Source organism: Pipistrellus kuhlii, unplaced genomic scaffold (genome assembly GCF_014108245.1).
Source record: "Pipistrellus kuhlii isolate mPipKuh1 unplaced genomic scaffold, mPipKuh1.p scaffold_m20_p_15, whole genome shotgun sequence".
Classification (NCBI taxonomy): domain Eukaryota; kingdom Metazoa; phylum Chordata; class Mammalia; order Chiroptera; family Vespertilionidae; genus Pipistrellus; species Pipistrellus kuhlii.
In genome coordinates this window covers 38,847,284-38,918,838 of record NW_023425460.1, presented here as the reverse complement: position 1 = coordinate 38,918,838, position 71,555 = coordinate 38,847,284, and the positions used below count along the sequence as shown (strand labels likewise).

At 43.7% G+C, this 71,555-nt stretch overlaps 1 protein-coding gene and 1 long non-coding RNA gene across 4 annotated transcripts; one reads left to right on the top strand and one right to left on the bottom strand.

Annotated features, from left to right (window-relative positions):
• Positions 1-15,954: 15,954 nt before the first annotated feature.
• On the top strand, positions 15,955-67,222 carry GPAM (glycerol-3-phosphate acyltransferase, mitochondrial). 3 transcript variants are annotated; one of them, XM_036438999.2, is made up of 21 exons: positions 15,955-16,167; positions 37,745-37,874; positions 38,718-38,840; positions 41,745-41,818; positions 44,311-44,424; positions 46,468-46,614; positions 47,305-47,401; positions 48,257-48,393; positions 50,732-50,831; positions 51,125-51,337; positions 53,046-53,159; positions 54,260-54,345; positions 55,088-55,203; positions 56,963-57,033; positions 58,064-58,328; positions 58,896-59,038; positions 60,371-60,448; positions 61,045-61,185; positions 62,440-62,629; positions 63,958-64,016; positions 64,731-67,222. In XM_036438999.2, exons 2-21 carry the CDS (start codon positions 37,773-37,775, stop codon positions 64,845-64,847), a joined length of 2,487 nt encoding a protein of 828 aa, XP_036294892.1. In that variant the 5' UTR covers positions 15,955-16,167; positions 37,745-37,772; the 3' UTR covers positions 64,848-67,222. The 3 variants fall into 3 exon arrangements, with proteins under 3 accessions (XP_036294892.1, XP_036294891.1, XP_036294895.1); XM_036438998.2 differs by lacking the exon at positions 15,955-16,167 and adding an exon at positions 35,705-35,832; XM_036439002.2 differs by lacking the exons at positions 15,955-16,167; positions 41,745-41,818 and adding an exon at positions 38,506-38,607 and having other exon boundaries at positions 37,743-37,874.
• On the bottom strand, positions 42,911-44,339 carry LOC123652395. The gene is made up of 2 exons (XR_006741722.1): positions 44,216-44,339; positions 42,911-43,129 (listed from the first exon to the last, which is right to left on the bottom strand). It is a non-coding gene; the product is annotated as an uncharacterized LOC123652395 (long non-coding RNA).
• Positions 67,223-71,555: the final 4,333 nt, after the last annotated feature.

Genomic DNA, 71,555 nt, shown 5'->3' with positions numbered 1-71,555 from the left:
AGTTCTTTCCACAGCTGAAGGTCAATGGGATTATTGTGGGCAGCCTCCTGACAGGGGGAAATGTCACAGGGAGCCAGTGTGCTGCCTGAGTGGGTTGTGAATGTGAGTGTTTGAGGTCAAGAGGCAGATGTTTGAGATAAAGATTTGGGGCATTGGGAAGGTGTGGAGAGCAAGGCTGTATCAGGCACTGCAGAGCCCTGAGCCCCCCAAAGCTCATGTTCCCTCTCTTATTTGTTATTCAAAATACAAATACCAAACAATAATGTGGATCCAATGTTCTAAATTTTTAATGTTCTTTTCAAATGGCAAAATAGCCAATTCTTTAAAAACTCTCCCTCTTGGGTTGGTGGTGGGGGTGAGGGCTGCTTGTGATTTTCTGGGGTCTCATCACAGCCCTGGTCTCCTCAACCATTGGTGAGGAGCCACCTCCCTTTCCTGGTCACCATGTCCATGTGTGACCTGGAGCAAGCCACATCTGTCTGGTCTCAGGCATCACATTTGTAAAATGAAGGGTTTGGAATAAAAATTCTCTGAAGGTGCTTCATAAAACTGACATTTTTATTATTTTATAAGTAGTGCTTGGGTCTGTTTTAATAAGTCTGTCTATCCAGGGGTCTGTGCTAGTTCTTTTATATATATATATATATTTTTTTTTATTGATTTTTTACAGAAAGGAAGGGAGAGGGATAGAAAGTTAGAAACATAGATGAGAGAGAAACATCGATTAGCTGCCTCCTGCACACTCCCCACTGGGGGTATGCCCACACCAAGGTACATGCCCTTGACTGGAATCGAACCTGGAGCCTTTCAGTCTGCAGGCTGATGCTCTGTCCACTGAGCCAAACCGGTTTTGGCCTGTGCTAGCTCTTGCTGAAGGCAAGCTAACAATACAACTCAAAAACCTTGTGTTTTGCATGACAAACAGGTTCTTGGCCAACTTATCCCATCTGCCCTCGTTTGGTGGCCTGTGGGCAAGAATGTGTAATGAACAATGATTCCCTTGGCTGTTTTAATGCCCCCTTGCAAATAGATACACTTTAGGGGCAGAAATGTGTGAGAATATACAGAACATTCCATTCTGGCATCACCTGGCTCCTGTCCCAATATTAGTAGAAGGACCTTATAACAGTCAAAGCATTGTTCCCAGGCTTTATTTCCCTTTGCTCTGCTTTTCAAAAAGTCCACTTTTAATCTCCAGTGGTGGTGGGAATGAGGCGGGGAACTGGGGGAGACCTTGACAGGTTAGGCTCCCTTGTCTCATGTTGGCCAGCCCTCGCCCCGCCCCCTCCTTCTCAAGGCCAAAATAGAGGGAGGACTGTATTGACTTTGAACTTCTAACAGAAAAGCTTTTTTTTTTTTTCTTTTCTTTTTTTTCTCAGAGGCGAGTGGGAGAGCAGAGGAGGCTCAGGCTAAAAGTGGCCATTTTCCAACCTCTGAAACAGCCTCTGGTGTTATAAGAAAACGCGAGAAACTGAAAGGAAGGAAGATGGGATATTTCTTGGATTTATAAAAGCGGTAGAGGTGGGGGTGGCACAGAAGGAGGGGTGAGGGAGCAGAGCGAGGCCTCTTGGCTGATCTTGAGTCTCCTATATACTGGCTGCTTCTCGTTTTCAGTGGTTGAAAGAAGCAGGGAGATGTTGAGTCAGCTCAGCAACAGGTGTGCGGTCCTCAGGGAAGGCTCCCATGGGTGGTGAGAATGCCACCTTCTCATTCTTGTAGACAACACCATCCTGAGGCCCAGCTGGATACCCTGCTGCCTAGAGGAAGTGGGGGCCCTCCCTGGTGAATTCCAGGGATTTGAAAACATCCAAGGAGAAGAGTCTCCTTCTCTTAGTAGTTAGAAATATTGTAGAAGCAAAAGAAATCACTTTTTTTCTTTCTCTCTCTAAAAGCAGAGTATGGCTGGATATTTCTGGAGACCTTTGAGAAGGTCTACATTGGGATTGGTGCCTGATCACCCCTAGCCTCACACCCCTGACCCAAGGGCTCCTTGCCCCTCTCAGACCTTCTGTAAGGATTTCCCCACCAAAAGTCACTTCCAAGTGTGACTAGTTGTGGAACAGTGTTTGAGGCACTTAGCAAGCATCATTGTATTCATTTTTCAAAGCAGTCCAGTGAAGTAGTACTTCTATCATTCCCATTTCTCAGATAAAGAAATGAAGGTTTAATAGTCTAGGCTGGTGAGTAGGAGAGCTAGGATTATAGGCTCAGACAAGACTGGCTTCAAAGCCTCTGTGTTTGCCATTGTTGTGTCTTCCCTTGTGATGGAATGGATTGAATGTCATGTGTAGTTGGAAGGGACTGTATGGACCAGTGGGCCCACTGACTCCCTTTGTTGATGAAGAAGCTGAGATTTGGTCAGATTTCATAGTGGTGAAGAGGATGCCTGGGGTCTGTCCTCATGAATGGGATTGGTGCCCAGAGAGCTCTCTGGCCCTTTCACATATGAGGACACAGTGAAAAGATGGCTGTCTATGAACCATCACCTGACATTGGCACCTTGATCTTAGATTTCCAGCCTCCAGAACTGTCAGGAGCCTGGCGACCTTCCCAGGTGTTGCAAACTTACGTAGGAGAATGCAAATGCTCACAGGTCTTTTGACTCTCTTTCTTTTCCCCCGGACTGCCCACCTTTTAGCTAACTAGTGGAAAGAGCAGAGGCTCGATCCAAAGTCATAGGATCAAATACAGGTTCTGTGACCTTAAGCAATTCCTTTCTGTCTCCTAAGCCGCACTGTCCTTTGCTATAGTGTTATAGCGTTGATGAAACACAATGCACATGTCTCCCAAAAGCCCACTGGCCCTCTTATCTCTATGGGCTGAGCCTCTTCTAACTTCAACAAAAAACTTAGCAGTTTTGGCCCTAACCAGTTTGGCTCAGTGGATAGAGCGTTGGTCTGTGGACTGAAAGGTCCCAGGTTCGATTCCAGTCAAGGGCATGTACATTGGTTGTGGGCACATCCCTGATGGGGGGTGTGCAGGAGGCAGCTGGTTGATGTATCTTTCTCATCGATGTTTCTAATTATCTATCCCTCTCCCTTCCTCTCTGTGAAAAATCAATAAACTATTAAAAAAAAAAACAAAAAAAAACAACTTAGCAGTTTTGGACTTTGGATGTCATTACCATGCTTCTACGCTCAGGCTCTCCTCATTCCAGAAGGTCTACATTGGGATTGGTGCCTGATCAGCCCCATGGCCAACTTGATGCTTCTAACACGCTGAGCATCTTACTATTCCAGAATTATTGAATTTTCTGTTTCTTTGCCTGGAATGCTCTTCTCCTAGATATCAGCAGGGCTAGGTCCCCCATTTCCCTTAGTTTTTTATGAAAACTCACCTCTTCCATGAAGCTTTCCCTGGCCTGCCCAAATGCCACTTCTATTCCCCTCTCACATACTACCCACTCCATAGATCTCTTCTCTGACTTAGGTTTTCTCCCAGCATGTGTCTGTCCTACATTTGATGTTCTTCTTAATTGTCTGTCTCCCTACTACAACACCAGCTACATGAAGACAGATTTTGATCCATTGAGTTGAGTTTGCTATTATAGTTCCAGCATACAGAACACTTTAGAAGTTGTTTTGTAAGTATTTTTAGAAGGAAGGAAGGAAGGAAGGAAGGAAGGAAGGAAGGAAGGAAGGAAGGAAGGAAGGAAGGAAGGAAGGAAAGAAAGAAGGAAAGAAGGAAAGAAAGATAGAAAGGAAGAAGGGAGATGGGGGGCTCTATATGGTCCAGCTTATCATATACACTGTTTGCCTTCTGAGCTCAACCCCAGAGGGGATTTCCTATCTAGAGACTTCCCAGCCTCTGAGCCTCTGGTTTTCCCCTCCCTTTGCCTCTATTCTGCTCCTAGATTTCTTGATGTCTCATCATTTACTTACGCACAGAAATTTAGCTCCTCTGAATTGCCCCACATGAGGAGGTTGGTCAAATAGGGTCAGAGAGTTCAGGAGAAGGCAAATTTAAATTTTTTTCTTTTTTCTGTTCTGCATATAGTGCTTCTCAGAGGACTGAAGGGAAGTGCATGTAGATAAATGTAGTGTGCTGATGGCAGAATCTGCATACAGTAGGTGCTCAGGTGCCTGCTGAGGGGAACCATCATGACACTTGAGATTGAGGTGCTACCTCACTTCATAGCTGGATGGAAGGGGCTAGGTGCTATTCAAATGTTAAGTCTCACATTTTCTGGCCACGCCCCATTCCACCTTCTCTTAGTTATGGAAAGTGTGACCTAGAATCAGGAGGAGTTGAGATGGACATAGATGTCCTGGATCACTACCCACCCATCTGCACCCCAGGCCAAAAACCTGAGGTTTGTTTATAATGTGAAAGGGGGTTGACCAGCAGTGCTGACACAACACCTGGACGGTGAGGGCTATGCCATTTTCTCTTACATTTGGTACCATTGCTAAGGTGACATAACTTAAGATGCTCCATCTGTTTGGGGCCTGAGTAGCAAGTAGTCGAATAAATTGGGAATGTTTGGGTCCAACTCTCTACTCACTTCCAACTTGCTGTGTGTCCTTGATAATATTCTCTGCTCTCTGAGTCTTTAGATTATCTTCTACAAAGATGGCCCCTGCAAATTAAAAAATCAAGTAGCTTTCAAAAGTTGAGCTGCTGCTCCATGACAAATGAGCTGCCCTGGATGTAGTGGCCTTTGTGTACAATTTGCAGAGACCTAAAGCGGAAGTGAGAAACAGCTGCATGTCTGGTGCGTCGAGTTCTCAGGAAAGATGTGGGCTTCTTCTGGCAAAGCTTCAGACATGGATGGCTTTCTGAGGATGTTTTAGGTCTGAATGCACAGCTTGGTTGGGCTTGCCAGTTTTCGTTTCTCTCTTGTCAGTGGGGAGATCTGGAGACTCATGTGAGGAAGCCAGACCCTATTCTTGACTCTCTTCTCTACCCTCACACATCTAATCACCACTTTTGAGCAAGTTTGTGTCCTAAATTGCCTCAAGCCACCCACTTATCTCCCTTCCACTGGACACCACCTAGTCCTGTACCTTGTAGGTTCCTACCCCAGCCTCCTGCACTCTCCCTGGTAGAATGATGTTTGTAACAAGGCTAGATCATTCCCCTCCCCTGCATAACTCTGTATTTCTCCTTTTGTGCTAACTCTGATTAACTGGAGGCATCTACCTGGAATATTAGTGAGAGGAGGTTTTTGAGACCAAAGTTGGGAAAGGGCTGTGCATAGTTAAAGCTATTTGTAATGGAAGGAGGAGTATGTGTGGGCAGCGTACCTTGTGCCATCCTGCTGTGATCCTTCCCCTCTTCCCCATAAAGCTCTCCGACTGCTTCTGCTCACACTGATCTCACCTTCTTCAAATGTCTTTGTGTAGAATCAGAGCCACACAACTTAGCCCAGACTTTGTTATAATTATGTTAGGCGTGGTTTCTGGCTCCTGGAAAATAAGATTTTAATCAAATCCTTTATGTTCCCATCCTGCAGGCTGAAAAATAGTTGTTAACAACTGGATGGCCATTTGCACTTTTGCTTTGGTTCCCCAGTACCTGTTGAGGGCCACTTGTGCTGCTCCCTGTGGCCCCTAAGAGCCCAGTTTTTAGTGCTCTGACCTCCTGCTGTTGCCTGTCAACAACTGCTTCAGCTTCTCTGAGCTCCTGCTTCCCATCATTCCAGCCTCAGCCCAAATGTAACCTTTCCTGACTACTCACTCTGCTCCTCTGCCACTTTCTAGAACACATGTGTCAAACACAAGGCCCGCGAGCCAAATCCGTCCCGCCAGGCCTTGCAATGTGGCCCGCACCGCGCTGTCATCACTGCACTCCGCTGCGTTTCCATCACAATGACAGTTTATGACTGTTCAGTAAACCATTCGGCCCGCGATTTAGGCTGGATTTTAGATTTTGGCCCCTTCTCTGATTGAGTTCGACACCCCTATTCTAGAACCTTACCCTGCTTTATATTTTGTATGCCATGTGCCCACCTTCTGAAAGTATTTATTGATATTTTCTTCTTTCTTATTTTGAGATTGCCCACCCCCATGTACCCTAAGTATAAGCTCTCTGAAGGTAGCATTTTTGTCTGTTGTTCTTACTGTCTCCCCAGGCCAGGCACTGCTGCTGCTGAATAAATGGGAATGTGAGAGGATGAATGAATGAATGAATGAATGCCTAAGAATGGCATTCATTGAAATTGATCTGTCTCTCTTTGAAATTGATCCAGGAGAACCCTTTCATGGGATTGTTAATCTCCCAAACTTTAGGGATTATAAACTCTGACTCTGCAAATTCAGGAGAATTGTAAATGGCCTTTTTCACATACAATCCAGCACAGTGTTTACTGAAAAGAAATAAAAACAAAGAGGAAGGAAATGGCTGGATTGTATGTGAACTAGGCCACCTGAGAGGGAGAGGAACCATTGTCTGTCTACTCTTCAACCTCCTGGAATGAAGGGAGGCTGTGAAAAGGCCCTTCCAGGGGCCACATTTTCTGGAAAAACAATGAGCCACTTTTCACAGCTGACTCACCAGGAAGGAACAAATACCCCTCTATGGGGCTGGGAGCCTCAGGTTGGAAAATCCTCTGAAGAATGTTAAGGGGGTTTAATGTTTCTCAGCTTTGGGGGAAAGGAGCATAGGGAGTGAGGGGAGCATTTTCCTGAATCCTTTTTGGTCTTAACAAACAAGGCCTGTTCCTCAGTAGAATGCCTTTTCTTTCGCTGCAATTTTTATTTTCAAAGCCTTTGTTCAGTTTCTGCGCAAAAGCTATCTCCCCTCCAGGTCCGGGTGGAAAACTGTTTAACCCGTGATTGCTGTTCATTTTTAACATTTTTCACTGTGATCAATTTGGAAAATACAAATAGCAAAAGGATGGAAAGCAAAGCAATCTATATTCCTAGCACTCAGAGTCAACTCTTTTGGCTTTTATTTCTCTCATATTGATACATATATTATTTGCTTCTCACATATAAGTATGAAAATTGGGAGCATGGCTTATACATTGCTTTTTCATTTGACAAGACATTGTAAACAATCATGAGCATTTTTATTTAAGAACATTTTTTTGTTTGCTTATTACAAAATCATACATTTTTGTTGTAGAATACTAGAAAACAAAATGAAATAAACATAAAAAAATAACAGAGAAAAAAAATACCTGTCATTTCACTAAAGATAATCACTATAAAATGTATATCTAATTATCTTTAAAAACATTTTAAAAATATAGTTATATTTAAAAGCTCCTTTTTTAAAAAAAAAAAAAGTAAAAATAGGGTTACATTGTATATTCAGGGAAACAGTCTCTTATAATATGACCATTTAAAATCAAGTATATTTTATATAATACTTAAAAATATGTATTTTTAAATAATTATATTTTATTCATATACTATATGATAAGTACATGGAATATGCTATTGGCCAAGTAAAATTTATTTAAATCACCTTTCCCTTACCTTCCTCTACTATGGACCCTGGAAAATAAAAAATACCCAGCTTCCCTTGCAGCTGGAGGGTGGCCATGTGATTTGTTCTGCTCAATGAGATGAAGGCAGATATCAGAGGAAAGCTTCTCTCTTCATATATATGTGTGTGTGTGTGTGTGTGTGTGTGTGTGTGTGTGTGTGTATAACTAAAAAAGAGAAGACTTTTGCTGTTCACATTAATCTTTTTTCTTCTTTTGGGGATATGGACATGATACCTTGGGTGCAGCAACCATTTTGAAGACATGAGGACAAAATCTACAAGCAGAGAACAGTATAGAAGAAAAATAGTAGCAGCTGTTGATGATTTTCGTGATAACGTCTTCAGCTTTGAGCTGTTTACCTTTGGGATTCATACTGAGTGAGAAACATATGCCCATCTTGTTTAAACCACTATTTGTGAGTTTTCTGGCACTTGTAGCTGAATACTTTCCTTGTTGATTCAGCTTTTTTTTTTTTTTAAATATATTTTATTGATTTTTTACAGAGAGAAAGAGAGAGAGATATAGAGAGTTAGAAACATCGATGAGAGAGAATCATCAATCAGCTGCCTCTTGCACAACCCCCAGTGGTGATGTGTCCGCAACCAAGGTACATGCCCTTGACCATAATCGAACCCGGGACCTTTCAGTCCCCAGGCCGACACTCTATCCACTGAGCCAAACCAGTTTCGTCTGATTCAGCTTTTTTTTATCCATTCATCTGCTTGGGCTGTTTTCAGCTTTAGCTAGGAGAACATATTTGCCTCTGATACATCTCATAAGGGGTTAATTTCCAAAGTATATAAGGAACTCATACAACTTAACAAAAGAAAGACAATCCAATTTAGGGCAAAGGCCCAAATAGACACTTGTCCAAAGTAGACATACAGATGGCCAAGAGACATATGAAAACATGCTCAAGGTCACTAATCATCCGAGAGATGCAAATGAAAATGAAAATGACTTATCACCTCACACCTGTCAGAATGGCTATCATCAACAAGCAAACAAACAAACAATGAATGTTGTTGAGATGTGGGGAAAAGGAACCCTAGTGTACTGCTGGTCGGAATGCAGACTGGTACAGCCCCATTGTGTAGTTTCCTCAAAAAATTAAAAATGGAACTCCCATTTGACCCAGTGATCCCACTTCTAGGGATCCTAAGAAACTAGAAACACCAATCAAAATACTTGTTATTTAAATTGCTAAGCAGAATAGTCAAACTGACATTATTGTATTTTTTTGTTCATGAATATTTTAGCTGCCCATTATCCATCACTTAATTAATGTTTCTAGCAACATAGCTCAGTCCAGTGGTCAAATAGCACTTTTGAAAGAAAGTTTGTGTTCAGAAAGACCTGCAAATTATTAGCGAGGAGACCATGATTGCAAATGACATGTAGTCAATTAGTTGAACTATTCTTGGTGTGTACCAGACCTTTATGATTGAGGGGCTGGTGTTCTTGCCTGTCTGAGCAGGTGGTGGTCAGCAAGCAGCCTCATGGCCAAGCAGACAAAGAGGGCAGTGTGGTTGCTCAATGAACCTTTGGAATAAATTGATCCAGGCTGTTTATACTTCCAGTTGAGCAATAGCTAGGGGTATGGGAGGGAACTTTGACTTCTGCCTGTCCACTTGCAGCAATAGGATGAAAGTCAAATGCTCAATGAATATTTTCAGCTCATGTATTCATTGCCTGACTCAGCCTATCTTCATTAACCATAGGGACCAGTGTGATGGGGGAAAAGGTCACTTGAGAGGATGGTCTGACTGGCTTCTGCCTTGTGGGAGGCCAGACAGCCAGAGCCAAAGCCTTTGGTGATTGATGAAGATAACTGGGTTTTGGCCTCATAGTCAATCAGGTAAGTCAATTGAGCAAGAGAAGAGCCAGGACAGCCAATAGTAGGGTCAGGTGCCAGAGGTTGGAGCAGGAGAAAAGGATCCAAGAGTAGTTGGAAAGAATAGAATAGAGAACCCACTGAGCTCTGTTATGTACCTTCATCCTTCAAACTTTAAGAAGTAAAAGTTTAGGTTGAATAGATCCTCCTCTATGCACATACCACATATATAAGAACATCATGGTCATTTTCTATAAAGGGAGGAAGGGCACATAAGTAAAGGAGGAAGATGCTGAATGAATTAGAAAGGACTGTAGATGTTTGTGTATAAAGAGATTTGGAGGTCATTTAGGCCACCAATTGCCTTTTCTGATATGAAAACATCCAAGAGAAGGAAAGTGCTGTGCCTAAGATCACATGGGTTCAGGAAAACAACCTGGCTTCTCTACTCCAGGCCTAGTGATCTTTCCCATATATTTGATGAACTTCCTTTTATTTGTATCTTTTAAAAATATATTTTTATTGATTTCAGGGAAGAAGGAAGAGGGAGAGAGTGATAGAAACATCAATGAGAGAGAATCATTGATTTGCTGCCTCCTGCAAGCTCCACACTGGGGATTAAGCCTACAATCCAGGCATGTGCCCTAACTGAAATTGAACCATGACCTTCTGGTTTATAGGTCAATGCTTAACCAGTGAGCCACGCCAGCTGGGCTAGGTTAAATTTTACACCAAGTCTTCAAATGTAAACTGAGAGGTCTATATCATTTTTTTTCCTATGCAAGAAAGTAAGTATGGAAATCCCTAGTTATTAGTGGAAATCAGGAACTTCAGATGTTCAACAGTTTGGGGTCATTGAGAAGTCAGAGGAAGCAGAAGTAGGCAGGCCTTGGGCCATGATGCAGGTTTGAGACCTGTGAAAGGGGAGAGGGGGGAAGGGTTGGATAGGAAAGGCTTCGGACCAGTGCAGCTCATGGTTGAGCTGGGAAGGCCAAACATGCCCACATGAACAAATATGTGTTAAATAATGGCAATAGCAATAATCCATGGAGAGTGACAGAGCAGTCTGAGATGGTCAGGAATAATGTGTGCTGGAGGTTCTTGGAATGTTCCCATTAGGCATGATGATGGGCGGAAGCAGGTGTTCTGCTTCATTTCAGCCTTGCCCACTCCCACATTGCTCCACTCATTCTGCATTCATTGCATACCTACTAAGTACTAGGTTCTTTGTGGGTCCTTGGCTTATGACATCAAGGGGTCTTATATACTGATGAGACATTTAAAAAAACAAATCTATAGAAGTTAGTGTGGGACTTCTAATGACTGGAATCCTGCTAGTATTTATGGTGAGACACAAACAATGGGCAAAGCCACTCATTTCGCTCCATATATGTGGTAAGCTCTGAAATTCATGATACAGTAGTAGAAGGAAGTCTTTTTTTTTTCCACTCATTATGAAGCTAGAAAAGTAAGGCCCTCATTGTGGCCTGCCTCTCTTCCAGCCATGGAAGGTCATGTCATAAAGTTCTGGCCAGTAAGCTGTAAGTGAAAATCTGATGGTGGGGGAGGAGTGGAGGTGATGGGGGTGGTTTTAGGAATGCTTTGCTGATAAGAGGGCCAGAAGCCTGGCACTGTCTCTATTTACTCCTTCTTCTCTGCTCTCGTTCTTGAATGTGGATATGCTGTATGAAATGGCGGCAGCCATGTTTCGAACATGAGTCCAGGTGATAGTCAGTGCTATTTACCAACTATTTTCAGTGGTCCTTTTGGGAGCATTTAATGGAATTGTCTCTTCCCACCCCCTTTGAAAATAGGTTTGGTCATGTTACCTATATTGGCCAATGAACTCTGTGTAGCTGTTCTGGGCAAAATTCATATCCTTTTTTTTTTTTTTTTTTTTTTTTTTCTGTGCATCTTTCACAAACATTTTTCTCCTGCCTCAGCAACTGTGGAAGCATTTGACAAGCTGGGGCATGTATCACTGTAGGTCTCTGAGTAACTATTAATGAGCAAAGGTCTTCCACAAATATGTGATGGACCTGTGGCATATATGGGAAATTTTTAAATCTCTGAGATTTGGAGGTTTACTGCTTGCCCTCACTATAAAGCGACACATAAGGACAGAAGAGCGGAAAGGTGTTGGATAGCTAATTCATTGCCAGTAATTGCCTATCTCAAGACTCCTTATATGAGAAAAAAGTAACTCAATTATTTAAGCCAGTCATAGAAAGTACTTGCAAGAAAGAATATCCTATATAATAGGATATATGATATAGGATATATTAATAGGATATATTATATAGAATATAATAAAAGCCTAATATGCTAAGTGTCCAAGGGTTTGTTTGACCTTTTGACCAGTCGCTATGACACACACTGATCACCAGGGGGCAGACACTCTGATCAGAAGGTTAGCTTGCTGCTGGAGTCAGGCCCATGGGGACTAGGTGAGATGGGCCTGACACGCCTGGATGAATCCTTGCACTGGGCCACTTTTGACCCAATCTCCTCAGGGTAGGCCAAGGTGTCCTATAGTTCAATTCAATTCTGATGCTAGAGTTAGCATCTGATGTACAGGCTAAGGCTCAGTCCCATAAGACTGCCCCTCACTTCAGATGCCAATGGCAAGTCCAGGCCTCTGGTACCTCTGACTGACCAGCTATAAGTTGGCGGTTCCCATAACCCTTCTTAGGGTTTAATAATTTGCTAGAGAGTCTCACAGAACTCAGAAAAGAACACTTGTTCACTACATTACCAGTTTATTATAAATGACATAACTCAGGAACAGCCAGATGGAAGAGATGCTTAGGTGCGCAAGGTGTGGGAAAGGGACTCAGAGCTTCTATGGCTTCTCTGGGATCAGCACCCTCCCAGCATCTTCATGTGTTCAGCAGCCAGGAAGCTCTCCAAATCCTCTTGGTTAATTTTTATTTTTTTATTTTTATGGAAGCTTCATTACTTAGGCATGATTGATAAAATCATTGGCCATTAGCAATCAAGTCAACCTCTGGGGTGGAGCGTTATGCAGGTGAAAGTTCCAGCCCTCTAATCCCCTGGTTAGTTCCAGTGGCAACCAGACCTATCCAGGTACTAGTCATCTCTTTAGCATACAAAGACAATTGTCACTTAGGAGAGTCAGGGTTTTAGGAGTTGTGTGCCAGGAAAGAGGGGCAAAGATCAAGTACATGTTTCTTACTATGTCACAGCCTCCAGTACAGTGAGTTTTCCGATTTTCCTTTTTCAAATTTCAATTGTTATCATAGTCACCACTTGTGACAGCAAGATCCATCTGATTCTGTATTTGCATAGATACTTCCCTCTTTGTTTTGATTTGCAGGAAGTCAATGGGCACAAAAAGACTAACATTTTACCTACTTTATTCGAGCTCACTTGTCCCAACCAGAAAAGTATCTTTCGAATGGAAGGCAAGAGAGGAGCTCTTCCTAAGAAGAAACCAGTGAGGAGCTATATGGTCTTACCTGGCATCCCAGAATTATGTGAGGACCTTGTTAACATGCAGATTCCTGGGTTCTGTCCCTAGGGATTCTGGGGTATTGCCTAGAAGTTTTTGTATTTAGTGAGTACCTGGAGACTTCTGCAGGAGTCCTCTGACCACACTTCAATGTCTCTAAACTTGGGGAACAAGATAGAGAAACCCACAAGCCACTTGGAGGACTGGCCCTTACAGATGATTTAGAATCTTTGATCACTGTGCACGAGTTAGTAAGTGAATGCATGTAAATGCATATTTTGCCTACCTTAGGAGGGGAAAAAACTGGATTTGCATGGCCTGAGTTTTTCTTGCAAATCTGTGTGGAGTTTTTGCATTAAACAGTATTTAATTTCTTTGAACAGTTGCCAATTAAATTTTTTTGAGATTTTACATTAATTAAAATCTATATTTCCAGTCTCTCTTAAAGATAACTAGATCTGGCAACCCTGAGCCTACATTTGGCTGGAGTGGTAGATGTCCTTAGATGTCCTTAGATGTCCTTAGATGGTACCCTGTATTTTACCTCAGCCTTCAGTATTTCCTATTAATCCATTTTTGTCATTTACAGTAACTGCTGGCACTAAGATGTTTTGCAATTTGTGATATATTTGACAGTCTTCCCACACAATTGACAAATGTGTGTGTGTGTGTGTGTGTGTGTGTGTGTGTGTGTGTGTGGTGGATGGGCAATGAAAAGCTAAGGCTCTGTCACTACACTCATTCTTCTGACTGATATTTTCCCTATCATTCCACCCAGAACATCTGTTTTTAGCTTTAATCAATTGACTGCTCACATTGCTGATCAAAAGACCTCAAGAATTTGGATGAAACATTCCTGGCCATGGGACAATCTGGGAAGCTGGCCAGCCTTTCAACAGAACTCTCCCATCTTCTGTTTTCTTTCCTGCTCTTCTCTTTGTAGCCTTCCTTTCTCTGCACCTTCAGTCTCTTGCATTCCCTATTCCTCTCCACACACCCCTGCTGTGTATGTTCTTCATCCAGACCTACTCTGACCTGCAGGGCTGCCTGCAGAGTTACCCTTCCTTCCGGCTGAACAGCCAAGACCTCTACTGCTCTGTTAGATACTGGGAAGAAAGCATACCAATCTAGCCTGCATTTGGGAATCATCTATCTATCTTTGAATTATCAAGGGCTACTTTACTAGCTCTGTGTCTTTATCTTCCTAAAAAATTTTATTTTTCAATTACAGTTTGCATTCAATATTATTTTGTATCTGTTTCGGGTGTGCAGCATAGTGGTTAGACAATCATATACTTTACAAAGTATTTCCCCTGATATTTATGGTACCTACCTAGCACCATACATGGCTTTTACAATATTATTGACTATCGTCTCCATGCGGTACATTCCATCCCCAACAGTTCTGTGCTTTTAGATGAGACATTTAATCCTCTGAGCCTTATATACAATTTTTAAAAATACAGACAATAGCAACTATTTGTTGCCCTCATTGCAATTTTTCCATAAATTATAATAAAGCTCTTTTTTTTTTTTTTTTTTTACTTCTTTCTTCTTTTCTCTCCTCAAACTATGAGTCTTAGAAACTAAGACTGAGTATGTAAGAGAAGAACAAAAATCTTGTTTGTGTTGGAAGAGCTGGAGTGGTAAGAACGTAAGACTTTATTCTGGCTTCACTTCTTGGCTGGGGGACTTTTGTCAAGTTATTGAAACTTTCTTATTCCTTATGACCTCATCTTTAAAAATAAAAGAAATACCTTCGTTAGGCCTAGGGTTGTGGGAGGATTACAAGAGAGGGAATTTGCGACAGAGCTTCATGCATGGTGAAAACCTGAACCCACACTCGCTACTGCTGTGATATTCTAACTCCTGGTTGGAAAGAAGCCCTTCAAAGGCTTGTTCTCTCACCTGCTTTGTTCTCTTCTTGTTTTCCTGTGCTGGGGCCATGAATTTGCATATAAAAGGGAGTGGACATTTGTACACAGATGTGCATAGTAACATTATTTATAGCAAAAAGTAAAAACAGAAATGATCCAAATTTCCATCAACGGATAGATGGATAGATAAATGAATTGTGGTATATTCATACAATGGAAGATTATTCAGCAATAAAAAGGAATCAAGTGAACTTGAAAACAGTGTGCTAAGTGAAAGAAGCAAGTCACAAAGGCCACATAGTACATGATTCCATTTGCATGACCTGTCCAGAACAGGCAAACCCACAGGAGACAATGCAGATTGGTGGTTGCCTTGAATTGGCAGAGATGGGGGATGGTGGGGAATGGGGAATGACTGCTAATGAGAACGAGTTTCTTTTGGGGGGTGATGAAATGTCCTAAAATTGATTCCGTTGATGGCTATTATTCACATAATAAAAAGGTTCTCCAGTAAGTTCCTTCAAATTTTTACCTCTAATACATCCAGACCATGTAAGCATTTGTTTACATCTTCTAAGGGCCTGTGAGAACCGCACAGGGATCTGCCAGAGTTCTTTTTAATCCTTGTAGCAACCGAGGAGGAAGGGGCTAGGTGGCATGTTCAAAGTCATAGGACTAGAAACACATAGGGCCATTATTATTAACTTGGATAGCCCCAAGAACCCACCCTTTTTGTAATACTTCTGTAATACTTCTTCTTGGAAGGGGAGAGTGGCTGGACAGGGTGAAGAATGTAGAGAAGTTCAAAGTCACTGCCAATTAAGGACCCATAAGAAATATGTATTAAGAATCTCTAACACATGAGAGCAAGTCACTATAGCCTTTTCAGGGTCACAGTCAAGGAGCTGCACCTCCTGTGTCAAATTTGTTCACCCCTGGTGTCCCAGCCCTGCTCAGCCCCACTCAGGCCTGGCTTCTAGGCAGCAGCCAGAACTCTGGGCAATGCAAAAGCTTTCCAGGCTTTGTGTGAGATTACTCAGAGACCTGGCTAATCTGTTGACTCGGACAGGCACCTCCACTGAGAATGAGATTCCTGAGCTCAGAGCTTCCTTCTTTTGATAGACAACCCCCACCAGGCACAGCCAAGAAGACAGCACCCGTAGCATCATTAAATTGTAACAAGCTCTGAAACTCACTCCAGAAGTACGGGTCTGTTTGTCCTTGCAGTGGAAGGAAGCAAGTGATTGGCTGGCAGAGCTCGGCCTCGGAGGCCTTATCTCTGGCTGGTTATTATTTGATTAAAGAGGCTTCCTCCTGCTGGGGTGTTTCAAAACTGTGCTGGGAGAGTTTGCTGCAGCCTAGGGAATTTTTCTGAGGTTACTGCCGAGCACCCAAAGTCCTTCAGCTTCTGGCCATACAAACAGGTACCCAGCGGACCCTTTGGTTCACTCCCACACAGGCTGGAGCTGTCTTCTCCAGAGTTTTGATCAGCTTTGCTAAGCAACTGGTTGGAAATAATTCCTCAGACACCACAGAGTCAAAGATACAGGTACTAAAAAAATTGTGTGTGTGTGTGTGGGGGGGGGGAGGGCGGGGAACAGTTTCTTAGGATGTCACGACATTAGAAATGGAGGGAGCATGGTGGGGGAGGCTGGGGCAGCAAAGTGAAAAGTAGGAGAGACAGAGAATGTGGAGGAAGGAAGTGGAAGGAAAGAGAACTCAAAGTCTTGGAATTCTTTGGAAAGACTAAGCCAAGACATGAGTCATTTGCAGCTGGAAAGAGGCATGCGCTTTGATGGTGGTGCAGCATTCACGTCTGCCTGCTTTTGCTCCACGTGGAACCCTTCCTGATGGCTATTCTCATGGCCTCCTTGTCATCCTTCCCACAGGCTCCAAACCCCAAAGTCTTCAGAGGGCTTTGGACCCTTTATAAGAAATCCAATTGCTTTAGCTTGAGACATCATCAAGGCTGATATGCAAATGGGACATGGCTTTCAAAGGCTCTGCGTGGTGGCACCAAGCTTTGTGATGTTGGCTGCAGAGAAGAAAAAGAGTGGGGCTGAGCATCATTTGTGAGACTTTGTTTCCCACTTTGGGATCTGTGTTTGGTGTGCATTGTCTGTTCTCAACCCCATCATATTCCCAACTCAGTGGTGTTGTCTGAGTTTGGGTTGGGATGCTATATGTCAAAGGACTCCCTTACCATAGATGAAAGCTGGGGCCCTGTGGTGCCAGCAGGAATCTGACCACCCGGAATGAAGGTGAAAGATGAAAGGATGACATATTTGTCTTCTCTGGTTGTTAGGTTTGGCTGGAGGTGGTCGAGGAAGGAAAGGTATGATGTAACAACAAGGAAAACTGTTTTTGTTTCGACATTAAATGGAGAAGAATGCCTTTATGGTAAACTAGAGGCCTGGTGCACTGGTGGGGATTTGTGAACCACTGGGGTCCCTCGGCCTGGCCTGTGGGGATCAGGCCAAAACCAGCAGTCCGACATCCCCCAGGGGTCTCGGAGCATGAGAAGGCACTCTGCAAAGTTGCTGTTGCTCGGCAGCTCCTGCGCTGAGTGTCTGCCCCCTGGTGGTCAGTGTGCATCATAGCTATTGCCAGGTCACCGGTTAGGTGGTCGCTTAGGCTTATGTATATAGAGATTAGTATTCCTAAAATGGATTTATCCCCGTGCATTTTAGGTGAAGCAATAACCATGCCAACTGTATTTCCTTTCTCTAGTCTTGGGGGTTGTCTTAATTCCCTGTGTTTACAACCATAATGTCTTAATCCTCCAGTGTTTGTGTCCAGTGGTACCTGCTTCAGTAGCTGGGTGGGATGCTACCGAGGCTTTGTCCCACATAGCTGCCACACGATGGAGGATCTTCTTCCTGCTATGTTATGGTTCCCTAGGAGTTTTCTCTGGTGAGGCCCCATTGGATTTCCCAAGTAGTTAGTCTGAATTCATTAAAGTGAATCCTGCTTCCCCTCATAATTTTAAGGGGTATGTTAAGAGGTGGAAGACAAGCCCCGTGCAGGGAATTATACCTTCTGGACCTGATACTTCTTTGGGGAGTACTTCCTTCCTTTTCCATTGACTGGATGGATGGTCTGGGTCCCACTTGTTTCTCTGGTTTGCTTGCTCATCATTCTCCAACTCTCTCCTGCCCTGTGGACACTCTTTCTTCCACCCACCATGGTTGACCTTATTTCATGTTAACCATTCTAATTGGAGCACTCTACCCTGCCCTGGCCTCTGGTCTGTCCAAGTCAACAGATTAGTCAGGTCTCTGAGTAAAGTCACTTTATCTGGTACTAGGTTAAAGTCCCCTGGAATTCATCTTCTCGGGCCATTAATAATATTGTCTTAAGATAGCTTGTTTCTTGATCCATCACCCTCCATGAGACTGGCAGGTCTGTGAATGCAGGGACCTGCTCCCAGCCAGGCTCCCCAGAGCCCAGCAGTATCTGACTCTCAGCAGAGTTACTGGGAATAATAGCTAACACTGGTAGAGCACCGTCTACCTGCCTGCCATGGTCTGAGTGCTTTACACTTATTCTCTCAAGCCTCACACGAAGCTTGTGAAGTGAGTGAGTATCAACCCATTTAACAGCTAAGGAAACTAAGTTAAGAGGGAACAGTAAATGGTGGACTTCAGAGCCCAAGCTTTCAGTCCTATGCTGTGGTGCCTCTCTGGTACTGAAGGAGTCAATGGTAAGCAAATGATGATATCAGGTTCTTGGGGAGACCATGGAAGCTCTCCCACCTACTCTGTTGGACCCATTCAGCCTACTGCTCAGGTACCATGGGACAGGATGTGAGCAAGATTTTGGGGATATGGTAATAAGTGGGCATAGATGGCCTGGGAGGTTTGCAGTTCTGTTCCCTCCGTCAGGATCTGCTTTCCCTGTTGTCCTCTCACCTAACTTTGTAGCCAGCTTAACCACACATAGACTTCCACCTATAGCCAGTAAGGGGCTCCAAGTCAGGAATTCGGTTCAGCCTTGAAGGAAGTACTTAAGAAGATTACATTGGTTGGAGGCTCACAGTGGATCAGGCCCTATACTGAGGGCTTTTCCTGGTGTATCTCATTTATCCTCCTTGTGAAGTAGTGAGGTTAGCATCATCTTATGTTTTAGAAGAGCTAAAGCTAAGAGAATGTAAGCCCAAGATGATGGTAACTGCTTGAGCTGAAATTCAATATCCAATTTGTCTACCCTCATCCCAGGGGTATGAGGATGCTGGGCTCCAGCTGAAGAACAGGGGGGAGGTATGAGGAGAAAGGGGTTCCAGGAGACAAATTGGCCAGTTCTTCCTTTTGTCCTCTTTAAGTTTGGACCCAGCTTCTTTTCATCCGTGGAAACAACTGGGGAGGAGAGCACTGGTCAGGGAGCCAGGAGGCCTTATTCAATCAGGCTCTGTCTTGTTGTGAGTTGAGAGAATCATAAGCATCAGAGATGAGCAACTCAGTTCTAGAAATCATTCAGTTCAACCCTCTCACCTTATGCCCACTGACTCTGAGTCCCAGGGAGCTGTAGGGGCTTTGTCAGGGTTGCAGGTACTGGGCACCTACTGTGTTCTGGTCCCAGTGGCATATTAGATGCTCACAAGCTATTGGTTCACCAAAGAGGTTTTTCTTCACTAGCTCCCCACTCTGCCTCAATTAGGTCCTTTGTTCTTTTTCACATCACAGAGGGAACAACCTATTAATTCTTGTGATATTGTTAATGCCTGTCATCCCCCACTTCCATTCTACAAGGGCAAGGAGCTTTCGCTCATTCCCCAGTGCTATACACACATCAGGCACAGAATCTCTTAAATTTAGAATCTCTAATTTCATAGTAATCCCATGAGAGAAGTATCATACCCATTTTACAGATGAGAAAAGTGGGGCTTAGGCAATTTAAGTAACAAATGGGAAAAACAAAATTCAGCAGTGGAACTGAATGCCCTTTCCCCCATGCTGTACTTCAAACAAAGACGCTTAGACTTGGGAGGTTCCCTTAAACTGGGGGTCTTGGATTAGGCTTTTTCAGCTATGGTACTATAGGATCAGATGCCCCAAAATCACTTCCCGAGAGAGGAAGAGATGGGGAGTATCACTCTAGGACTGAGAGCAGCTCAGACCTGGGTCCCCAGGCAGGTGCCTGGTCTTGCCAAGCCAGGTGCTAGTTGGGATTCAGGCAGGAAAGATAAGAAGCTGAGGACCACACAGCAGTGAGGGGTCCCCCATTTAGCAACCGGGGAAGCAAATAGAGTAGGGGTGTCGAACTCAATCAGAGAAGGGGCCAAAATCTAAAATCCAGCCTAAATCGTGGGCCGAATGGTTTACTGAACAGTCATAAACTGTCATTGTGATGGAAATGCAGCGGAGTGCAGTGATGACAGCGCGGTGCGGGCCACATTGCAAGGCCTGGCGGGACGGATTTGGCCCGCGGGCCTTGTGTTTGACACATGTGAAATAGAGAAACAGAAATATCTGCTAGCGGGAATGTTGGAGGGCACCAGACACCAGGTGAGTCAAAAGCTAAGGGTCTGGTATTTGGGAAGGCTAATGAAAATCCCTAAGCCAGGGACTGGGGACAGCAAACAGGTTCTCTGTGTCCTTCTCCCCCAAGTTCATCCATGTCTAGGATGATTAACCCTCTTGGGGAAGTATTCTCTGGTAATGAAATTCAAGAATAGGCAGGGTGGGAGGGAACAGAAAGCTGAGGATTTGGGGATGAGCCCATTGTCTTCCTTGGCTGCCCAAGGCTGCCCCCTCCCCCACCCACTGGGCCTCTCACCAGGAGCACCATGTTCCTTCTGCATTGCACATAGTGTCTTTGTGAGCTGGCCAGGGCTTTGGTGACTGCTCTTGTGAAGTGCTGGTTAGCATTTTTCCCAGACAAAGCCAGAAGCCCTGGGAGGTGATGAGAAGGCTAAGCATGAGAGAATGAGGAAGGCAATGGTCAGCCTCAGACTCCTGAAAGAATAGTGATATCAGCATCTTCAATCCTCTCCCACTTCCCCCTGGGGGCGACCCTGTCCCCTTGACCTATGTCTTCATCTCTCCATCTTCTCTTCCCTTCGTGGGGCTCCCTCTGGCCTTAATGTCTTTTAGCCAATGCCCACCTATTGCTTGCTGGCCAGAGTGCTCAGTAGATCTTCTCAGGGGTGTCAGTGTTTTAACCAGTGATTTTTGAAGGGAGCAATCATGGGGTGCAGGGGGGGGGGGGGGAAAGACACGCAGTAAGATTGCTACTTCAGGGCACACAACTGTCTTCACATAACCTCATAAACTCGGGATTTGAAAATCTCTATTTGGTGGGAGAACCAGAGAGGATTGATGGAGAAAGGAACAGAGATTCCATGCCATAAATAATACATTAGACCCAAAGCATTTCCAAAGAGACTTTAAATAGCAAGTTGTACCTAAGGCAAATCCCCCCAACAGGTCATAAGAGAGGAACTGACAGGATATTTGCAATGGGAAGCCCACACTCACCATTCAGTTCCCTTACTAACCCCACCAACACGAGGCTGGTTGAGCAGCATCTCAGAGATATTTATGGGGCTCCCACTTGCATGCTGAGCCAGCGCTAATGAAAACACTCCATCATCACTTCTGGGCTCTCAAGCAGCGTGTGGGGGCAGGTGCAGCCTTCCTGCCCGTCCTCCCCCTGCCTCAGTGCATTTGCTCACTGAGCTTTGCAATTGGCCTCCACCCAGTGCTCTGGGGCTGGTGGGAAGTTTAGCTTCAACATCCAGCCAGAAATCAGGTTGGCTAAAAAAAACCACCCAAAAATGAGTCTTGAAAGAAAGCAACATCCATTTCTCTGCAGGGAGGACTTCCTCCGCAGGGAAGGGGAAGTTGCTGTGGAATTTCACCCCAAGACTGCTGCTAACAGTGTGGATGAGGTTTTCTTTGAGTCAGTTCCAAAAAGTGTCTGCAGAACAAGGGCCTGGGAAAATTGCAAACCTTGGGACGGAGAGCTGTTTTCAGAGTTGGCAATGGGAAAACAAGAGGATCAATCAGCAGGCGGCCTGAAGGCTGGCCGTTCCCCACCCCAGCCCTGCTCCTGCCCAGACAGCCCCAGAAACCCTGGGAGAGGAGCCGAGTCTTTGCTCAGCAGTCTCCTGGCTCTCCCCTGGGGCAGCAGCAGTCTGGACCTCCCTCATTCTCTCCTTGGGGCACATTTTAATGATCTTGTGGGATGTGCTCAGGGTGAGTCTGCCTGGTGGGATGGAGGTGGGTCTTCCTCCACTACACCAGCCAGAAATGGTACACAGATTAGATAACAGAAAATGTGCTCTCTATTCAGCCCTATGGCTTCATGAAGCAGCACTCTGTGTTCCTGGTGCTTTTCCATCAACCCCCACGAAGGGCTGCTTATTATACCGCCGTCCCTGCCCCACAGCTAATGAACAGGGCAACAAGACGTTACTCTCAAGGAACTCAAAACCCAGGGGAAGCACTAGGTAACTAAACAAGTTAGTTAGTGTAGCATTACAGTGTGGAAAGTGCCACCATAGAGCAAAGAGGCTTATTCTCCGGGTAACCCCGGTGCCCCCCAGTCCCATCCCCTCACCCTGGAATACCTTCTGGGTCTCAAACCTAATTCTTTACCAGGAGACTCCAGTGGGCTACTCACAGTCCCCACCTTCCAGACTACAGATGGCTGCTGTCCTATGATGGTCTTTCCAGTCTAAAGAGATGTAAGAACTAAGGACAAAATAATAAAGTCTTTTTTTTTTTTTTTTTCAATCCTCACCCAAGGATATTTTCCTATTGATTTTTAGAGAGAGTGGAAGGCAAGAGAAGAGACACACAGAGAGAAACACCAGGTGAGAGACACACATCAACTGGTTGCCTCCTGCACGAGTCCCCAGGCTGGGGATTGAGCCTACGACCAAGGTATGTACCCTTGACCGGAATAGAATGCAGGATCCTTCAATCCACAGGCTGACACTTTATCCACTGAGCCAAAGTAGTCAAGTCTTTATTATGGCTATCTGTATTCAATTTGAAGAGCTTCTCTTTGTTCTGAGAGTCTGTTCTTCCCACTTATTGAAATGTTAAAGCATTCTTTCTTTTATTAAATGATGGTGTTTTTAGATAGACAATCGATGTTTACTTTAATTTTAATATTATGGCTGGGCAGAATGAAAAAGTTAGCATCCCTTGGTTTAGTGCACGGTGATAGCTCAAAGTATGGGAAACATTGCCCAACAGGCTGCTTGTCACCAAGATTAACACCCATGTCCAAACCCAAGCGGGAGCCCCTGGGGTGTCTTTCTGAGTGTCTGATTTCCCAGCCAGTAGCAGAGTGGCAGAGCCGATATATTCAAATTCCACTCACTTCCCCAAGACACTCAGCTGGCTGTGGCAGCCAAATCCTTAAATAGACACTACTGTTTTCTTGGCGTCCCAGGCTCCTGTATGTTTAATGCCCCGAGTATCCGATTTCTGGGCCAAACTCATGAAAAGCTAAAGGGGAATTATCCATCTCAGAAAGCAGTTGCAATGGAAATAAAAGCCATTAGTAGTACTCGGTGTTATCAGGATGTTTAATTTTTCATTGAAATTTCAAGATCAAAGTCAATCTTCAGAGTTGTGTTAACCCAGATCTCCAGCTTCCACTTAGATGCAGCATAGAGACCGCAGCAAAGAGGCCTGGCCTAGAGTAGCCTTTTAGGGGACCTCCATCTACCTGCTTAGGCGAAGGGATTTGGGGGGGTCAAAGGATCTGCTATAATTCAATGAAGTACCATATTGCATTTGGTTATCCTGGCATTTTAGATATGGTCCAGGGCATTGGAAGCCCCCCAGGAGGCTTAATGGAGAGAAAAAATGCCCACCAGGCAGGACAAGTCCCTATAATACATCTGGGAAAGTTCAAATTCTTGTGCTACAGTGGAGTGTTTCTGTATTGAAAGTTGTTTAAAATAAGTGAGTTTCGCCAGGCTTAGCTATTTAGCCGTATGGGGGTTTGTTTTATCCATTTTGTAGTGTTAGCTTTGCTCTGTGGTGGCAACTGCAGAGGAGACTCTTGTGTTTGAACTGAGCACTTCTTTATGTCAAGGGTCATTCTCTTCTTCTGCCCATTGCTTCCCTGGGATGCAACACATCTCTTGGCTCATAGGAAGCCAAAAGGTTGTCGTTGATGATAAGGATCAGTCAAATGCCTTATCTGTTTTGGAAAGAGTCAGTTGCTAGCCATTTATTTCTTGACTTACTATGACCCTATAATCATTAATATTTTTAACTTGCCTATTTAATTATTAAAATAAAATTCTTTTTTTTTTTATTTGATCATTGTGATCATTGGTTTGCAACCCTAAGGGAAGGAAGGAGTTCAGTGAAGCTGGTGAGCAGCAAAGGCCTCTAGGTGAACATAGAGTTCCAAAGCTTGATCTCTTTGTTTTCTGGAACCTTCCCTGGCTGCTTATTCAGAAGACAACCAAGACTGAGGAGCAACAGGCTCGATCCACTTGAATTTACCTAATGTGTTTGGCTTGCCTGGGCTGTTATGCCAACACAGCATTCCCATGGAACCTTGGTTAAAATGGAATGCCTTATTTCATTCAAACTCTGCTGTAGTCCTAAGTGACAGTTATAATTCAGTCAAGAAGTTGAATCAGTAGTCATACTTCCTATCTGAATCTTATAGCTGGTTTTGTCTTTTTAATTTTAAAATATATTTTATTGATTTTTTACAGAGAGGAAGGGAGAGAGATAGAGAGCTAGAAATGTCGATGAGAGAGAAACATCAACCAGCTGCCTCTTGCACGCCCCCTACCAGAGATGTGCCCACAACCAGTGTACATGCCCTTGACCTGAATCAAACCTGGGACCTTTCAGTCCACAGACCAACGCTCTACCACTGAGCCAAACCGGCTTCGGCTGGTTTTGTCTTTTTAAGCTGAGTTTATCCACCTGCTGTCTTTCTTATTTGAAGAGGGCTTGCCATGCGCCGAGCACACATTTTGTTGTTGTTGCTGTTAATCTTCACCCGAGGATATTTTCCCAGTGATTTTTTTTTTTTTTTAATAGAGTGTGGAAGAGAGAGGGAGAGACAGAGATAGAGAAACATTGATGTGAGAGAGACACATTGATTGGTTGCTTCCAGCACACACCCTGACCAGGGCTGGGGATAGCCTACAACTGAGGTATGTGCCCTTGACCAGAATCAAATCTGGGACCCTTCAGTCAGTGGGCTGATGACTGAACACACATTTTCATGCTTTTCTTTTACTCTTCTTCTCTCTTTTTCTTTTTCTTTTTTGTTTTTGTTTTTGTTTTTTGTTTTAATCCTTTAAGTATAACAAAGAGATGACATGAAGGAGGGATCTGCATATTATGGCCCATGGGCCAAATCCTGCTCACCACATGTTTTATAAATAAAGTTGTGTAGGCACACAGCCATATCCATGTGTTTACATATTGTCTATGGTTGCTTTGGTAGCACAGAAGAGTTGTATAGTTGCTACATGTAGAACCACATGGCCTGAAAAGCCTTAATGTTTACTATCTGGTCCTTTCTAGGAAAAAGTGTGCTGCCTCCTGATTTTGAGCAGGAGTGTTGGAGTCAAAAATGCCTGGGTTCAAGTCAGGTCCTGGTTACTTGCCAGCTTGCAGCAAGCTAGCTAAGACATTGAAAGAGGTGCATAAACTCTCTGCAACCTAATCTGTACTATGGGGATAAGTGATAGATACATACTCTATGTTGTGAGAATTCAGTGAGATAATATTTATAAAAACCTGCAGCTCTGGCCAGTCACAGAGTAAATGCTCAATAAATAGCAGCCATTATGATGACCATTCATCCCCTTATCCAACAAATGCACATCAATTGCTTCCTTTGTGCCTGGGGCCAACACCAGGGATCAAGACATAGAGGGTGCCTACTCCCAGGGGAGCTCACATTCTAAGGCAGAATATCAACAATATGAAGAAAACAAATCAACAGATTATTTTCACATAGTGGTAAGTGCTATAAGTTAAATAAAATAGAATGATTTGGGAGAAAGCGATAAGGCAGAGAGCAGAAAGTTGGTAACCAAGCTAAGACTAGAACTCAGAATGAGTCAGCCATGCAATTATCTAGGGAAGAAATGTTCCTGGCAGAGGGGACAATAAATACAGAGGCTCTGAACCAGGTATGAACTTGGGATGGTCCAAGAACAGAGAGATGGGCTTGGAGACAGAGGCAGAATGAGGGAGGGGAGAAGAGAGAGGATGAGGGAGCAGGGATTAGCATGGGTAAGAGCAGGTCTGCACTTGCAGACCCTGAGAAGATGTTTGGCTCTTTGAGGCAGGGGTGCAACCTGAGACCATAATGAGGCAGAAATGTAACTGGGTCCATGGCCTCATTCTATGGCCTTTGTTAGAAATATATTATTCTTCCTGTTTGGTCTCTGGCACTGGTGACTGTTGGGAACAGGCTATGAGAGGGGCCTGGTGAGCCCTAGCCAGACGGCAGCTTTGGGTTGCGGCAAGCCCGTCACACCGCCCGCTGGACACAGCCACCTCACTTGGGCTTTTCTCCTTACAGTACCCCTGATTCACCCAAAAGACCTTCTGGCTGATGTCATTACTTCTCTGAAATCATTCCTTATCAGGAGCCTTTAATGCTTCTCCAGGCGGAGCACTTAAGGTGAAAATCGGTTAATGTAATCTTAAAACACTCTAATAAATTTCCAGCAACATAAGACCACCAGATAATCATTTTGTCCCTAGGGTCACTCAGAATCCACAGCTCAGTTCTCATCATTAACATTTCTTTTGTGCCTGAGTCCTTGCACAGGCGTGAAGAGCCCACTGATAATAGTTTACCTGTATGAGGTTTAAAAGGAAGCTTTAGATACAATCAGTTACTCAAACTGCCTCCCGGTTGCTCTAACAACAGCCATACAGTACTCCCAGTTTCAAAGCCCTGCTGCATATTTGGCTCACTCACAGGTAAAAGTACACCTTCAGTTTACCCACCTTTATCCATTTTGAAGGACTCCTCCTCCTCCTCTTATCCTCCTCTTCATTTCTCTCCATCATCATCAAAACCCTTTACTGGAAAGTACTTAGCTGGCTAAGAGTACTTCCTTTATACTTCCTTTACAATGTGCAAATATGTGTTTCTTTCTCCTCTTGCTTTAGACGTTGTGAAAAGAACAAGATCCAATTTGGCTATCATCCAAGTCATTCTCTCAAGCTATTATATGATTCTGAATCTGGGGTCCATGACTGACCTCAGAGGGGCATTCTGAACCTCCTGAAATTGAATGTAAACTTTTACATACACATCCCCCTCCCTGCCTCCGAAGAGAGTCTAGAGTTTCATCAGATTCCCTCTTACGAGGTATTGCATAAAAGATTTTACTGACTAAATCAAAGTATAGATGCTCCTTGCCAAGTGATGGGGTTACATTCTGATAAACCTATGGTTAAGCCAAAATTATATTTAATACACCTAACCTATTGAGCATCATCTTTTAGCCTAGCCTACCCTAAACCTGTTCAGAATATAATATCCAAAAAATGCCGGCAGCACGGTACACTGGAGGGTATTGGTTGGTTACCCTTGAGGTCTCCTGATTGGGACTGTAGCTTCTGGCCAGTGCCCAGTGTTACGAGAGTCTCATACAGCATATCGCTAGCCAGGGAAAAGATCAAATTTTAACATTCAAATATAGTTTCAACTGAATAAATATTTTCACAGCACCATTAAGTCAAAGAATGTTAAGTTGAAGCATCCTAGTTTGGGACCATCTGTATAGTCTGTAACTAGAAAAGGAAAACTTGCAGGGTTTGAAGCCCGAGTTTCTAAAATAACACATTTATTCATTCTGATCTGTGAAGGCAAGAGGGAGTGATACATGGGTCAAATAAAGCTTCCTTTTCAAGGACTGGACATTTTCCTAGGAACTTTCATGGTAAGTACAAACATTATATAGTGCCCATCATGTGCCACGTACTGTCCCAGTGCCTAACATATTTGAGCCCTGAATTCTCACAACAACCTATAAAGTAGACATTGTTATTAGCCTTGTTTTACAAATGGGGAAAATGAGGCACAGAGATGTTCAAACCATAGATTAACTTTGCATGCAATATTCCAAGACCCTTCATAGTTCTGCTTAGTGTAGTTTGTCAAGCTTTAATGAATGGTTTAGAATGATTATCATTCTGGATGTGTCCATATGGGGCCATGATTACAACATAGTGGCCTCATTAATAACAGGATTCCTATATGTGCTTCCTCTGGTTTTGTAAATAGAAACAGATTACAGGTTACCCCGAGAGCAGACTATTCTGCTTAATTACAATTTGGCCGAGACACTATGGTTTATGAAATGGGGTTACTGATCAAGCAGATAATTTTATTATTATAACTCTTGTCACCATTAAAAAATTCACACTGTACAGAAGGCATGTCATGACCTTGTAGGATTTAACTAAGCCTTACCTCTAGGAAGTTAAAATGGAGTCATTTCAGGATTTGATCAATTGATGGAACTTCAGATATAATTCACTTTCTACCTGGATTGTATTTATCGAAATAGTTAAGAAGCAGGTGACCTGGAAATCTAGATGGACTAGCCTCTAAAAGCATCCTATACTAGAAGTCTGGTGCATGAAATACATGCACTGTGGAGAAGGAGGGGGTCCCTCAGCCTGGCCTGAACTCTCTCAAAGTCTGAGAGCCTTCAGGGGATGTCCAACTGATGGCTTAGGCCTGCTAGAGAAATGCCAACATTATGGATATTAAGCTTGATTTAATCCCGCCTGTACCTATAGTGGTGACTAGGAATTTTACAATTTGTGTATATGTGTTAAATTTACATATGTGGCCGGGACCGGTTTGGCTCAGTGGATAGAGCGTCGGCCTGCGGACTGAAACGTCCCGGGTTCGATTCCGGTCAAGGGCATGTACCTTGGTTGCGGGCACATCCCCTGTGGGGGGTGTGCAAGAGGCGGCTGGTCGATGTTTCTCTCTCATCGACGTTTCTAACTCTCTGTCCCTCTCAATTCCTCTCTGTGTAAAATCAATAAAATATATAAAAAAAAAAAAATAAAAAATAAATTTACATATGTGGTCCAGTGATTTATGAAAAAGTAGGAACCCTGGACCAGAAGTAAGAATCTCTATAAAAAGTAACTAAAATAATTTGATAATGGGGGCAAATGTTTTGCCATATTCGCAGAAGTTAATGTACAACAGGAATGAGTGGAATAATAGTCACCCTGAGTAAAGGTCAGGCTCCATGACCCACCCAATCAGCTGTTTAACAGAGTGGGCTAGATGAGGGGATTGGACCCTGTGTCCCTGGATTATGGAAACCTAATATCCAATATCTTACTTTAATGTTGGAGGTCATCATTGTAATACACAATTTTTTTAATGGTGATAAGAGTTATAACAATAAAGTTATCTACTTGGTTAGTTGGATTGGATGTGGGAAGAAGTTAAGAATGACTCCTACATTCCTGGTCTGCTAAGGAAAATGGGTGGAGTAAAAATGAAAGAGGATCTTGAATAAGAAAATGTTGCCAAGAAAAACCATAAAGTAGGTGGAGGAAAATCCAGGAGGGCATGGGGTTGTGAAAGCTGAGTAAAGGCCTTGCTCCTTAACACCAAGACTTTGAACTTACTCAACAAGCCATCAGCGCCCTATAATCTGACACCAGGTTACACAACAGTAGAAAGATTCTGGATAAGACCAGGCACATGCAATCCAGTCCACATTAGGATCCCTCTTCCAGAGACAAGATGCTTCGTTTCCAGCCAGCATCTCAGCTCCACAAAGCATCTTGGGCATTATCTTTCAACAAATTGATTTGTTGATTTTCAGGGGAGTGGTCTTAAGTAATATTTAGGAACAAACGTTTTTTTTCTAAAAGACATGTTGTCTTCAGAGATGCAATGCTGGGCACGACAACAACACACTCTATGATGTCCTGTAGGGTAGTCTAGCCTGTGAGAAGTAACTACATCTCTTCATTCCCTATTGGAACCTTGGCTTTATCCAGCCCAACCAGAAGGTTCACTGAGGTTGCTCCGATAGTCATTGGGGTTGTTCATGAATGTTTAGTTATCTTGTTTGGGACACATAGTAGGATTAGACTTCTTCACCCACTTGCTTTAGATGACACTTTAGCTAATGACATGGGCATAGAAGGGATGTATGGGTTTAGAACCAGTGTGTGGTCACTGTATTTCTGTTCCCAGCCTGCGCAATGAAGGAAGCAAGGGTCATAAGGGAGGCCCCGCAGTGACCTTTATGAGCGGAGCCCCTAATAACCTGCAGGTTATACGCAGCATAGATAAGAAATAAACTTTGCTGTCTTAAGACAGTGTGACACTTCTTAACTGTGTCATAACTTAGCCCCATCCTAACTAATACAGAAACACTCTTCCCTGAAGAAAGTAACTCTAAGGGTGCAAATGCATTACAAAGATTTTAGGACAAGTTCTTTATCAGAATTCAAACTCAAAGACATAGGACCTCTCTTTTGTCCTTAGAGTCTCTGCAAGAAGAGACTAACATATTACCTAATAATAGACAAACATGTAAATTGACTGTACCTCTGCTACGCCACCCAATCAGGAGTGATATTCAAATTAACCCAACAAAGATGGCGGTTAATTTGTATACACAGGTGCCGAGTGACAGGGGAGGGACACTTGCATTGTTGCCATGGCAATGATGCAGGTGGTCTGCCTACTCCTGGTCTCTTGGGGCCTCTGGGCAGTGTGGGAAGGCAGGGAAGGAGTGAAAAGAGGCGGCTCCTGGAGCAGAAAGAGGCAGCTCTGGGGCCTGAGTGGAAAGGGGCTGGGCTGGAGTGGAAAGGCAGTGCCAGCAGCCAGGATAGCCCATTCTAGTACCAATCTTCGTGCATCAGGTTTCTAGTCAATTATAATAGCTACCAGTTAGTAAATCTCACCAGGTGGCAGGCATTTTGCTAGTTATTTTATACCTTATTCCTTTTACTTCAAAAATAATTCAATAAGTAAGTGACTATTAGAAAATCTTAGGGGAACCAATGAGGGACATCATCTGTTATGCTTTCAACAATAAAGATACATTTTTAAAAATTAAAATGATATAATTTGGGCCCAGAGAGGTTAAATAACTTGCCCAGGGTCACACAGCTAGTATGTGAGAAAGCTAAGATTGGAACCCAGGGCAGAGCCCTTAGACATTCTGCTAAAAAAACTCAGGATTATCCACTGATGTCTCAATGAGCAACTCAGTATCCTATATGAGTATGCAATAGAGTAGGATTTCACATTAATATATGCTTTTCAGGCCTGGGATCAGGTGGCCCAGTCCTAAGGCTCTCATTTAAGCTGCCATATATCAGTTATGCATTTGGACTCTAGAGTCAGATAGATATGAATTCAAATTGGAGTTCTGCCTCTCCCCTACCAGTCCCTCTTCCTGTACCTCAGTTTTCCCATATGAGAAACGGGGTCAAGAGTAGTCCCTAGTTCATGGAGCTGTTGGAAGAATGGGCCCCTCTTTTGCCTGTTTACTCTCAGGTCCACTCCCCATCCCTCCTCCCGCTATTCTATGATTTGGGGGTGGGAGTGGCCTAACCCATTCTTTAGGCTACCTCGTTGTTTACTTTAGCCAATCAGAGGGCCTGGCAGGTGATGGGCAGGCAGAAAAGGGGAAAAGCCTGGGAGGGTATATCCTTCTTTCTCAGGCGATGTCTCCAGCAATGACAGTTCTGTGCATTCAGCTCCTTCTGGTAAGCCCCTCTCTCCTTAGTCCCAGCTGTCACCTCAGTGGCTCTGGCTCCTGGCTCTGTTAACAACCTGGGTTGTCACTCCAGCCCTGCTGGATGGTAGCGACCCCACTACTCTGGGAAGGGTAGTGATCTGCTGTTGCTAATCTCTGGGTTGCCTCACCATTCCCTTTCATTCTTTCAGCTCTTCCAAGACCTTTCTAAGTTGGTCTCAGTATCAAAGTCCCATTATGACAGCCTGACATGAGTTATGTTTTCCAATTTGTGCCAGCGCTGGTACAGAGGATTACTTGAGAGCATACCCATAAAGTACTTAGAACAGTACTTGGCATATAAGTGCTCAGTAAATAGTAGCTTACACAATGGCTTACTTCCCTTTTACCTAGATTCTCTGCTACTGCCAATCTGTCCTAGGTAGACCCCTGCCTACATCGTAGCTCCTGAGTCACTGCCCATTCCTCCTCCATGTCCACAGGTCTGGGCTTCTGTTTAGATGTGCCCTTCTCTAATATTTACAGGGTAAAGGGCATGTAAATTCCTCCACAACATTTATTATACACTAGAGGCCTGTTGCAGGAAGATTCCTGCAATAGGGCTTCCTTGGGCCTATTCCTGTAAGAATAGGGCTCCCTTTCCGCTGCCTCACTCCCTCCCTTCTCCGCTGGTTCACTCCCTTCTGCAGCACTTGGCTTCCAATCTACACTGTCTTCAGTCTTCACTCCACCATGCCTGCATATGCAAATTAACCACCATCTTTGTTGGGTTAATTTGCATACTCCTGAATGGCTGGTGGGCAAAGTGGAGGGACAATTTGCGTGTTTCTATTTTATCTATCTTACAGATGATAATAATAATTCTTTGTTTACTAATTCTATGATTTCTGCAACTCTTTCAATTGATTTTTCACCTCATTATGGATTATTCTTTCCTGCTTCCTTTAGGCATAATAAAATTTTTATTGGATGTTAGGCATTTTGAATTTCACCTTGTTGTGTATTGGATTATTTTGATTTCCTGTAAGTATTCTTGTCCTTTATTTTGGGGCATTTTATTTTCAGAAACGATTTGATCTTTTTGGGGCTGGCTTTAAGATTTGCTAGGTAGGACCAGAACAGCATTTCCTCTAGGGTTAATTTTATCCCACTACTGAGACAAGATCTTTTGAGTCATGACTTATGAGGTTTTCCAGTCTGGGTGCCAGGATCAGGCCCCATTCCTTGTCCTGTATGATCACTGTGTTCTTCCACTTTGTTCTGTACTTCCCACTCTGGTTTGTGAGAACAGGAATAATTCCTTGCCTCATGCAACCTCTGGTGTCGGTTGTTTCTCTGTACGGGTGGTTCTTTCCCTGGCCGTGGGTACCTTCCTTACATTCATGAGCTAATAAGGTGATGACTGGAGCAATGTCTTCTGCAGGTTTCCAGAGCTCCCTCTTTCTCTGTATAACTCTCCTCTCTCTGGTAATCTACTCCCAGCTTTGCCTGCTTTGGCCTTGCTGCTTTTCTACTTTTTAAAAAATGTATTTTATTGATATTTTACAGAGAGGAGGAAGGGAGAGAGATAGAGAGCTAGAAACATCGATGAGAGAAAAACATCGACCAGCTGCCTCTTGCACACCCCCTACCGCGGATGTGCCTGCAACCAATGTACATGCCCTTGACCGGAATCGAACCTGGGACCTTTCAGTCTGCAGACTGACGCTGTACCACTAAGCCAAACCGATTTCGGCTGCTCTTCTACTTTTATCTCATCTCAGGAAGTCTGCCTAGTTCTTCTTGGATTCACCTCTGCATAGCAGCCTAGCAACTCTCTCTAAATGGGAAGCTGAACCAGTCATGATGCTCACCTCATTTCTTCCTTCTCCCTTATGGATGCGTGTCCTGCACTGTTGCCTGTTTTATTTGTTTTTTTCTGTGTTTGTTGCTTGTTTCTTATTTTATTTGTTTTAGCAGGAGAGTAAATCCAGTCCTTCTTGCTCCATCTTGGCTGGCTGGACTGGATTACTTTGAGTTATTGTGGTTCCAATAACACAGATTGCCAAGGGTGTCACTTGTTCTCATTAAATAACCTGAAGATCTGCAATCCACATCTTCTGCCAGTACAGTGAACCCTTGCACAATGGGTGTTACAAAAGTGTCCTACAACTGAGCTTCATGTAAGACAATCTATTTTTTCCTTCTGGCTTACCTTTTAATTCCTGTGATGTTTTCTCTGCTTCATTTCTCGTTACTTTCTCTTTTGCAGTGAATAAAACACTGAGGCTCTCCTCTGTGCCACTCCTTCCCACCTTTTTTTCTCTTGTCATTTTTTGGTCAGGTATCAGTAATCTAGTCAACATAGTCCTTGTGTACTTAGTTGTGTGCTTGGAGCTAAGGTGCACATGGGGTTGATAAAAACAGGGTCTTTAACTTCAAGACATAGAGATGAATAACCACACCTACTGTTTTGGATTGTTTTTAAAAAAAGGGCCACACCTTCATTTTGGTTCATTGTCCTATGCACTGGAAGTTCATGGACTCCCAGTCAGGGTACATATTTAGGTTGCGGGTTTCTTTCTCACATCGATGTTCTCTCTCTCTCTTTCCCTTCCTCTCTCTCTCTCAAATCAATATAATGATAATAAAGTTTGTTGCTACTACAAAAACTAACACAAAAAACACACAAAAAAACACAAAAAAACAAAAACAAAACAACAACAAAAAACAAGAGGTCCACACCTGTATTTTGGAATAGATATGGAAACAGAAATAGAAAGTTCAAGATCAGGAATTCCTGTTTTCCTTCTTGTTCCTCAGCTTCAACAAATTATTCATTGAGTGCAATACAACAAAGCACCTTAGTGTTACCTAAGAGACTGAGGCAAGTCATTGACATTGATGATGAGTTTGTTATCTTGTGGAAGAATGACACAATACAGATCCAAGGTGTGGCACCACAGTATATCTGTGAGATTTCACAGGAGAGGATCATTATTGAGGGCTGGAGAGATTAAGGAAGCCTTGGAGACCTAGTTCAAGGAGCAAGAGATTTGGGGGAAAGTGGTAGCCTGAGCCCAGTTATGAGCATGAGTATCCATGGTGTGGCTAGGGACAGTCAGAGAGGTTGAAGTAAGGGACTTTTGCTGGAGAACAGTGGGAAAGGTGAAAGCTTACTAGGATCTGTGAATGCCTCACCGGCCAGGCTCAGGCATTTAGACTGTCAGGGAGCTCTGAGGGGTGTGAAGAGTGGACATGGACAAATATTTGTTCTGAACTGAGGATTAGGGTTAATGTATGCAGAGGAGATGAGGACTGGTGGCAGAGGAGTGAGGGCAGGGACTATTTCTCAATCATCTTTGTATTCCCAGCTGCTGGTTCAGCTTTGGCTTGCTGCTTAAGTGCATGTAAAAGGTCATCTTTCCCTTCTGACGTCCTAATGCTCTGCATCACCACCGGCCTTGTTTATGGCAGGCACACACTGAACCTCTTGGTGCCCGCTGGTACTTTAAAGGGCTGAACGCAGGCAAACTTGGATTCAAACTTTCCAGTCTTACGTTTCTTTTCTGAATTCCTCCTTTTCTTCCTTTAAGGAAAAGACACCCGGCCACTATTACAGAAATTACACAACGGGGCCATTCCCAACCCCCATCTGCCCCATCCCAAACAAATTCTACATAATCTTAACCGACCTCGCCAGGCACACCACGCGAATACACAGAAACCCAGGCGCACGCTCACTCCCAGCCCAGCCAGGTGGAGATCCCACATCCCGGATGAGCAGGTGACAGGGCGCGCACTTAGGCACACACGCGCTCAGGTGACTCGGCGCGCGGGCAGAATAACCACTCGTTTGGACACCCCGACACCCTCTTTAGTAAGGTGACCAGACGTCCCGATTTTTAACAGTTTGTCCCGCGGCGTTTTAAAAACAGTCCCGATTTTTGGAAAGAATCTTTGACACTGATGATGAGTTTATTATCTTGTAGAAGAATGACACAATAAAGATCCAAGCTGTGGTACCACAGTATATCTGTGAGATTTCACAGGAGAGGATCATTATTGAGGGCTGGAGAGATTAAGGAAGACTTGGAGACCTTAGTTCAAGGAGAAATATAATCTTTCCAAAAATCGGGACTTTCTTACAACCCCGAGGGACGCGGGACAAATTGTTCCAAAGCGGGACTATCCCGCCCAAAGCGGGACGCCTGGTCACCTTACTCTTTAGCCACAGGGGCACACACTTGCCACACCCCCGTTAGCCACAGGGACGCACACGTGTGCGCACACACTCGGCCCCCACGCGCCCCGCGTGCAGCGCGCAGGGCCACGCGCCGCCCCCCACGGCCGTGCGTCACTCGCGGGCGCCGTTGCGTCATCGGGGCGCGACGTTGCCGCGAGCGCCGGCGGAGGCTTGAAGTGCCGGCTGCGGCGGCCCCTGCGCCCGCGGAGCTGCGAGTGCGAGCCGCCGGGCGGGAGCGGGCGCGGAAGGCTGCTCGGCCGGGAGCGCCGGCTCAGGTGCGTGGCCGTCCTCCGCGCTGGCGCCGGCGGGACTGCTGCCGGCGGCCGGGGCGGTGTGTTCCCCTGGCCTGTCCCCCCCGAGTTCCCGGGGACCCTCTGAGAAATGGGTTCCGGCTCGTGCAGGGGTGGGGGTCGGGGTCGTGCTCTTCCGGGAGACCGGGTGGAGGGCAGGCTTCCCCTGTGGACTCAGCACCCTGCGCCCCTGCACGGGACGCGGGGGCCATGCTTTGGCGTTGGGGCCGCCGGGGCGCGCAGAGAGGCAGGTGCCGGGGACGGTCCGGCCGCAGGTGACCACGGACGGACTGGCCGGACTGGGCGCTCGCTGGGTGTCAGACCCTGTGCAAGGCGCTTTGGAAGTGCCTCCCAGTCCTCCGGCCATCCCGAGTGGGGAGCGATCCTCTTGTGCACATCCAGCGGGGAAACGGGGGCAAAGGAGTTACCCAACTTGTCCGGCGTCCCACGGGAGGGGAGGGGGGATTTGAACTCGGGTGTTTCACTTCGGAGCTGCCCCTTGCAGAAGCCACAGTTGGCTCCCCATACAGCCCGTAGTCTGGGACCTGAGGATTTAAAAAAAGAGAGAGAAAAAAAATTTAATAACTTTTCGACCTTGGATAAACGCTGTGGGCGGGCGGGGACGAGCGAAGGATAGACTTCCTATTGGCACAAATTGTCCCTCCTCTCCTCGCTGTCTTCATCTTCTCAGGTAGCAAAAGGGCTCCCCCTGTCGAGGAGGCCCCATTCTGCACCTGAAACAGAGCTAAGGTTTAGAATCTCAGACAGCTTCCAGGCCACGTGCATTGCTTTACTAGTCTCTCCTCTCACCCAGAGCATGTTCAGTTGGTAAGGACGCGGGGAGTGGTTGTGCTGAGGATAGCAGGCACCGCAGCAAGCCAATGTGGGGGTTGTAAAGAAGGCAGAGGATGGCTTCCAGGGAGCCCTGTTAACCTGCAATTGAGCTTTCAGGGTTTTGAAGGAGTAATGTAAGGCCAGATGACAAATAGCCAGAAGTTATTATATCTCAAGGTAATGTAAAAGTTATGTTAAAAAGTTCTTATATTTTAGATTATTGTCTATCAGTCTTCTTTAGTCATTCAGGGTTCGTGAACATTTTCCCATAGGGTAGAAGAAAAATAAAGTCTTGTTGAAAAGGATGAAAACGTGTAAACCAGGTTTTTCAAATAGGGTGGTTTGGTTTTAGAGCGTTGCACATGTTTCATTTAAGGCGTCTCAGGAAAATTAAGAGTTTCATTCAGTTTAAGTGGGAAACTTTAGGGGTCCTCCTTGCCTTTACCCATTTTGCATTACTGCATAATATGTATGACCGAAAATTCCCAGGACATAATTTAAAAAATGATCTACTTATATGGATACATGTAACTTATATTTAATTAAATAAATAGGTTCTCACCCCCAGGAACTATTCAATTATTAACACAAAGGACAACAGGGGGATGGGGACATATGTAGGGAGGGGTTTGGGATGGCATTGGGGGGATGAGGATAATTATGTGATACCATAATAAAAAAATTTAAAAAATAATTCTTTAGAATAAGTTATTTACTCTTACGAATTCATAGTTTTGTTTAGAAACTCTAAAGTTACAAAGGTTGATTATTTTTAAATCAAGGCTGCCTGAGTTCATATAAACATCAAAGTTCGTTTTTACACTTTGACTGAACCTGGTGGAAGTCTGCCAGTAGTTCATTTGACATCCTATTATGGAGCAAAAATCATGTAGAACAAGCATGCTAAACTCAAAGGCTAACATGGGCCAAATAAATGAGGCATGTGGCCCTTGGGTCGAGGGCTGCCAGTTTGACATGCTTGATATAGAAGTAAGACTTTTGAGTTCAGATATTTACTGTCTGGATTCTTTATTAATTGAAATGGCATATGTATTTTCTGTAGCACATGACTTAGGAGTAACACGTGTGACATGGAGGATACTGCACTGACCCTTGACACTATAGATGTTTCTTACCTGCCAAGTTCATCAGAATACAGTGTTGGCCCTTGTAAGCATGCAAATGAGGAATGGGTAAGTTTAAGATGCGGATTGAAAGCTGTTAACCTAAAATGCTCATTCCTGTGTTGTGTATGAAGGTGGAAATGCTGGAGCCAATTTAATATCAATAATTGGGTAGAAAAAATTGGGTAAAAAATTTAACTACAGACATTATGTTAAAAAGCAAAATTCTTTTGCCTAGGGGAAAAAACCTACTCGTAGTTATTTTGGGTGTTGTAATTATAAAGCTGGTGTACAAATGTTTCAGTATCGATTTTCCATAATTATACCTAATTATAAATTTTGTGATGGGAAATAAAGTTTATTTTAAAATATTAAAAATAGAAAATAAATTTTAGTATGAACCAAATCCAAAGGGCATACATTATCTTGTATTGTTTTCCCTATTTCAACTAATATGACATGTTTAAAATAATATTTTAAGCCGTATTGTAACAACTTGCTTACTATATAAGGCCTTGGTAGTTCTTTTGTGGGAGTGTGTACTTTAAGAGAGAGTAAGATTGACTGTTGTGATCCAGGAGTCTGATTTTATTCACTCTGACACCTTCAGAAGCTGTTTGACCTTTTTCCAACTTTGTTTTAAAACCTTGAACTCTGCTTTGAGTGAATCGTAGTTTTTGCCAGCTGTTACTATTCTTAGGTGCTCAGCTTCTGCTCATGTCCCAAGTGTTGATCATGGAGGGCGTACCTTGAATGAAAATCATGGTGAGAAACACATAATTATACCACTGCCCAAAGAAAAGTATGTTATCGGTTTCCCTTCTATCTGAAATATCTTAGTTTTTAGAGATCACGTGGACAAGTATAATGTTTTTGCCATTTAGTGACCAGTTTTTCCTTAATATTTATTAGGGTGAGTATGGTTTCAGACCTACTGTCTTCAGATCTGCAACCTTAAAATGGAAAGAAAGCCTGTTGAGCCGGAAAAGGCCGTTTGTGGGAAGATGTTGTTATTCCTGTACTCCCCAGAGCTGGGTAAGAATGCTATTGCTTGTTGACCTTTAATAAACCCTTGAAATACATGGCGTAGATCTCCAACTTGGTGTGAATTTGGTATTGGGTGAATACCAAATAGACTTCATTCATTGATGTTGACTCAACTTTTCTTTCCATTCATATAGTCATTAAATGTTGGTCCAGTTGTTGATGCTAGGCGAGATTGGGGTTCTTTAGTGATTATTGGTGTTACTTTAGGGGAAGAACAGATCTTACTTTAAGTTAACTCTTCCAAAGAGTTTGTGGGAACCTTCATGTAACTTCTTCAGCCCTGTGGCTTTGCTGTACTCTTGCTACATTTCTATTTCGGGCTGATGGGGGAAGGGTGTCTGTTGACTCTGTGATAGTGAAGAATGGTCATTAATAGCTTAAGTAAAGACTTAAAAAAGTGTGTATGGGCTTGCTGTTTATATTTTGGTGGGGAAAAAAAACAAACAACAAATCAAAAGCCATGCAAAATCTTCTACATTATGGTGTGTGTGTCATTTCTCAGCATTTATTTGAGAAGATCAGATGAGAGGTATGCTTCTGATGTCATTGTGCCAGAGGCATTAGCATAGGATGGTAGAATGTAACATGGCCATGTCCTAAAGTAGTAGAGTTACCTATTAAAAGGTATACCTGGATGTTAAGCTTTCTCTGAGATGGGTCAGTTATCAGGACATAGAAATTCTGCCATTTAAAGTCTTATCGTTTACAGTAGGGGTGTCGAACTCAATCAGAGAAGGGGCCAAAATCTAAAATCCAGCCTAAATCGCGGGCCGAATGGTTTTCTTCACTGCACTCCGCTGCGTTTCCATCACAATGACAGTTTATGACTGTTCAGTAAACCATTCGGCCCGAGATTTAGGCTGGATTTTAGATTTTGCCCCCTTCTCTGATTGAGTTCGACACCCCTAGTTTACCGTATAGAGATTGCTTATAACTTGTGTGAATTTTCTAATCAGAATTGGCTTGTCAGGAAGTAGAATTCTGAGTCTAGGACAGTGGTTGGCAAACTGTGGCTCACAAGCCAGATGTAGCTCTTTGGCCCCTTGAGTGTGGCTCTTCCACAAATACCACGTGTGGGTGTGTACATATAGTGCGATTGAAGGAGTCCCCTAATTAAGTTAAAGACAGTGTACCTACCTATATAGTTTAAGTTTAAAAAATTTGGCTCTCAAAAGAAATTTCAATTGTACTGTTGATATTTGGCTGTGTTGACTAATGAGTTTGCAGACCACTGGTCTACGATAAAGGGATTAAATAACCTGGGAGAGATTCATGTGGGGCCCAAGCAGTTTATATTAAACTAGAGGCCCAGTTCATGAAATTCATGCATGGGTAGGGTCCCTAGTGGCTGCTTGCTGCTGCCACTGGCTGAGGTGGGGCTGGCCAGGGGGAGGGACCTCGGGCAGTTGCCCAAGTGCCTCCACCCCCTGGTCGAACTTCTGGTCAAACTCCCAGTTGAGGGGACAATTTGCATATTAGGCTTTTATTATATAGGATATTTAAAAGGTGAAAGATTTATAGGGTCTGAAGAGAAACCAGAGCATTATTTAGGTCTACTCAAGAATGTCTTGATATAAATAATGTTCCTTTCAAATCACAAGTGTCTTGCTGTAAGAATTTGGTAACGTTGAAATACCAGGAATAGTGCCAGGAATAATGCCATTCAAATTAATAGACCAATAAAGATTTAAATAGAATATTATTTGTCTTTTCAGTTTTAAAAATTTAGCATCTCATATAGCTCTAATTATGAATGCTTAAAAGACTAAAACAGAAGTCTATAACTTTATCAATTAGGACAAAAGATACACTTTGCACAAATAAATGCTGAGAAAGTATAATGTACCCTCAATAAAACATGTAAAAGTACTTAGTGAAATCGTTTTTAGAGAAAAGGAAAATAGGACTTCAGAGAAAGGGTAGCAAATATAAAAAAATTACTATAAAAATACTGTCAACCGAAAACTATTTAAAGTAAACATGTAATGGAAGAAGTTTAAGATCAAGTTCAGCTCCTTTACTTAGGCACTCTAGTTCAGACACATAAGTATCAAGATTATTAAGAGATTTAGTAGTCTAATAATAACTACATATTACTTTTTTGTTGTTAGTAATTTTATTTGCAGAACAATCACAGTTTTATTTCAGTGACAGAGCTTGTAGCCAATAGTATTGATTCTAGCCTGACACATAAAGTGTCAGTACCAAGATATAAAGCATCTCCTCTGCACTTTGTAGAAACTGGCCATGAATCACTTCCCTTGAACATCAAAGATTAAGTCCACATTTACATATGAAAGTACCTGCTCACATGACAGTTTTCAGATACAACTACCGAGTTTCCCCAAAAATAAGACATCCTCTGAAAATAAGACCTAGCGCATGCAAAAAAATAAGACATTCCCTGAAAATAAGACCTATTGCATCTTTGGGAGCAAAAATTAATATAAGACACTGTCTTATTTCCGGGGAAACAGGGTAGTAGTGAATCTCCTGTTGATTTTGAAACATGTGATAGATTAGTGCTTCAGTGGGGGAAGGATTCTAATTTCCCTATTTTGCTTTTTTTTTTAGTTTCCTAGTTTTAGGAACACTGAAATCTCCAGTATTTCTGTCAATGACTTAAGCTACCTGTTTTGGGTTGGAGGGATGGGGGACAAGAAAGGAAGAAGTGCTGTTTCCTTGCAAGGTGTTAAGGATTAATTTTGAATTTGTGACCTTTAAAGGCTAAAAGGTACTTTTCAGTAAAACAGTTTTTCTTCAATATTTTGATTTTGAAGCATTGTCTAACTTTATGCTTGAATTTTGAAAGTTATCAGGTGCTAGTAATGTGAGCTCTGCACTAGCAATCCAGTTGTATATTTATGTTTCTGTTTATTTTGTTTTGCATAGGATAAGTTTTTCAACCCCAGTATCCCGTCTTTGGGTTTGCGGAATGTCATCTATATCAATGAAACTCACACCAGGTAAAAATAAATTTCTTATACTTCTAATGCATCTCAAAAAAAAAAACAACAAAAAAACCCACACCTCTGTAATAAGCAATGTGCTAGAAGATGATTCTCATTATGTTTTTGAGAGTTAATAGAATATGAGCTTCTGACATAGGTTTTATCTAAAATTTGGGAACAGTATAGTTACCTGAGAGACCTATAACTATTGCCACTGCTGTCCTTACATAATAAATATTTTCTTGGCATGTAGCTATCACTTATAGCTTTCTCAGACTTACTCATTTATTGATTTTTGCATCCGAAGTGTTCCATTGTGATAAAGCTTTGTCTGAGGAGAGGTTTATAGGTTTTAATGTCTTATGATCTATTATGACTATACTTAAAAAAAGAATAACTTTTATACTTTTAAAAAAAAGGATAGCCAATTTAGAGTTTTTGAAGGTATTTTCCTCCGTAGTGCGAACGTTCTTTGATTTATTGTTAGCTTAAGACTTTATTTAGAATTCTTACTTCCAAATTCCAGGCAAGTGGGGATAGGCTATTAGACACCAGAGTGAGAGAAAAGAGGCTTTGTTTTATGTGAATCTAGGCGAGGGGATAAGGAAGGAGGGTGGCAAGGTTGTGTGAATGTCTTTGAGGCATGAGAGGAACAGCAGCCAAAAATGCTACCAGTTCTTATAATTCTAAGAGTAAATGCCTGTCATAGGGAAGAGGTAAGCTTAGGTGATGAGAAGTACTTGAATTTCTATGAAAAACTGGCCCAAGAAGTAATCCAAATACTCAGATTTTAAGTCTTTCTGCTCATATTCTGATGATGAGATTGTAAAAGATCATGACATGGCCGAAACCGGTTTGGCTCAATGGATAGAGTGTTGGCTTGGGGACTGAAGGGACCCGGGTTCGATTCCAGTCAAGGGCATGTACCTTGGTTGCGGGCATATCCCCAGTAGGGGGTGTGCAAGAGGCAGCTGATCGATGACTCTCTCTCATCGATGTTTCTATTGAATAGCTCTATATCTCTCTCCCTTCCTCTCTGTACAAAATCAATAAAATATATTTTTTTTAAAAAAAGATCACGACATGTATATTCAAGATTTAAAAAAAAAATAGAGCTGAAGTCAGGGGACATATTTTTTTTCTCATTCCCGCGCTCCCCCTTCCTTGTGCCCTCCCACCCCCGAGTTTAATGGTGAGAGGAGAGATCCTGGTTCATTGATTTTTTTTTCTCTTTCCCTTGGTAGACATGTTTAAGATCCTAAGAAAAGAGATCTCATATGGTCTCTTTTTTACATAAGTAACATTTAATCTATAAAGCCAAGGGGTCTATCTGTTGCCCTGAGTTGGAGGCAGTTTAGAGAAAGTTCTATTGACAAGGCAGAATGAAACTCGACAATGTGATAAGCTGCCTGTGCATTTGAGTTGGCTATTTAAATCTGTGTTATATTAAATCTTTACATGAAGCAAAGTCTGAACAGTTTTACACGCGCGCATGCGCACACACACACACACATGCACACACACACAAAACTTTTAGTCCATTAAAAAAGGATTTCATAGAGAGGTTAGACTTTATACATTCTGGTAATGATTCTGAAAGTTTTCATTGAAGAAAGAATTTAGAATTAATCACTGAACATACTGGGCCAAGTGTCCAGAGAATTAAGATGAAGGAAGGGAGGAAGAAAGAGAGTTGGAGGAGCATGTGCCTCATAAACAGTTCTCCCTCAGATGACTTCTCCTCCCTCGAGGGCCTTTTGGTTCTTTTCGGAATAGACAGATTTATAATTGAAATCCTGCATTTACATCAATATCATTATGGAGGAAATGATAATGAGGCATTATATACTCAGTAAGAATGGCATCAAATCATTGCATAATGAGAGTTTGTAGCATTCTTATTCTGCGATACCTGTCCCCAACCCCTCATCTAAATAACACAAAGTCATTGCTAGAAATATGTCCTATCCCTTACGTATGTTGAGTGTGTGTGTGTGTGTGTGTGTGTGTGTATTTTAAAGAGTAAGAAATTCTGGCTTCGTGAGCCTAGAATACAACTTTAGAAGAATTACTGTAACAACAATAACAGAAAATTAACCCTGGGTGGCATGAAAACTTCCAAATTATCTTTTATAGCCCATATATATATATATATATATATATATATATATATATATTCCAACATATTTGCTTCTTTGTATGGGATTAATAAAGTAATATATTTCTGTTTCTTCTGCTTATACATTTGGTTTATTATTTGGCAGAGTAGCATGATCTAGGCATTAATACGCAAATTCCAAGTTTAAATTGTAGCTGAGAGCACATGAAAGAAATCGGGAGTAAAATTGTCTGAACTTCTAGGGAGAATTTGCTACAGGAGAAGCCCAATCTTGAGAGTGGGTGAAATAAGACCTTGTTTTTACAGGAGAGAGACCACTGTGCACTTTAAGCAGCTGTTTTAAGTGTTCCTGGAGTCCTTCTCTGCTAAAGGGTTTTTCCCGTTGCAGGCACCGAGGATGGCTGGCAAGGCGTCTTTCTTACGTGCTTTTTGTTCAAGAGCGAGACGTCCACAAAGGCATGTTTGCCACCAATGTGGCAGAAAACGTACTGAACAGCAGTCGGTAAGGGCAGGGGCACCTTGGTAAAGGGGAGAGGCCTGGGTGGGCGGCAGCAGTGGGAGCCAGGAAGTCATTTCCCTAATTAACCTTTAGTGGCTCTGGGACTCTGTCTCCAGAGATGTTTGCATATCCAAGTTAAATGTTATGCTCAGCACGGAAACCGAGGAAAGGCAGGCAGAGCAGGTGGTTTTGGTGGGCAATGCCCTGTGGGAGTGGCAGGCTTGTTTTATGGATTAACAAGTGAATGGGTTTCTAACTCATAAAAGCAAGTTGGAGTCAGTTGTGCACATAACTTCCCAAATTTTCTGTTAAGTGTTCTATAATATGAATGTTTAAGACATTGCACTTTCTATTTTGTAGCCAAAAGAGAAGCGAGTTTTATATTTCTGTCAAATAGTTATTGTGTACTTAGGCAGTACTAGAAAGTCATAGTTAGCATGGTTGGAACATTCAAACTCACATAGCTGTTACCCAGTGAAGAGGCTAAGATACTGTCCGTGCTCTTGGAAGAGCTTGCTGGAACTCAGGTGACGTGGGGGAGTGAATCATTGCGGAGATCAGGCATTAGAACATGGGGATGTGGAAGAAGGTAGGTCTCTGCTCCACATGATTGGTGTGGCCCATGTTCCACATCTCCCTGGATTTGGGTAGCTAGAGACAGGGGTGGACTGAAAGATGCTCATCAATGCAGGTGTGGCTCAGAATAGATATTCAAATATTTATTGAATGAATGAATGAATGAGTGAGTGAATGAATGAGTGAGTGAATGAATAGTTAATAATGGAGAGGTAATAATCACGTCAATTACTTGTGAAAATGTTCCTGGCCAGATTGAAATAAATGCTATTTGAAGAATGGACTTAGGGCACATCAGTGTTCTGTGGGGGTCTTTTCATATTAATGAGTTGTGGGGCTGTGTGGAGTCTAACATCAGTAGCAACGGTGGGAGAAAACACAGTTATTTGAAACCCCCTTGGATTATTACATATTCTATTTTCTAGGTAAAAACCTTCAAGTATGTTTTATTCCATGCAGGTATTTTGACTAGTACCTAGAATGTCATAAGTGATTTAAGGAGGTTTAACCTCATGCGTTCTTCCCTACATCATTTGGGAGGAGAGGTTTATTAAACTGGATAGAATCTTCCCCTTTATCTCACTGCTTATTGTTCTGTGCTCTTTTAGTCTTAAGCTTTGCCTTTTTGAACTTACTGGTTTTATTTGAAAACACTTGTCAATATTTATGTCCCTCTTGCATCTTTCCTGGAGAGTTTTATATATGGTTCTAATAGAGACACACTAATGAGGATAATTAAGCCCTCAAAATTAAAGTTAGACATTACTTGACAGTGAGTTTTGGATGCCTCTGAATCATATGCCTCAATGGGCAGTCTTCCTTTTTTTCTCTTCTGCGGGAGTACAAACTTTGTGTCTCTCCCAGCATAGCTGGAACATTGAAACTCACATAGCTGTTACCCAGTGAATTTGAATTAAATTCCTAAATAGGCTTTTCAGAGTCCTGAGAGGTTCATTGCTTTAGGAATATGATAGCCGTAATATTTAATAGACAACAAAACAAAGCACTTCAAACTTGAGCTTATTATCTCACTAGAGGCCCTCAGCCTGGCCTGCACCCTCTTGCAATCCAAGACCTCTCGGGGGATGTCGGAGAGCCAGTTTTGATCTGATCCCTGCAGGCCAGGCTGAGGGACCCCACTGGTGCACGATTCTATGCACCGGGCGTCTAGTATGCATATAAGATCTTTGGTTAATCTCTTCCTGCCTTCTCTCCTCCCCCCTTCCCTCTGAGATTCATCGGTCTGTTCCATGTTTCCATGCCTGTGCATTGAGAATCTGTCCCCTGGTGGTCAGGACACATCATAGCTACCAGTTGAATGGTCAAACGGTTGCTTAGGCTTTTATGTATATAGATGTTGCCACACATTAGAGAGGAGGTACATTTTGTTTTGTGACTTACAGCAAAATGCCAAGTGCCAAATATAGTACAGAACCAGTTATATTGTCTGTCTTTCCACTTCCAAATCAGGGTGCAAGATGCCATTGCAGAAGTGGCTGCTGAATTAAACCCTGAGGGCTCTGCTCAGCAACAATCCAAAGCCATCATTAAAGTGAGGAAGAGAGCCAAAAGGATCCTTGAAGAAATGGTCGCCACTGTCTCACCAGCAATGATCAGGTATGAAAGGCAAGGCAGAAAGTTTCCAACGAGAGCCTTCTGTTATGAGACAACAAGGTGGAACCATTGGATTTCCTATGGTCCAAGATGCTTTAACATAGTCCTTTGTCACACCCAACTCTTTATATTCTTATTAGAGGCCCAATGCATGAAATTTGTGCAAGAGTAGGCCTTCCTTCCCCCGACTGCCGGCACCAGCTTCCCTCTGGCACCTGGACCCGGGCTTCCCTTCAGCCAGTGGCAGACCCCGGGGACCTGGGCTTCCCTTATAGCCCTGGCTTCATCTGGAAAGACATATGGTCTAATTAGCATATTATGCTTTTATTATTATAGACTCGTCTTTTATGGAAGTAGCACTGTGCTTGGCCTTAAGGTGCCTCCACCTCTGTTAATTGAAGCAGCCATTGCATTTCCGCTGATACTTACTCTCTAGACGAGGCGTAAGCCAGGTTTCACATACCCGTGTCTAAAAGGGACTGGTTTTCTGTTGTTCTGCTCCCTGAAATACTCACTTGGCCATTTGTTTATAAGCTCTAAGTGTTAGGTGAAATGTAAGATTTTAGTCCATCAAGTACCACATATGCAAAGTTAGCTGTTTAATTCTACAGTTCAGATACACAGGCACACAGAGTCACTTACAAGCACTATGTACACACACACACACACGTTTAAATTTGTTTTTACTTTCAGACTGACTGGATGGGTGCTGCTAAAACTGTTCAACAGCTTCTTTTGGAACATTCAAATTCACAAGGGTCAACTTGAGATGGTTAAAGCTGCAACCGAGGCAAGAAATATGGGAATGTGTCATTCCATCTTCTCCATGTGTGAAGAGTGATTTATAATTCTTGTAAAATTGTTCCCTTGTATACTGTTGTGCTTTCCAACCCATCTGGGAGATTTCCCCCAAGAAGATAACTGCGGAGCTGTGTGTGTGAGGGGCAGTGGGGTAGAGGAGGACCGGCCAGCCATGCAGGATTCCTTTAGAAATTACCTTGCAACAATTCTGAACATCAGGTAGAACAATCCCTATTTTATAAGTGAGGAAACAAAGGCTCGGATAGATGAAGACGTTTTTCCACATCATGGCTAACAGGTGGCTTGTCTGGGATTTCAGGCTGAATCAGCCTTGACTCCAAAGCCTGGGCTCTTGCCACATGATGAGTGCTGCTCTCAGACACATGTGGGTTCCACTTGAACTCTTTTAAATGTTTTTTTTTTTTTTAATTGATTTTAAGGGAGAGGGAGAGAGAAAAATATAGATGTGAGAGAGTGAAACATGGATTGGCTGCCTTCTACACGCCCCCTAGTGGGGATTGAGCCTGAAACCTAGGCATGTGCCTGACCGGGAATCAAACCGGCAACCTTTCCGTGCACAGGATGATGCCCAACTAATTGAGCCACACCGGCCAGAGTGCAACTTGAAGTCTTTATTACTTTTCTCCTTCTCTAATATATATAATTTTATAGTTGTTTTTACTAGATACATATTAAATTAAAAAGAATTTATGTTACTGGAAAATGTTTTTAAAGAATGAGTCATGGATTAGGCAGTGTCTGAGTGTCTCTAACCAAATGCGAAATTGCGAAGTACGATTGAAATGCACATTTGACCTTATATTTGGCATTTTCCTTTCACCAGACGAATTTGCCGCTTATATTTCTACCGGTTCATAGATCCCACATTGACTATCTGCTGCTCACCTTCGTTCTCTTCTGTCACAACATCAAAGCACCATACATTGCTTCGGGCAATAACCTCAACATCCCCATCTTTAGGTAAGATGAGCTTATTTTGTAATTTAAGGTATGGAAAGGATTATATTCTGATTTTTTTTTTTTTTTTACCTTTTGACATGATATTTAATTTTTCTAAATTTTCATTATAAAAATAATGCACGGTCATTGTAAAAATTTTGAAATGTACAAAAAAAACATTAAGACTATCATCGTTATTTCTGTGTTTTATATGGGATACTCTACCTAAACTTTATGGGCAATATTTACCAAATGGATAAAGGGCAATTAGAAAGACAAGATAGCAAATTACTGTATCAGGCTTGGCAATCGGGAGGTGGGATGGTGGTGATAGTGTAAAGGTAGTGAAGAAGAAGTATACCTGTTAACTTCCATCTTACAATTTAGAAGGGCTCAGAACCTGTAACACTACAGTATCACATGAAAGTGTGTATTTTAGAGGTTTTCAGGAGAGTGAAGTGCATTCCATTCAGAGGAAATAGTATGTGACAAGGCAGAAATGCAAAAGCATGGTTTATTCAGGCGATGGCAGAAGATTCAGTAGGGTTGGAATGTAGGATGCATTGGAGGGCTAGAGGCTGGAGGTGGTGACTGCATAGGTAGTGAGGACTAGGCCAAATGGTTTATAAGCCAGGAGTTCAGAGTGTATCCTGTACTTGAGAAATGACATGGTCATATTGGCATTTTGAAAACTCCTGGATTAGAGGGAGTACGAGCAATTCTGACTCTTGCAATATTCAGGCAAAAGGTAATGAAGGCTTAAATTAAAATCTCTGTAACGCTGTTGCAGAGGTGAGCATTGACTTAAAAAGTGTACTAAGTTGAATTTACAAGAGCAAATGCTAGTCAAGATGAGGGGCTCAACAGTGGGGGGGAGGGGACAAGGGAGGGAGAAGGGAGGAAGACTCCCAGGTGTTTACCACTGATAAGTAAGGCAGCTGATCACCAATGGGCAATTGGTGAGGAGGAAGTTCTGTTGGTTAGGGAAGTTGCAGTTTCAAACATCATTGCTTAAAATACCTGTAAGGTCAGTTCTGTAAGTAGTAGAGAATAAGAGGAAGACGTTAGAGTGACTGAAGGAAGTGGGCTGGCAGGTTTGCAAGCTGTGAAGTCTGATCCTCAGCCTCACAATCCAAGGAGCTCCATCCTAATTGCTTAGCTCCGAGTTCTGTGGTCAACCAGACTCACGTGGACGACGGACGAGAAGCTATCTTTTGTGAAGTCAGCTGATACTCAGCTATGCTGTACACAGGAGTGAACAGATACATAGACCTCGCCTTCAAATAGCTCTCTAATCTACCAGACGGTGTGATATGACCCCACAGGGCAGAAGTGCTTTTCCAGGGACTAGAAGAGTTTGTTTTTCCTGGGCACCTCTTCCCATTACCGAGGAACCTGGGGAGCAGAATTAGAAAGTCATCAGAAAGTTGCTGGTAGGCATAGATTTAGAGCAAAGTCTGGGTTCTAGAGAAGTCTTGCCCCATTAAAGTTTGCCTCTTTTGTAATCAGAATAACTTACGTACTCATGCTCTACAGTTGCTCAACTTGGATCTCTTGGAAGTGCTTGGTAAACATTGATAATTTCTCTTAACTCAGCTTCCCTGTCATGTAACTCTATGCCAGTCATTGCTTAGCCCATCAGTCCTTCAGAAATGACAGATTAGATAACCTGGCCTGTTTATTGGCAACTTTCTTTGGTCACAAACCACTTCCCAGAGTGGGTTGTTTTAATGGGTGGTTCGTCTCATTCAATATGAACGTATTCTGCAGGTTTTACTCTCAGAAAGTGATTCTAAGCTCTATGAGCATCTATCAGTGTTACAGAAAGAGACCTGGATTGTGAAAAAATGTTTCATTCCTGTGAGTAGGAACATGAACCAGATTCCTGTTTCATGTTTTGAAAGGATGGTTTTACTTGATAAAAGTATCCTTGTCTCACAGAACACTCTGAACAGTATTTATTTGAGAAAATTCTCCAAAGTAGCTTTCTGAAACATCACATTCATTTTGTAGCGAATGTGCCATAGGAAGATTTTGGGAGGTCTAACGGTCAATGTCTTGAGAGCCTGGACAGGGTTTTAAAATTCAGCAGTATTTCACGATCCTCTGAACTCTGTGGCATCGACTTTGCATGGTGATGTGTCAGTTAGGCTTCTTTCAGTGGGAGCCGAGGTAGTAGAGACACAGTGTATGGAGTGAGGTTCTGAAGGCTGACCAATAAGGTCCATAACTGTAAAATGGGAAAATGTCCAGGTGCTTGCTGTCAGTGGCTCCAGCAGCACGTGGTTTATAGTCACCTGGGGAATGCTTGGAAGTAACTTGGAATTTGAGTATTCTTTGTAACTTTTTGAATTCCTAGTACCTTGATCCATAAGCTTGGGGGCTTTTTCATACGACGGAGGTTGGATGAAACACCAGATGGACGGAAGGATGTTCTCTATAGAGCTCTGCTCCATGGGGTATGTCTCATCTCTAGTTACCTTGAAGCCGTTATGGTCGTACCACAGTAGATGGAAGAAGAGAGACTGTTGTCTGAGTAATTATTTGATTGACTACCGCTTGGGTGATGATTACTTTTTATCATCACCAAAATACAGCATTAGAGGAGCTGCCCTGTTAATATTTGTGTGAGTGATTTCGTCGGGAGTGAAGTTTGTAGGCTTTTGCTTTTTGTTGCTAAGGTTTAGTTTGCTGAGCCTTCTGTAAGTTGGGCAGTCTTGAACTCATGTGTGACTTTCTCCTGGTGTCCCAGCACATAGTGGAACTACTTCGGCAGCAGCAGTTCTTGGAGATCTTTCTGGAAGGCACACGCTCCAGGAGTGGGAAAACCTCCTGCGCTCGGGCAGGACTCTTGTCAGTGGTGGTAGATACTCTGTCCACCAATATCATCCCTGACATCTTGATAATACCCGTCGGCATCTCCTATGATCGTATCATCGAAGGTCACTACAATGGTGAACAGCTGGTAAGAGGACTGCCTACCCCAACTCTTCTTTGCTTTTAAGTCTGTTGCTTTTAGAATTGCCTGGTTTTAGAGCTTTGTAGGAAACACGGCAGGGCAGGGTGGTGTGGGGAGTAGCTTCCATCTCCCACCTCAGCCCACTGGTGGTGCTGATGCGGTGTGTACCTGCACCTGGAGGAGGTGACATGCCTAGATGTGCCAGTGCTGGCCGTGGCCATGGGGTTGGGAAGTGGGAGAACACTTGGCACTATGGCCATCTCTGTTGCAGGGGTAATGAGGGGTGGGGGAGTGGGGGCCGGCGCTGTGTGGCTTTTCCCCAGACATTACTGCTTATGTGCAGACTTTTTTTAATTTTAGCCAGAAGGACTGGTGGGATCCTGTCAACAAAGCAACTATAAATTAGTTTGAGAAATGGCAGTAATGTTTTTTTATAAGCTTCTTACTGAAGTAAGTGTAAGAGTTATAGAAGAATGCACAAATCATAATATGAAGCTTAAATTATCTGAGTGAACAACTCCCTGTAACTAACACTGAACTCAGGAAAATACTATCAGGACCCTAGGAACCCCCCTGTGCCCCTCATTGCCTGGTTCCCTTTGCTCAGGCAGGTGTTTGTGCGATTCATCCTTGTTGTTGCATTTGCTTAGTTTGTTTATTCTCATAGTATTCCCATGTGTGAATATGCCATATTTATCCTATTGTAGAAAAACAGTTTGGGTTCTGGATTTTGACTGATCATTTCTGTACATTTCTCTTGATGACCATATGTGCATTCTGTAGGCCTGTATCTAAGAGTTTGGAATTGTTGGGTCATGATGTCTATACATGTTCAGCTTTCGTAAATACTGCCATACAGTTTTCCAAAGTGCTTTTACCAACGTACTATTCCTGCCGACATTGGGAGAGTTCCAGAGGAATTTAGTGTTGTCCTTATTTAGTGTGGAAGTGTTGGGCAAGGTGCTTATATCAGGCCTGCTGCCCAGAACATGTCAGCAGCTCAAGGACCCTTGATAATTGGAGGCTTTAAAAGTTAAGTGATCGACACAGATTATCATCTGTACCTGTTGTTGAGATTCCTCCTCAAGTTTGTTAGGTGTCTGTTCTGAATGTGTGTTCCACTCACGCTGACTATCTCATGAGGTCATATCTGAGTCCTGCATCTACTATCTGGCCGCCATTGTGCCATATGCATGTTAAATATTTAGTAAGTGCTTACTGAATGAATAGTTAGCTTAAAGGCCACCGTGGGGCTGGATTTGACACTCGCTGCCTAATGTTAGGTATTTGGACTCTGGTGATCATCAGGCCTCCGATAAGTGACCTCTTTGACATCTTATTTTATCTGAGCACTGCAGAATATTGTTCAACCTATGTCATTTTTATCCTTCTGTTAGTTTGCAGTTGTGTTTTTGTGAATGCTATAAATAGTGTGCTGAATGAATTAGTGTTAAATGTTTGGTTTTTCATTGACCAAATCACCTCTTCTGATGACACGATTACATCTTGTAGACTCTATGAATTCTAAATATTTTGACAGGTCTATGTCAATGAATACTTCCCATGTTCATTCGCTCTTGTTTTTTTTCCTTCAATATGAACCACGAAAAACAAAAGAAACAAGAAAACAAAACACTTTATTCTTTAGATAACAGGATGTTTGCATATGTGTGAGCTTTATATCTTATGTCATTCTTTCAAAATTGGAATTTAGGGAAAACCTAAGAAGAACGAGAGCCTTTGGAGTGTGGCCAGAGGCGTCATCAGAATGTTACGGAAAAACTATGGGTGTGTCAGAGTGGATTTTGCACAGCCATTTTCCTTAAAGGTGAGTGTCTGTTGGAATGAAGCTGTTTAAAGCATTGTGGTAGCTGGGAGTCAGGTCTGGGCCCTGGTCCCGTCTGCCTTTAGTCCAGCTTCTGTCGCCTCAGTTTCTTCTCCTGGAAAATGAGGACCATGTCAAGAATGTCATTTCCTAAATTTTCCAACCAAAGTACACCTGCTAACAAAGGACAGTAAATATCTATCTTTAGGAGACATTAGGTTCAATGTTTATTGCTATTTTTTTTAAACTCATGAGACTTTTGCATATTGTTTTATAATATATAACAGTATTTTATATTGTGTTTTTAAATTGCCTTTAGAGGAAGATTTTCAAAGCACAATCCTTAAAAGCTGGATCCTAGTTAAACTAGGATGATCCTCTGATTTACCGAATGGGATCCAGGTCCCTTGTGTTCTGAAGGGTGGGGCTCTCCTGGTGGGAAGCCTGGGACTGCTGGGCCCCTGAGGTCCTGGCAGTGTAAAGAGGAAGAAGGATGGGTGATGGAGTTGGGAACTCGGGGGGTCAGGGACAGAATTCTGCTCCTGCTGTTCCACTTCCTGGTTTTATTTTAAAAGATTCTCATTACTGTGCTAGATGCTTGCTGACCTTAATGCTTCCAATTCTTAAGAACCCCATCATTCTTACTATTAAAAAAAAAAAAAAAAAAAAGATTGCACAGCTTTTCTTTCTTGTTATGATTTGCTTTTGGGTTGAAGTTCTTTTGAATATTATGTGACTCTCAGGTTGTCAGATTTCCTTTATATAAATCATGGTTATCTCAGTTACCAGTAATAATATTGGGAATGTCAAATAATTTATTTAAGATGTGAGAAAAGTTAATTGTTCTCCTTTAATTTATAAATAATTTTGCTTAAGCATCATTCTGTTCTTTGTATTTTCAGTTCTTAAATTTTATGTCTGACAGCATCCTACTGGTCATTCTGGACTCCTGAAGATGGTTTAGGATATAAGAAGTAGATCTCTGTAGCATAGCTGATTTGATGAAACAACTCCCTTTTTTACTTTTTGAAGATTGAGTATATTTTATATATGTTTATGTAAATGAGACAATGAGAGCAAATGTTTGTTTTTTTCCCCTCCAGGAATATTTAGAAAGCCAGAGTCAGAAACCTGTGTCTGCCCCTCTTTCTCTGGAACAAGCCTTGCTCCCCGCTATACTTCCTTCAAGGTGAGGTTTGGGGGAATTTTTTATACTGGCTAAACTATCAGATATCTATTAGGTCTTACATTGCAAAGAAAAATAGGTTAACTTGAGTGAGAACATGCATGTTCTTATTTTCATTTCTGAGCTTGAGTAACTTTTGAAGTGATGTGCTTTCAAAGTTTGGAGGTTTTTTATTTATTTCATTCTAAAATCTATTTGATAAATTTCCCTAAATGTTTTAAAATGAAGTATCTTGCTTTCTCCCCCTCCCCCCCCTTTTTTTTTTTCCAGCCAGTGGGTTTGGAAATGATGTATCAGTAGACTATTTAGTTATAACTAAATAATGTATTTCCTCCAAGAGAATGTATTGGGCATAGTAGAGTATATCATGGAGTAAAACAACCCATAGAAATAATCTACTTGTGGTTTAAATTTAGAATATATAGTAACTTACAGTGTGTTATACATTCATCCCTTAGGCCAGTGTCGGCAAACTCATTAGTCAACAGAGCCATATATCAACAGTACAACAATTAAAATTTCTTTTGAAAGCCACATTTTTTAAAGCTTAAACTTCTTCTAATGCCAATTCTTCAAAATAGACTCACCCAGGCCGTGGTAATTTGTGGAAGAGCCACACTCAAGGGGCCAAAGAGACACATGTGGCTCGCGAGCTGCAGTTTGCCGACCATGGCCTTAGGCCATCATAATTTGCTTTGTGAAAGAGTGGGATTGCAGAAGTCTAATTTTTAAGGAACTTTTTCAGACCCAATGATGCTGCTGCTGAAGGTGCTGAGCCGTCCCCTGACGATTCCAGCAATGAGACAGAGGAGTCATTCCGGAGGAGACTGATCGCTAATCTGGCTGAGCACATCCTCTTCAGTAAGTGGAGCAACAGTCTGGTTTGCGGTGCAGACCAGCGTGTTGCAGGGCAGACCGTACAGGTTCGGGAATCTGCTCTGCTTTGGTTCCACTTCTAGTTCTGGTACCTGATACACACACAGGCGGTGATAGATGGGTTATTAGCCAGAAGGTGATGTGGTGGGTCATCGAGTAAAACATCTCACACAGTGCCCGATGAGTGGTGCTCATGCTTTAATAATATACAGCACTGCCACAGTGATTTGTTATCTCTTTTGCTCATGAATGTGTTTCCTTGAACTAACTTGTAGTGCAGCTCAAATATCGAGGGGCTGTTCTGTGTAATGTTTGCTTTAGCTGTGGGGATACAGATTGAGGAGCTAGTGGCTCAGCACCTACAGAGCCTGTGCTGTTCTCAGGGGGGTAGTTGTACATAAACACTATGCGGAAGGGATCCAGAGTGGAGTGCGGTGAGTGCAGAGCCAGTCTTCCTTAAGGACCAGATTGCAGTGTCCTGTCATGCGGTAGATGTGGCTTTATAGTCCTGGGGCAGCATCTCAGTCCCTTGGTATGCAGCCCAGTAGGCTCCTGTCTCCACTTCTTGTCTCCACTCCATCCCCCATCAGCTCCAAATCTCAGCACTTCCTGCCGGTGTTGGTGTCCATGCCTTCTCTGGCTCATTCCACTTCAGCTGCTGTTGCCTCGTGCGGGACAGAGCACAGAGTGTTCTTTCTCAGGCTCATCTGACGTGTCTCTTGTGCTTGGATTCTGGATGCTAAAATAATACATCCTTAATGCTGGAGAGTTGGAAAATAAAAACAAAACCCACTGTCCAAGTAACCAGCATTGTTGCAATCTGGTTTCTAAAAATCCTTCTGGCAATTTTACCTTGTGCTCTTTTCCATTTGTAACACATTTGCATTTATGTTTTTTTTTTTTTTTAAACCTCTTTATAAATGTTCTTTTTGATGGCTGTAAATATAGTACTGGATACTGTTTTGTTTTTTTAAACACTGGAGACAATATCAGCTGTGAATGAAGTATTTCATATCAGAAAACTCCCCAATGGCATTTAGTTCAGATTATTCTACAGATGTTCTCGTATTTGATTTATATGATTATAATTTTCTGCAAACTCAGAGTATTGTGTATGGACTAGAGTCATTTCAAATGTATTTAATATTTACGTCCCCTTCTTCCCGACCTCTCACCTATCTCTGGGCCGGGTTGAAAGAGGAGGTGAAAATACATGGAGCAGCATCCCTGTGGGTCCTGTGGCAGGCCATCCATTTCATTCTCACGCAGCCCATGGACTAGGCCGCGCTCTCATTTTTCCCCTGAGGAAGCTGAGGCTTGGGAATTTAAGTAATTTCCCCCAAGTTGTGAAATTAGTCAGCGTAGAAGTTAGGTTTTGTGCCCAGATTTCCTGACTTTCCGGCCTGTGGGATGAGTATGGAAGTATAGTTACAGTAGACTGTCACCTGGGACAAGTCAAGAAATAGCAGTGGGATGTGCTGTAGAGCTCGGAGATTGGGCTCAGGCTTTGGGTCTTGGTATTTTCATAAAGGTGTCTCCAGGTCATTCAGTAACTAAACTCCATTATCCTCAATTTAAGGTGCACCTACCTTAGACTGAATTCTGTTATATGACGGATAGTGATCTCTAATGGCCCAGATATATATATATATATATATATATATATATATATATATATATATATATACATATATTTTTTTTTTTTTTTTTTAAGTGAAACTGAAGCTCTGTGCTTGCCTTTCAGCTGCTAGCAAATCCTGTGCCATTATGTCAACACACATCGTGGCCTGCCTGCTGCTCTACAGACACAGGCAGGTATGTCCGCCGCATCACCTGAAGCTACAGACTACGCGTGAGACTGCTCTGTCAGCTGTGCAGATCTGATGCTCTGATAGATTTGGCCCATTCCTGGCCAGGACTGTGAGACAAACAGTAATATAAGCCAAGAACCTTGCCCACAGGAACTTACAAATCCAATGACAAAATCTACATGAAAAAAACTCAGAGACTGAGTTATGTGTGTGTGTATATATATGTATATGCACATATGTACATGTACATATGTACACACACACACATACACATATATATATAAGAGGCCCTGATGCACAAAATTTGTGCAAGAGGCTCCTCAGCTGCCGTGGCAGCAGCCTCTGCCTCAGCCCATCTACTGCGGCTTCGTTCCAAATGTCTAGTCTAATTAGCATATTATGCTTTCATTATTATAGATACAGTAATAGTAAGGCATTCTTTGAGTGGTATGGTTAATGTAAATAACAACATATACATACACACACACACAGTAATAGACATACTTTGAGAGGTATAGTTAATATAAATAAAGCATATTTTAATTGACATGCAGATAGCAAATGGCTTTCCTGCTATTTGATTTGTGTTTAAGACCACAATGCACTATGCTAAGACGGGACTGGCTGTGTCTGTCATGTTCTCACCAAATACAGTGCCAGTATCTATAGGCACCCAATAAGTATTTGTCAGATAGGTGTTTAATAAGGGGAAATTCTTGCTAAAAATAAGCACTTCTTACTTTCAGATGGTGGCTTCTGCTCTCTGTGATCTTATGTGCTCATATCACATGTGTGGCTAGAGTGCTCTCTGGAGGCGGAATATCAATTTCTTGACGTTATGGGGGACTGGCTTTTTAATCCTTTTTTTTTTTTTTTTTTACTTTCTCTGCATTGATGGTGTGACCCCTTTTCAGTATGTGCTGACATGAAGCTGCAGGAAAGCCAAGGCAAGAAAAAAACCCTCTGAACAGCCTCTCAGCCTTTTGGGAAGTAGTTTTCCACTGTCATGAGACCATTTCTGTGTGTTTCTCTAGGGAATTGATCTCTCCACATTGGTGGAGGACTTCTTTGTGATGAAGGAAGAAGTGCTGGCCCGTGATTTTGACCTGGGGTTCTCGGGAAATTCCGAAGATGTGGTCATACATGCCATACAGTTGTTGGGAAATTGCGTCACAATCTCGCACACCAGCAGGAACGATGAGTTTTTTATTACTCCCAGCACAACTGTCCCATCAGTCTTTGAACTTAACTTCTACAGCAACGGTGTCCTGCACGTCTTTATCATGGAGGCCATCATAGGTATGTTGGGCCCTGGAACATTTTCATAGAAAATACGAGGGCCTAAAACACCCTGGGGTCTACTTCGGTTTGGATGATAACCCCTGGTTGAGGGAACGTGTTGCTCTGTTTTTAAACTTCAAATAAGAATATAATCTGTATCACTGTTTGTAGCTTATTTTTACATCTATTATTCAGTAAGTATTGTAGCTCATGAGTTAGGGCATAGTATTACACTTAAGATTGAGGGAGAGAGGTAAGGTGTCTTGCCGTCCAGGAGCTGAAAGACTGAGTGAGAGGAGACAGACACGGGGTGGTGATGTGAGTGTTGGGGCTCAGTTGTGATCAGGGGCACGGGCAGAAAGAGAACAGAGGGAATGGGCCCCAGAGGAAGGCCTTGGATGGAGCTGGACTTCACATGGACTCATGAGAAGTAAGTCCTAAGGGGATTTACTTACATTTCACCCTGAAATGCAGGGAATTATTTTTGATGTCACAGTCCAGTAAGGTAGTCCGAGCTCTCTGAGCCAGTTGAAGTTTTCCTGGAGCTCTGAGACAGCAGCTTCACTGATGCTTTCCTCTCCTCAGCCTGCAGCCTCTACGCAGTCCTGAACAAGAAGGGTGCAGGCGCGCCTGCCGCTGGGGCCCCCACCCTGATCAGCCAGGAGCAGCTGGTACGGAAGGCAGCCAGCCTGTGCTACCTGCTGTCTAACGAGGGCACCATCTCTCTCGTAAGTAACAACTCTTTGCCTGTTCTCTTTTTCTGGAGCATTTTTATGAAAATATGAGTAGCTTGCTGCTGCTTTCCTCAGCTGGCCACCTGCCCACCACTGCTGTTAGCTCTCCCCTGCTCATAGCTCGCTGCCCCGCCCTCCTGGAGCTCTCTGCCCCACCCTCCTGCTGATCCCTGATTCAGTGGTTATGCAGTTGTCAGGGCTTGACAGATAATTAGCATATTTCTCTCATTATATAGAATAAACCAACTTTTGTTTTTTTCTACTACTGAGGCTTTGCATTCTACTCCTGACCTCTAGACTAATATGTTGTTTATTGTGTGGATGTGGCTTCTGGGGTCACTGCTCCGGTGACCGCTTTGTGCCCTGTGAGGTGTGTTGGGCAACTGGTTGACATTCGGCATCAGTCAGATCCAAGGTTACCGAGCTCTTATTCCACATAAAGCGCTGGGTCAGAGGTTTGTAAATAATTAATACTCTCATTCCTGGATGATGGAACCACAGATGATGAGAGTCAGAAACAGTCTTAAAATCATCTCAGCCCCATCCTCACTTTACAAATGGGGACACTGAGGCCCCGCAGTCCTGATGAGCATGCATGTTATGTCCACGCACTTGCAGACATTTATAAGGAGGCATACATGTTAAGCAGTAGAGATCTCTTTCTTCAAAGCCATCAACAGGTAGAACTCATTCTATTTAAAGTCTTCTGTCCTGCACGTGGGACATCTGTGAGCATGTGTGTGATGAGGGACCACCTCCACGGGCTTCTTCATAGGAGCATGTTGCTGGGCCTGTTGGGGAATCTGTTCTGCCTCAGCCTTGGGAGGGTGGGGTGGGGACTCAGAAGGGAGAGGGTAAATAGGCTCTCAAGATTGCCTTTATCCTTTTCCTGGATCTTTTTTGAATATTGGACATTGTGTTTCCTCATCCACCACCTTTGTGTACAATATCTACACAAACCTTTGACAGCTTTTGCAGAGAAATTGTCTTATAAAGAAGAAGAATAGGTGGTGGGGTGTGACAAGCGGCCCCTCTAAGGGCTGCTTCCCTTGGGGTGGGGGGAGCCTGAGCTTGGGAGCACCCTTTTTTGGGTGTTGCCACACTATGTGCTCTGCCAGTCTGGAGAACGAGGCCTCTTCTGAGGCTTTGCCCATGACCACCCACATTTACCAGGAGGGTGGGCATTGGAAATCATAGGACTGGCCCAGTCCTAAGGTAGGTTATATCATGGAAACATTTGGCAGCTACTTTGTACCGTGTTTTTCTGTTTTTACTAAAAGAGGTATAGGATCGTGACATTGACCTTGAAATGTCTCTTCTTTCCAGCCCTGCCAGACGTTTTACCAAGTCTGCCATGAAACAGTGGGCAGGTTCATCCAGTACGGCATTCTCACTGTTGCAGAGGTAAGGAGAATCGCTCGCCTTTGTTTAGTTTCTTGCTCTTCATTTCTTTTCTTTTCCACCAACTACTTTAATCAATATTACAACCCATTATTGTAACTGGTAATTACATTAGATTTGTAGTCAAATCTACAGAAGAGAAAAGTCAGCATGGGGAGAGTAAACGTCTTAGGGATTGTGTGACGTTTGGTTCCTTCTGTGTAAATGGTGTTGTCTAAAACATATCCTGACAATTCCGGGTCCTGAAGTTGTTCTAAGATGAGATGTTTTACCTCTCAGTGTGCTTGTAGCTTGCACATATGCATTTTTCTGTTTTGAGATTTTGTTTCAATGTTGGTAAATGTAGTAGAGTGAGTATGGCCTAGAAAAGGTGAAGGTGTTGTTATTTGATGTGTTTGGTAGCGCCCCCCCCCCCCTTTCCTTTGTTCTTTCCTCGCTCTCCTGAGTGATTCTGAGTTTGGAGAGGGAGGTGGATGGACCTTGTAAGTGGTGGGCAGAGAGGCGTGGAGAGGGAATGAGAGAAGCTGCCGTGGTGGGTCCAGCTGGCAGCGGCGTGTGCCTGTGACTATTTGCCGACTCTTGCTCGTCCCCTGGCATAGCAAGATGACCAGGAAGATGTCAGCCCCGGTCTTGCTGAGCAGCAGTGGGACAAGAAGCTTCCCGAACCTTTGTCCTGGAGAAGTGATGAAGAAGACGAAGACAGTGATTTTGGCGAGGAGCAGCGAGACTGCTACCTGAAGGTACTTTGGGGAAGAATTCTGGAGGACTTTACAGTGATGACTTGAGGTTCATGTTTCCACTAGCTAATGAGGCTGATAAACTGGGACCCTGGTGACTCATTCATAGCCAAAGCACCCACAGCCCAGCGTGGTGCTTTCTGCCTAGTGAATAAAGGCTCTTGAGCTGTTGAATTAATACCTGAAATTGTTCAGCTTGAGTATAATTGAATGGAAGAGGAAACAAGAGTGGACATTGAGAAAGGTGAATGTCCTAGATGGTGCCATTCATGACCTCGCACAGAACAGGCAGGTGCAGATGTGTGCCCACACGCGCACTCATGCCTAAAGAGGCGTGTTTGTGTTCAGTCACCAAGCAAGGGGGTACCACACCAGCTGTGGGAGAGAATACCACCCCACTGTCCTTGGCCTGGCTGCTCCTTTGAGCCATTGTCAGTCTTGCCATCCCTTCTGAATGTTCTGCATCAGCTGTTTGCCTTCAATGAAAACAAATCCTATCACAGGAGAAAATTTGGATATTTAGAAGTTTGGTTGTCCCTCATTTAGAAAATAAATTTTGTCTAACTTAAAATTTTAGAGATCAGTAATAATGACCCATCTTTTCTGAATACCCTAAGTGGGTACTTTCTCTCAGTAGGATGACACGCCTAGTACACACACACACACACACACAGTCAGGAGATATGGCTTCTGGAGATTCCAAATGACAAATTTTTCCCTTTGGGGTTTTATTGGTTTCAAGATGGGCCAGTGATCCTGCTTTCACACATGAGAGTGGCTTATCTGAACATGCATGTCTTGGGGGGCACAGGGAGAGCCTCACCATTCCCCATCCTTGCTGGACTTTGGGCTGAAGGACGATGGGGGGTGCCAGGAAGTGGGGACTAGGGAGGACAGAGATGATCTTGTGATCTTGTCATGTGACCTTTTTGTGTCCTTGAGTAACTGTTGAGACAGGCTTCCAGCCCCATAGAGATTAACCTCAGGACCAGCCACTTTCAGTGATGACAATGTGTCATAATTGTGCTCTTCAAATACCGAGATTCCTTCTAGGCAGCTGCTCAATGCATGCAAATCTCAAGTCCTGTAAAAGTCAATGACTGCGAAAAAGAACGCATTTCAGCACCGAGAGTCGTTTCCCACTGTGCGCACGAGTGGCAGGCAGCGCTGTGCAGTCACTGGCTCTCCCAGGAGGGTCCCCTGTCAGCGTGCCGTTGCTGCTGTGCCTCCTTATGTGTTGTCTCTGCTCTTTCTCAGGTGAGCCAATCCAAGGAGCACCAGCAGTTCATCACCTTCCTGCAGAGGCTGCTGGGCCCGCTGCTGGAGGCCTACAGCTCCGCTGCCATGTTCGTCCACAACTTCAGCGGGCCCGTCCCCGAGCCGGAGTACCTGCAGAGGCTGCACAAATACCTCATAACCAGGACAGAAAAAAATGTTGCCGCCTATGGTACGCGTGCCACTGGTTTGGCTTCTTTGAAATCTCTGACTTCTTAGATTACAGAAATGCTAGTTATAGGGGGGAATTGCAAACAATTACATGCAGGAACCTCACAAATGATGGGACTATAGACTGAGAGGTCAGGTACTTTCTCTCAGTAGGATGACACGCCTAGTACACACACACACAGTCAGGAGATATGGCTTCTGGAGATTCCAAATGACAAATTTTTCCCTTTGGGGTTTTATTGGTTTCAAGATGGGCCAGTGATCCTGCTTTCACACATGAGAGTGGCTTATCTGAACATGCATGTCTTGCGGGGCACAGGGAGAGCCTCACCATTCCCCATCCTTGCTGGACTTTGGGCTGACCTCTCAGTCTATAGTCCCATCATTTGTGAGGTTCCTGCATGTAGTTGTTTGTTTATTCTTATTGCTTTGTAGTTGCCCATTGTATGAATATTTAGCACATTTTATTCAACAATCTGCTGTTGATGGATGTTTGGGCTGTTGGCAGTTCAGAGTCCCTGGGAGTAGGCTGTTTGGCACAGGTTTGCACACACATCTTCGGGTGGACATGTTTCACATCAGGTTGGGTGCATATCCAGGAGCAGAGTTGCCTGGTCACAGGGTGTGTAGGTTCAGCGTTAGTAGGTCCGGCCAGATGGTGCCCACTTGGTGGGCCAGTTGGCACTCCCACCAGCTGTGCCTGCTCAGTTGTTCCACCTCCTGGCTGGCACTTGATATTGTCTGTTGTGTAAAGGCGTGATTGGCGTGGGGGCAGCATTTTATACACTTAGGGTTTAGAACTGAAACAACTGTGAGTAGGAGTTTTTAGAGACAGAGGGACCTAGAGATAGAGCTTTTACCTAGAGAGATGTGCAGATCCGATCTAGATCGGTCACTTTCTAAATGACGCAGCCACTCAGGTCACATAGCTGGTTCCTGGGCAGAACTGGGTTGGAACTCCTGACCTCCAGCCTTGTACTCTTTCTGGCCCCACTGCTGCAGCAATCACTTGTGCATCAAACATGGATTTCTACGCATCTCCTTTGATTCTCACAAAACCCCTTTAAGGCAGATGCTTTAATTATTTCTCCTTCCCTTTCTCCCCCCTTCCTTTCTCCTCTCTCCCTATCTCTTTTCCTCCTTCCCTCCTGCTCTCTCTTTCTCCTTATTCTTCTCTCCTTTTTTTTCCCCTTAAAAGATGGTAAAGTTGGTTTAACGTGGAGCTGCCCGCTGCTGACTCGCTCTGGTGCTCTGGCCTTTGCACTTCTCACTGTGGATGTGGGTTTTGCTGGGCTGAACATTTGACAGGGTCTCACTCTTTCTCTACAGCTGAGAGTGCCACATACTGTCTCGTGAAGAATGCTGTGAAAATGTTTAAGGATATTGGGGTAAGTGCCCGTGCTGTGGTAGAAAAGCACGTGTTAACCTCCGTCCTCTTCCCCTTTAGACCTGGTCTGTCTGAGCCCTCTTTGGTGGGGGGGGGGGGGTGGACCCCGAGAGGAGCCGTTTCTGCTGGATTAGCCCTGAAGGCCTTTTTGGGGATGTGTGGGGCATGTTAAAGGTGAGGCCTGCCAGTGCAGCTTTCTTTGAAAGTTCCAGAGTTTTGCTGATTTTCACCTCCATTCTAAACCTGTTTGCGTAGAATGTGTCCCTGTGTTTCCAGATGCTCTGGCCGCTGGGCAGGGGTGTTGATGGTGCCCCATGGTTCTGACTGATTTTGCTGTATTTTACTCCTAAGTATTTCTAGAAGAATCCTCAGCTGTGCTGTGCTTTCTCGTATCACGTGGCTCTGGGTTCCACAGAGGTACCAGTGGGCTTTGACAGGGACCGTGACTTTATTCCACCATAAACGGAAGAGGCTAGTGCACTGGCTGCCCTCCCCGAAACCAGCACCACACCTGCACCACAACCCTGCTCGCAGACACGGGCAGAGCTTGTGCTTAAAGGCAGGAGACAGTTTGTTATGACCTACTGCTTCTGGGGTTTCAGACACCAGTTAGGGTTGGTGACGGGAATGTCCTTTTTTTTGTTTAGTTTTTGTTTGTGGTTTGTGTTTTTTTTGTTTGTTTGTTTTTTGCATTTAATTGAAACTTTCTCTCTAGGTTTTCAAAGAGACCAAACAAAAGAGAGTGTCTATTTTGGAACTCAGCAGCACTTTCCTACCTCAGTGCAACCGGCAGAAACTCCTGGAATATCTCCTGAGCTTTGTGGTGCTGTAGCAATGAGCTGTCGGCAGGTGAAGGGCGTGCATGGCCCCTGGCAGGCTCAGCCCTTTATGGCTCCAGGTGGGAGGTGCGTCCTGCGGCCAGGCCCGCCCTACCCTGCCGTGGCCTCCTGGAAAGCAAGTGCCTTCTCCCCTCGTGGGCCTGTGACCATCCTGACTCCAAGGCGCACAGTGGCCCGCAGATAGCGCTCCGGGGCCCCCAGCCTCCGCTTGCAGTTTCTAATCAGTAGATTACAGAATGAAATCTCAGCAAAGATTTTGGAGTTTATTAAAGATTTACATTTTAAATATAACTGTTAAGGACTAATTAATGTGAAGGACAAAATAGTATTCTTGAACTGAATCTTGATGATACATAATGCTGTCGGGAATTCATTGGTATATTTTCTGATTAACTGTTAATCCTCCTTTAAAAATAATTGTCAACCCAAAGTGCTTTATGAAAGAATGGGCAGGTGCACATCCCACCCAGGTATCCCTGTGCTGGCCTGCGCTGGTCAGATTGAGGACGTGTTTTCAGAGCTGCGCGAGAACACAATGTTAGATTAGGTCAGGGATGGAGATAGCATGATGACATTATCTGACACCAGGCTGGCAAGATTCAAGGTGAGCTCGGCCAGAAAACTGACTTGGAAAACTTGTGCTCAGATAAAAATGTACCACTGTGTTTTAAATGACCAGCAAGTATTTAGGAATGACTTCCGTTTCATGGCTGTACCCTTTCCCACCCCTCAGGTGGTCCCCGCCTCTCATAGGTACGGCTGTCCCAGCGTGGTTGGCACGGCCTGGGAGACTTGGTGCAGAAAGGGCTCTGGCCGAGGCTGCATGCACAGGGCTTCCTGTGCTGCACACAGTGTGTGTGTGAGGCTGGCTGGGGGCCTGGGACCCACTTGGGGCGGGCAGTGTGCCACCCGTGCGGCCTTCGTGGTGGCCTGGTGAATGGTTGGAGACATTTATGGATCTTTAGCTGGGAGGCAAAATCAAGGTTCTTTAAAAATTTAACGAGTTAATATGCCTCAACCCTGACGCCACGTAGCGGCAAATCATGAAAACTTGTCTCTTCATAATAGAGGTGCCTTTTTGTGAGCGGGGAGCATTAAGTGTTCATCAGTTTTGGTAATTTCTGGTGATTTAAGATGTGATATTAAAACATTTTCTCACAGCTCATTATTCCTCCTCTCCAAGGTATTACGGGACGAGGAACCCTCCTAATGAATATTGCATATTGTCTTTGAATTTAATATAGAAGTACTGAGAATGAAGTTTGTGCTTTCATAAGCTTGGATTTTAAACACTAATCGTATCTCATGAATATTCTGTGCTTGGGAGAGGAAAGGCACTGACTGATATTTCACTTTGAATGAAATGTCTCATTTGGAACTCATAGCAATAAGGTTGTGCTGCTGCGACCCCCACTCTTTGCAGATCCCCCGTTTGGAACATACTTTCTTAGTAGGAAACGTGTACCATTCAGCTACCGTCAGTGTTGTCGGCTCCGGGGTGGAGTGTGGGCTTCACCTTGTGGCTTCCGCTTTACTAACCGGGCATTCTATGTCCGGGGGAGAACATGGGGAGGCTTAGTTATCCCCTTGGGTGCTCCCTATGGGGGCCAGCCAACATCTAGACTCTTGACTTCATCCCCTAAATTAGCGACCAAGGTTACTTACACCGCCTCTCCCCTCCGGAATGTCACTGCTGGCAGACTTCCTAGTGGCTGACGCTGCTGCCCTGCTTGTGATTCTGCTGGAGCCGCGGCCGGGCCAGCCCGAGCAGGGACCACGGCTTCGGCTCCCCTGGCTGTTTCCCTCAGTTTCCCTCTTGGTTGGTTTGTTTGCTAGGAATCTAATCAGATGCTTTGGGGAATGTAATGTATGGCTCACTGGGTCTCTCGCCACTCAGCTCACTGTGAGAATAAATATGCATGCCTTTTTTTGTAATTAACTGGTGCTTCAAACCCTTTTTAAGGAAGAAAAATCTCAACCAAAGTTATGCTCACCCAAGCAAGCTGACCCTCGTTGCGAGAACACCCGTATGGCTGTAAGGTTTCCAGCTTTGCTTAGATTTATTCTCATTGTTTCCCCGAAGCGGATGGCTCCATGTACGATTAAACAAACTAGGTGCTTGTAAATAATTTACTACCGTTTACTCTGCATTTCTCTGAATCTGAAATGCATGCCTCCAGGGAAAGGCTGTGAGTCAAGTTACAAAACCAACAAACAAAAAACTCCAACCATAAACGATATGAAACTGCACTCTTTCAAAAAGAGAATGTCCCAAGTCACTCAGAAAAAGGGAAGTGCTTTTGATCTCTTACATTTTAAGAAAAACAAAGGGAAAGAACTAGAGTGGAATGTGTGGGACTAGTGACAGGAATACGAGGAGCCTCCCTCTGAGTGGAGAGACCACCTGGGAAAGGCCGGGAATACAGGCTCAGCTGTGGAATTCCCGTCACCCGGAGGGAAGCATTTCCCGTTGTTTTCGGGGGCAGGTGCTCCGGGATGGCGGCTGCTCTGCAGAAGAAAGTGTCCCTGGGAAAGCAAGTTTGGCCGTGGTCCTCTTCCTGGGAACTCCGTGCACTCAGCACAGTGAGGGCGCAGGGTCTGGGAGGACGGCAGCCTTTCACCAGCGACCCCAGGGCCCTTTCCCCTTCCAGAGGTCTGGGAACAGCTCACTGGTTCCCCCTGGAAAACATTTTGGGGAACACTAGGTTGTATCTTTAAGGGGATACAACAGTAACTGAGAGGGTGTTGAGGCAGGTGTTACATTTAGTGTAAGGTGACCAGATCAGGACAGTCCTGATTTTTAACAAATTGTCCTGCGTCCCTTGGCGTTTTAAAAAGATTTAAAAGAATCTTTCCAAAAATCGGGACTTTTTTTTTAAAACACCGTGGGACAAATTGTTAAAAATCAGGACATCTGGTCACCTTAATTTAATGGCTATTTCCTCCCCTACTGACAGCACAGAAAACCAAGACAGGTGGTCAGGCCCTGTCCTCAGTGGGAAGGATCAGTGTCAGTGGTCTCGGCTTTTTCACTGAAAGCAGCAAAATTAACACAGATTAACTGGGGTAAGATTTTCATTCAGATTTAGAAGGAAAAAAAAAATTGCACAATTGAATGTAGATTTTTATCCACAGATAGTTCTAGTATTTAGAAGTGACAGGACCTATGACTGAAGTTTATAAAACTTAATTTGGATGTAAATCTTTTTTAAAACACTTTTTAGGAACTGGAGACTTGGCATCTGGCTTTTTAGTTTAATACAAACTAATGATTGCATTTGGAAGAGGCTTTTGAATTTCTTTCTAAACACCTAAAGCACAGAAATGCCCTGAGGGAAGGTATTAAACTATGTGCCTGTTGTACAGAGAAACATTGAATTGTAAAAGGAATTACTCTCACTGTGAAATAACACTGTGTGATTTTGTGAGCAGCACTTATTTGGAAACATTAATTGATTTTTATGCCTGTTAATAATGTATTGTAAGAAGCACAGACTTGTAGTTTTGTTTTAATAAACCAAAAAAAAGAATATATTCTTGATGTCTTGCACTTGTATTTAAAAGTTCCCTACATGTAATTTATTATACAAACACTTGTTCTTATTTGACTTCACACAGAACTTTATTAAAATGCTTTAGAAGAAACTCTCTTACATAAATTTACAAGCCTTCAGTGAGTGGTTTATTACTGACTCAGAGCTCTGGAACCGGGATCAAGCTCCGGGGAGGTAGGCATATAGCTATGTCTCAGCTGTTGCTCCCCTTAGAAAATAAATGTTCTCATCACAGATACGTTCTTTGGGTGTCTGTAAAAACTCCTTTGCACTCGGATGAGAATGCATAGTTTTATAAAGTTGATGAAAATACATACTGAAGTGTTGGTTTTTTTCTACTAAGTCAATAATTGTTCAAAAATACTAGTTTAAGGAAGGCAAGCATATTATTAAAGCACTGTTTTCTGTGGATCCTTTTTTTAAATGTTTTATTCATTTTTTACAGAGAGGAAGAGAGAGGGAGAGAGAGTCAGAAACATCGATGAGAGACATCGATCAGCTGCCTCCTGCACACTCCCCACTGGGGATGTGCCGGCAACCAAGGTACATGTCCTTGACCGGAATCAAACCTGGGACCCTTCAGTCCGCAAGCTGATGCTCTATCCACTGAGCCAAACCAGTTTCGGCATTCTGTGGATCCTTATAAAGCACTCAGATGCAGCCTTCTCTCAAGTGAGCACCCTCTGGCAGGGGTGGTCAACATGTGCCCAGTGATGCTGCCTGTGATCTTTGAGTGCCTGGCATGGCATAATAGATTATATGTATACAGCACACACATGCATATATACACATACAGCCTCCTGTTTATCACCTGAGAACTTGAACCATCTTCAAATTTACCTGTAAGGAACTGTTTATAAACATCTAACAGCTGCATCTGAACCCACCTTGGCTCATATTGGAAGACAGCAGAGAAACAGCCTAGATTCCCCCCCACACACACACACACACAATGTCTCCCCTTCACAGACCCCCACAATGTGCACCTCATAGTGCTTTGGGAAGATTCGAGGCCACATTCACACACTTCATCATTTCTCTGTTGTTGCAATGGTGAGCAAAACACCCCCACTTCTGTTTGTGTGGCTCTAGGTGTGCATGGGGGGTGGGCAGAGAGCTGCCTGTCTCCTTGTAAGAAGGTAGAACAGTCATCATGAGCAACTTGAGGAGGGATTGACTGGTCTCTCAGTGGACCTCAAGCATGACTGACAGACCAGCAGAATCAGCCGTACCTGGGACTTGGAAACGCAGATACTCTGGGCCCCACCCTAGTGCCCAGAAATCTGTCTTAATAAGCCCCCAGTGATTCTAATGCACATAAAGTTGGAGAACCCCTGCTCTGGACACATTTCCTTGGCAAAAACTGGAGTCTCCTAGCTCTGCACTGTGTATTCAGGAAGTGGAAATGAGAGGGGGAGGGGTGATAAACGTCTTTCCCCAACTGGCTTCTTCTCAGAGAAGAATGAGAGCCACCAAGTTCACTTGTCTGAATTGAGGTTTATGACAACGTGCTTGTACCCTCGATGGATGTCCAGGTGCTCCTACACTGGGCCTCGGTGGTCTTGGACCTGTTCATTGCTTAGCCATCTCTCCACTGACAGCACAGCCTCCTGGATGTGCGACCTGCCATCTGGGTGCTTCCCAGCCCTCAGTCTATGAAAAGGAAGTCTCGTTCAAATTTTCAGTGTGTGAATTTTATACAGCCTTGCCAATCAGTTTTTGTTATTTTAAATAGAAAGTATAACAGAAAGGGCATGGAGTTCAGGGAGCAGTAAACCTAGGGTTGAATCCGACTCCCTTGTGCACATGCAGGAAGAAGAGCCTGAGCCAGTCACGCCACCTCAGCGAGCACAGTTGTCCCTTGTGTTGATGGAGATGGCCTCACTGGATTCTTGAAAAAATCAGGCGTAATGAAAGCGTTTGGCAAGTGTGAAGGAGCTGCAACCATGTGGTATTTGGTTTTCACTGTTTCCTATTAAGGACAATTTTCGCTCTGGAAGTAAAATTAGAGTCACCAAGTATCCAGCCCTCAAGTTTACAGAAGAGAAAATCCCTTGCTCCCACAATCTGTCTCGGACAGGAGCATCAGTGTTTGACTTTCAGCCCCATGACCACCAACCAAATGGAATGTGGACAAATAAACAGAATGTTTAGCTCTCATCCAGTGCAGTAGAGATCATCCATGTGTTGGTATGGGACATGGAAAATCACATCATGCAGTGCATCTGGAAGGAAGTTAATTGGCTCCAGTAAAACAGTGTGTTAGATGTGTTCCCACCTAGGAGGTGTTTATTTGTATTGAGTTAGGCGCTGTGCTAAGCACCATGGGGCAGGTACTCTCAGCCCCATCTTAACAAGGATGGAACTGAGGCTCAGGGTGATGTGGCTGGCAGAAGATGTCTGCTAAGGCAGCATCCAGACTTGCTCTAGTCTAGACTAGGGGTGTCGAACTCAATCAGAGAAGGGGCCAAAATCTAAAATCCAGCCTAAATCGCGGGCCGAATGGTTTACTGAACAGTCATAAACTGTCATTGTGATGGAAACGCAGCAGAGTGCAGTGATGACAGCTCGGTGCGGGCCACATTGCAAGGCCTGGCAGGACGGATTTGGCCCGCGGGCCTTGTGTTTGACACATGTGGTCTAGACCATGGTGACACACTTCCTCCTGGGGCTTTCCAAGCTCTGGGTCAATTGACAGAGGCCTGGGGGCAAGGGCAGAGTGTAGTATGTCCTGTCAGGACAGGGTGGGGTGGTGGTGATGGGGATCATGTAAGGATTCTTTCTCTTCGTCCCACCCAATTTCTTCTTCAAGGATCCATTGTGAGATGGTTCTCATTGAACACAGAGGACAGCCATGCTCACCAAGGTGACATGGAGTTCGCAGAAGCCCTCTGAGTCTGTGCCTTTGAGGTTGAAGATGGGTAGAATTTGCTACCATTTGTTGCATGTTTCTTAAAGCCCAAATGCAGCCGTGAAGAGCACATGTATTGGCGGGAGTCATCTGGAGGACAAGACCTCTGGTCGACCAGAGATCAGGATCCTAACAAAGGGGGGCTCCTTCCCCATCTTTGGCCTTGGAATGCATGGCCCGCCCACTAGTCCTGCACTAGCAGCGGTTTCAAGGACAAGCCTTGAGACAGGAAGGTG

Bases quoted from the DNA above. Each gene is read 5' to 3' on its own strand.
- GPAM (XM_036438999.2), top strand. From the start codon at position 37,773: ATGGAGGATACTGCACTGACCCTTGACACTATAGATGTTTCTTACCTG. The intron at 51,338-53,045 runs GTAAGAGGACTG...ATTGGAATTTAG, and splicing joins ACTACAATGGTGAACAGCTG to GGAAAACCTAAGAAGAACGA. The intron at 62,630-63,957 runs GTACGCGTGCCA...CTTTCTCTACAG, and splicing joins AAAAAATGTTGCCGCCTATG to CTGAGAGTGCCACATACTGT.